Genomic DNA, 72,089 nt, shown 5'->3' with positions numbered 1-72,089 from the left:
GCTTAAGCAATATCTAGTGCTTAATGTTGGCCAAACGATGCTCTGAAAAATGATGCACCTCTTGCAAAAAATAAGCGCATTGATCCTAGATTTACCCCCTGACGATAACAGGTGAATGAATTGCCAAGGCCGTCATTTACCCTTGTTAATAATCTGCAAGATTAAAAATGACAAACATCTGTGCGTAAAAATGTAGTGGTAAAAAAATATTTGAAATATAATCTATTTTTTCCTTTAATCCCTCTTAAACTAACTAAAACTGTGATCGGTACCAATCAAAATGACGAATTTTAAAAAGAATTGTCATCAACCAGTCCACTAACTTAAACATTATTAAAGATTAATATTAAATATTATTACATTTTTTATTAAATGTTGCACTTATTTTGACCGATACCAAGTTCTATGTTTACAATCTAAAACATGATAAACGCATTAAGTAAGTGTTATATTTTGTTTGCATGTATGGTATAAGAACAGCGATTCAACACCGCATGCGCAGAACATGCCTGTACCAGCATATCAAATTATAAATAGACTAGGAAAGAATTGAATTTTACTAGTCAAGTATCGCAAAAAAGCAATAATGTAGGGGCTGAATCACTTTGTTTTTCTTATTTTATTATCATTGCCTAAAATAGTAGCTATTGGAAGATTTGATCTTGCTGTAGTTTCCATCTGCAGAATGAACAAAAAAAAATCGCACTTACACGGCTTTGCGTAATTGAATAAGATTCTTTCTGTCGCTAATCAACTAGTTGCTGCCTTTCTATCATTCCAAACTCGATCATGTTATTTCACTTACACACGAAAGCTGAATTTTTTCGTTGTTCGATTTCACTAGATTCGACAATATAGCTTTTTTCCCAACATGGACGAAAACTCTAATTTAACTTCCACAACAGTACACGTCACGTTGTACAAGCATTCACCGCATTGAAGGGACTAAGCTTGGCATCTGAGAAAATTGAGGAGAAAATATACTTACGGAAAATTTGCGCAGGCGTAAATCTGAAATAGAGTACGGTGGGGTTAAAACTTGAACTCAATCGTTAGTTCAAATAATTGATAACTATTTAAAGCATCTGAAATAAGTGTTAAGCGTCCTTAACACAGGATCTAACGCAAGTTGTTGACAATACCCGTCATTGTGTAGTAAGAATTAATTTTCAAACGAATACTTAACACAGCTTAGGCGGCATCCATTAATTACGTAAGGAAAAGGATGCATGGATGATGCATTATTACGGTTGGTGAAGCACCAACATTGGACACCCGCCCCTTGTAGTGTATTTTTCTACATGACTAGTCACCCTAAAATTCTGCTTTATTTAGGCATCTTTCCTAACCATAACGAAATGTAAGACCCTTTGTAACAAAAGGTAACGTGGAAAGTAGACCCTCCTCCCCTATTTATCACGTAATGATCTCAAATCATTTCATGATATTCAGATTTTTCAATAAATATTGGATTTGGTTACATCTAATTTAACATATGAGTTATTCCAGTTCAAGTCTATAGAAAGTTGTGGACAATGTAACCGATATTCTAAGAAACACCTTTCTGAACTGAATGTTGCTTGTAGGTGCGTGGTTCCAGGCTAAAACCCTAGATTTTTTAGATTTTTGGAAATAATTTCTTTGAATAGAGATTACTCCGCAATCTATGTATGTGTTCATGACCCACGCAAAAGATAAACGTACCATCGAGTAGGGTGGATAACGACTTCAGCTCCCCCAAGCACTGGGCTTTTCTAAAGAAAATTGATCAGAAATCTACTCAAATTATGCTCTATGATACTGCAAAAAATAAGCGTTGTAATGCCGCGGATACACTTGGATGACAAGCTATGAGCATGAGCATTATTTGTGTAATAAATCATGAGCAAATCCATGGTCACACTTGTATAGTAGTTATTGTATACTGCTCATAATTATTATACAAATAATGTTCATGCTCATAGTAGGTCATACAAGTGTATCCGTGGCACAAGTTATTGTTTAGAGTGAAGTGGAGCAAAAATTCGAGTGGGCAAAATTTGGTTTTGAGGTTTTCGAAGCCCGTGCAAAATGAAATTCAATGTTTTCGCATTTATTTCGAAGGTATTTTAGAGCCAGACTTTCCCCCAAAAATTACAAAAAAAAAATGGTATTGTATTCGAAGAATTATAAACAAATATGTGTTTCGGGATGATGAATTATAAAATGTGTACCAACTTTGGGGGTGTACAACAACAACAACAACCACAACCAAAAAATCAATACAGAAGGGTTAATTTTATTTCAGGCATCTTCTATGTTTAGGCATCTCATGAAGATGATTTTAGAAGTACCAAACTTTTGATGGGTCATCAGGAAGCTGGAATTTCGTAAAGTGGGGCAGAAGTTTGAGTTGTAATCACAAATATCTATAACGCATTTATTTATTCTAAACAGTCATAAATGGAGAAGAATGTGATAAAAATCTCCATAAAAATCCCTTTTGCTTTTATCATGGAAAAACACTATTTTCAATAGGATTTCGTTGTTCATAAATTTCTGACAATATCTGGGCACAAATATGTGGTTTCATGATGTCCTTCACATCATTATAGGGAATTGTAAGATTTGTAGTGACAAAACTTCTCAGAAACTGTCATTAAGTTTGCAAACGTTTGCCCCATTGCTGAATCGAACTTTTGCAACATTTGGTCAAAAATTCATTCTGAACACTTCAGAGATTTTATTCTAGCTACGAATGATCTGAACAATTATCATAACTTTGTAAAGAAAGTCGTAAACCTTGAATGAGGGATCCTGTGCATGGAATAGTTTTGATTCTAAATGCTTAGAGTTTTGAGATATTTCAATTTTCTCAACTAAGGTTGAACTTTTGCCCCACCTTACTCTGTCCACTCTGTCCTTCACGCAGAAAAAAATATTTTAAAAGTAATAATATTTGACGTAAAATCAATAAGAATTTCATTTTGTTTTGGCTGCAAAAAGAAATCATTATTGTTTCAACAATCCAGTATTTTTGTTTCTAAAAACCCATGGATTGTTAAATCAAAAAGAAAATCTTTTAGAATTTACAAGAGCTTTCATGGTTTTGACGTAAGCTGTCAAATTTGGCAGCTGGGTCAACAACAAAAATATGTTTGTTTTTAAAAGAGATTTCTTGTTGATTCAATCATATTTATTTTATAAAGTCTGACAATTCACGCAGTAGAAATAAAAATGTGTTTATTGATGTAAAAATAATATGGCATTTTTTTTATGTTTCGTTTTCATTTGGAAACAAAATTGCAGAAATTGTAATTGAATTTCTGAGGCATAAAATAAAAGCCCCGGTTCATGAGTTGATGGGTCGATATGTAGGGTCCAGATGTGGGAGCTGCCTTTCTGGCGTCGGGAGCATTGATACTCAGTACGGAAAACAAGATCGACGGAAAAAAATAAAGGAAAAAAAAAAACAGAAATATTGATTATATTTATCAACTGCAGCTCGAATTGCAGCATACTTACTTAACTCAAGTCTCAAGATTTTCGAAAATCTTGCACTTATTTCCCGAAATTTACAATTAAAAACAATACTTACGTGGAACGCGTAGGTATTGTTATTGTTTACATTTTTGTCCGGGTGAAAACGAGGGAATGGTTGGTAGTAATTTTTGCTTTCATGGCTCAGAGAATGGACACAGCAAATAAATGCTAAATAAAATTAACTATTGTTGGCTTAATAATAGAATATTGTTATTTTTACAATAGTTGCATTTGAAAAGTGGCTGATTAAAACAAAAAGAATACTATTTTGAATTTATATGAATAAGTATTATTGAAACAACAAAAAGCAATATAATTTCAACTGGAATTGTTTGCTTAAATACAATTAAAGATTTTTTTGGTTCAATGCAAACAATTTTCTGTCCGTGTTGGAATAGGGTCCCGGGGGCGGAAGACGTTCTCCCCTACCCGTTTTTCAAAAGTTCAACGATGACAAAGAAACTTAAGCATTAAAACACATCCATTATGCAAACAAGATTAAGTGATGACATTTTTTACCTGTATTTCCAAAATTAACATTAAAAAAAAAGTTGTTACCAGAAAACGCGGAAGTTGATCAACCATGTATTTGGTACACAAACATGGGTCGCTTAAGGATCTAATGTGATATCTTTCTCTATAAAGCTATCCCTAGGCTATTAATGATGTACTCTTATGGAATACGGTATGACGAAACCTCATCACAATACAAAATGTAGCTTTTGATATGATTATACATAATTGAGCATGTTTTTAAAATCTTTATTTTTGTGACTCTTCAAAAAAGGCGGGGCAAGATGGGTCAAACTCAGGGGAAAAAAGGGTCAGTTACAAAAAAGCGACATTTTCAAAATCAATATTTAAAAACTTTGGTTTTGTGTTAACGAAGACTCACAGCAATACAAAACATGTACTCAACAATAAACAAAACAGCTTTTTTTGAAAAAAAAACAACAAGTTAAACAATGCATTTCATGACCTAACATCATGCGCAAACTAATTTCATTGCAGTTTTGTAACAGTTTTTTTTTCTGATTTTCCTTTTCCAGCAGCTTTCTTGGGACGCTTAACCTTTTAAGCATCTTGGCCAGTTTTTAGCAACAAATTGTTCTCTTGATTGTTCTTTTCCTACCTCATCATCACAAATCCTTGACAAAATTATCACTTGTGAGCACATCCGCTTTCTCAGCAACTCGACCACGTTTCGGAGCGTTGGACTGGACAGTGGTACGAAGAAGCGGTATGAAAACTACTTCATACATACGCGTTGTAAAATCGTTGTCAAGCCGTTTTGGACAATTTTGTCGATTAAAAAGATGCACCCCTTAAATATAGAGTTAAAAACATTAAATCGGCCGTAAACACTTCAAACTAATAGATAGCAATTTTTTTCTGCAATACGTGCACTTTCAAAGCACTTATCATTTTGTAGAATGGAAAAAATGGGAAAATTCAAACAGAAAAGTTATGGTAAAAAAACGCTTTTTAAGGAGACACTACTAGTTGTAATCCATTTTCACCCTGTTATACTTCGTCCACATAAGATAAATATTTTTTTTGTCTGGCACAAAGTTTCTTAAAATGACTTAATTTGCAATGTTTCCATAGATGATCATCAATCCAAACAAGATATTTTTAACACATCAAAGTATTTTTTTTATCTGAGTGTATACACTCCTTCAGCAAATGTTTGTACAACTCAATTAAAGTACCCAAAAAAAAAAATAAATAAAAACATAAACATTGTAGAGAACAAAGAAATGCTACAAAGAGTTTTGACACAAATGGCCAGATCCATCCTTTTTTATTTGACCTTACAGACAATGCAATATTTTGTTTTATCTATTTTATTTGGTGTTCTTTCTACGCTTTAGATTTGCATTTTATTTATAACATTATAGAACGACGCATACACTTACCACGACTCTCTCCATTTCCCGTTCAACACAAAAAGCATGCAAAATGGAGACATCGTACTGGGCTCGTAATTATTTGATTTTAGCCTATCCATGTTCCGCAGCATGGAGAGAGTTCATAGCAAAAAAATAATTTTAATATCACATCAAAGTGGATGCACTTCAATCGTGTCGAAAATATGGTGTTATATTACTTGCAAAAAAAGACAAAATTATCATTTGTACAGTGCCTGAACTGACATTACGCTGCTTTAACTGCATTTGTTTAATTGTGTTGCCTTAAAAATTACATGAGATTTTCGACATGATTTAGTGCATTCTCTTGGATGTAATATTATTTTTTTTTGCTGTGTAGAGTCTGTGTATACGAGTCACGTCAAGAGAAAAACAGTGGAACTCGCATCACGGGTTGTCGAATGATTCCCTTCCCTTTCAAACAGAGGACTTCTACACCATTTTCAAAAGAGCGGCTGTAGTAAATCATGTGTAATTTTGTCGAATCATCTTAATAACAAATATTACAAATTCTCATTTCTGATCATCACCAAACGTATACCATGACATGATTTAAAGCTCACTGTGTGTTTATGATCATTTCTTCAATTATATTTTATATTTTATTGCAATACCTTTCGTGAAGCTTTCATAGCATCGTAATGTTTATTAACTTTGCACAATAGGTAACCGGTTTGACAGTCCAATAGGTAGACTGGGCTCCACGCTTAGCGTAACACATTATACACCGACTCTAGGATAGAGCAGTGAAAAAAGCACAGATCTGATAATCACAACACTTGTGTTTGTGTCCAGTTGGCAACATTTTTTTTTTATATTTTCGACTAATTCATATCATTTCACATTTTTCGTTCTCCATTTTCTTGCAATGGACTGCAACTCGGTATATATCATTCCCGATTCATGCGGTCTTCACTAATATCAACAATCAATACGAAACTAACGATTTTAAATTGGCTCACTACTTGACTAGCCTATTGGTCCCAAGCAAACGATTAACGTACCCCATTCTAGTCGAAATTCTAGTACTACGCAATGTTTGTTTTGATTCGCTTAGAAAGTTTGACAGATAAAATGAGGGGTTAGTGGTTTTTCATATGTTTCGAGGGGTGAATCGATTAGCTTGGGACCGAAGAGAGTACCAGCAACAATCAATACGAAACTAACAATTTTAAATTGGCTCACTACTTGACTAGCCTATTGGTCCCAAGCAAACGATTAACGTATCCCATTCTAGTCAAAATTCTACTACTACACAATGTTTGTGTAGTTTGACAGATAAAATGAGGGGTTAGTGGATTTTCCTATATTTCGAGGGGTGAATCGACTAGCTTGGGACCGAAGAGAGTACCAGAGCTGAGCCAAAAAGTTGAGCCCGTTATTTCGGGACCTTCTAGTCTTAGAGTTACCTCTATGCTAATATCCTGTGATGATGAATCCTTCATTATTGTAAGCAAATTTGGTGTAGTTTTTGAAAATACTTAAATATTTTCGATGATATTTGGATTTTTTTAAAGATATTTTCAAATATATTATATTAGTTGTCTTGAACCTTGCCCGCGTATGAGCACTCCTTACGAGTGAGCCATAAAACGTCGATGTTAAAATGCAAAACACTTTGGTTATCAACCTAGTAATTTGATGTTTGGTTGTTATTTTTCGGTTTAATTGGAATCCAACCGCTCATCAGGAAAATCACCGTGAATCAAAAAATTGTTAAAAATAATGAATTAATTGTGTATTGCAATTATATTTAAACTGTTCATAACCCCAGGGAACACTAATTTTTGGAAGAGAACTTATCTAAACCCCAAGCCATTGGTGGCAAGAAGAGGGAATAAAATGGCAGCTCTCGGGGTGCCCATCGCAAACCTCTTTTGGTCTTGGATGGCAGGATGTTGAGTAGAGGGTAGTTTTCAGTCGTGGGAAGACTTAATTTTGTTTTTCATTCATTCGACTTTGGTCACTCATGAGGAGGGAAGTGTATTCTAACGGTCGAGAGTTACCAATTCACGATCAACGGCAATGGGACGCTATTTGAAACTGCTGGTGGTAGTAACAGTTGCAGATCCAGCATTCTCGAACGATCTACGCGCGGATGATTATTGCTACCGTGGGTGTGACGCTACGATGTTCAATCGGTGTTGCAGATAGAGGAATTCGGTCGGTACAGTTGTAGTCACAGAAATCGGCGTTGGCCACAGTCGGTGGCGAGTGCCAACGGGATTGGCTGGTTTAGAATTTGGAAGGCTTTGAAGGGTGCCGAAAACTTCGTGGTTATCGACTCACGATCAGCGCAGTACATAGGGGCCTGTGGTCGGAGCCGATGCCAACAGTTGAAGGTTGCCGATTCTGATGGCTATGGTGGTGGTGGCTGTTGACTGGCGAAGAATACCGATTCAAATTTAACGCAATCGGCTGTCTGAGGATGTCGATTCCCATTGTCTGGTAAAGGATCTGACCGTGGTAGTGACCAAGGCTGAATGCGGTAGTCACAATCAGCACACGTGGGCAAATAACTCCTACCACGATACTCTTTTCTGTATATCACAAATACGATCTCTTTGGCTTGCACTCTATACAATAATTTCAGAACCATTAAACACCCGTTCTCACCTCATCATAGCTTAAAGGGTGTCCACGATGAAATTGCCACATAATAAATCTTGTCTCGTTTAAAAATGGTAGGGAACACTCTCCCTCAGCTCAGTTGGTGAAGGCTGGGACTACAAAGCAAGACCATGCTGGTGGCGGCTGAGTTTGAATCCTGGTCCGGTCTAGGAATTTTTCGGATTGGAAAATTTCTCGACTAACCTGGGCATAGCGTATCTTTGTACTTGCCACACAATATACACAGGCTAAGAAAGACTATCAATTAACAACTGAGGAAGTGCATCTAGAACACTAAATCTGGACACTGGATTAATAATAACATTTTAAATGAACCCCATGCTTTAAAGAAGAGTAGCTTGTTCCAGCACCTAGAAAACTGCTTCGCCCGTAGATACTCCTCATCGAATGACACACCATGTTCTTCTTGCCCTTCTTGTCCAGATGGTTTCAAAATCTACAACTCTTGGTCAAGATGGCCATGCAAGTAGGCGATTTTCACGTCAACACGTTCAACTTCATTCCTCTCTTAAGCCTGGTACGCAGCTGAAAAGTAATGACGTTTTTACGTGCTACGGGATAGGACACGGAATGCTAAAGAAATTTCTTTTAATTAGCAGTTCAAAAGAAATCGGTAAAGGAAAGATCGATTACATTAGTATCGTGATCGACATGAAGGTGGCGCATTCTGAATGCAATTTCACTTTCCTTGCGGAATAATGGTCTGATCAATTATTCCGTTAGGTAATGTTGGCGTTTATTGCAAAACTGATGTTTTGGATGCATTTAAACAACATAAACACTAATAAGTGTTGATTTTACAATTTGACGACATCTCCCTATAATCTCAAAATTTAGCAGACTATAGCTGTCAAATCAGTGCTAACATTTGAAAACGGCGCAAAAGCCATTTGTAAACAAATGGTTTGTGGGCCCTTTACTCGCTACCCGAAGAACGCCCACGCAAACCAACAGCATCGTCAGGAAGGGGAAAATTTCTCCTACCCGATGTTGCTGTTGTGTCGCGTGGGTGTACTTCAAGTAGTGAGTAAAGGGCCCACAAACCATTTGTTTACAAATGGCTTTTGTGCCGTTTTCAAATGTTAGCACTGAAATTTTCTTTTGGGAAAAATCCTCAAAAATTACTTTTCCGTTTTCTTTTCAGCTGCGTACCAGGCTTTAAGCCTGGTACGCAGCTGAAAAGTAATGACGTTTTTATGTGCTACCGGATAGGACACGGAATGCAAAAGAAATTACTTTTCCTCAGCATTTCTTGACCCAGTACGCAGTTCAAAAGAAATCGGTAAAGGAAACATCGATTACATTAGTATCGTGATCGACATGAAGGTGGCGCATTCTGAATGCAATTTCCCTTTCCTTGCGGAATAATGGTCTGATCAATTATTCCGTTAGGTAATGTTGGCGTTTATTGCAAAACTGATGTTTTGGATGCATTTAAACAACATAAACACTAATAAGTGTTGATTTTACAATTTGACGACATCTCCCTATAATCTCAAAATTTAGCAGACTATAGCCAACCGGTGAACACTCGTGTTTATTTCAGTTACCATGGAGACGTAATTTGTGATTAGCCCCGGTCCCTTTCAAATTGTATCATTATTTATAAACGGTTCTTATATTTGAAATGACGTTTCACATCCATCTAGTGATGTCCGATTTTCATTCGAATAATCGTTTAATCGATTAACGAACCGAAAAGTAAACTATTTATAATCGGTTACATCATGCCGATATAAGCATTAACATCACCGCAGGATCATCACCGATCGTTTCAAACATGTGCTGCACTCTCATTGGTATAAAAATGGCAGCACAGCGAACAAAAAATAATCGATTAGTTGTTAATCGAGTAATTAAAAAATGGGACATCTCTGACTTTGGTGTAATTGTTTTGATAAAAATGAGCGCAAAATTTCATCTCTTCCGAGGGGGCAGCACAACCACAAAATTACCTTGAATACGGGGGGTTCTCATTGGATGAAAGGGACCGTGAAAGAAGACACTAAAATAGAAAGTTTTTCTTCCGACAGTTTCATCTTAGTATTCATCTTTGCTATAGTTGTCAAATTTTCTTTTGGGAAAAATCCTCAAAAATTACTTTTCCGTTTTCTTTTCAGCTGCGTACTAGGCTTTACTCGTCGTTGCTAACAGAACAAACTTCACCAGCTGCATTTCGTTTTAACTTGAAAACTCAGCGGCACCGACTGCCTTACGTCACTTAGGTAGGTTATCCAATTTTCACGTTACTTTTTTCCAAATGGGATTTCAGTTCGTCCTCCGTGGCTGTTTTCCAGTCTTTTTTTTTCAGAGTTCAACGCTTCTTTAAAGTTCTTCGGTTCACCTCCTCCCCGGATACAGTCCCAGCAAAAAAAAATCAGCCGCTTTGTGAACCTCCTTCGTTTAATGAAATGAACGCCTTGAAATTTCGTCCAACGGAAAGCCACGAAACGAAGAAACCCGAAGCACTACCATCTTCTTTCTTCTTCTTCGCATTTCAAGCTTATTGCATATCGCATATTAGCTTATTGCGTGCTCTCAACTTAGTGTTCTAGATGCACTTCCATAGTTATTAATTGAGAGCTTTCGATGCCTGTACCATTTTTGCATTGGTATAATTGTGTGGCAAGTCCAATCATACTTCTATGCCCAGGGAAGTCGAGAAATTTTCCAACCCGAAAAATTGCTAGACCGGACCGGGAATTGAACCCAGCCACCTCCAGCATGGTCTTGCTTTGTAGCTGCGCCTTTACCGACTGAGCTAAGGGAGGCACTACCATACATCGTCGAATTAAAATCTTGAATCGAATCATCATCCAACTCCGAAGATCCATCAGAATCCTCTTACTGGTCCGTTTCATCTGAATACATCACTAGTGGCACGTCGGACACTCCTCCTGAGGCTGTAGACCTGGTTACTGTATCGTAGGAACGACTTTCTTCACGCTGCGCAGCTCCAGAAACTGCGTCTCTGCTGATCGTGATATAGACTTTTTGCACGTCCAAGAAACGTTACGTTTATTGGCCCTTCACATAACCAACACAAATATTATTTCGGAGATCCCCCTTATTTTACGCCTCGAGTGAGGACACTAGTCACCGCGAGTGATGTCACATCACTCACGGCGCAGAATAAGGGCGAGTATCCACAGCTTTCCGTTTTTCCGGGAGTCACTTCGATTCTCGGGATAACCCCTACAGACTTTTCACCTCTATGGTCGTTACTAACTCACTTGTGACGAAATAAATTCCAACCAATCCCCTTATTTTGCGCGGCGAGTGAGGTAACTAGTGAAGTGAAAATAGTCACCTCGTGACGACGTGACTCTTCGTGCAAATCAAATGGAGAGTCACGTCATCACGAAGTGACTATTGTCACTTCACTAGTCACCTCACCTCACTCGCCGCGCAGAATAAGATGATTTCTATTAGTTTTCCTGTTGAGGTTTAATATCCGTTTGGGTAAGTAAAGGGATTCTGAAACATGTAATTTCAAACATTGTTTATTTAAGATTTTACGTTCCTTCATCAATTATGCCTATTTACAGGTAGCAACCTTTATATGATCAATTATCGCTTTATTTGTATACCATCTTCGAATATTTTTATTTTTTTTATTTTTGCCACAAAGTTTTCAAAGAAGTTCGTCAACTTTTTTGATACTTGTGTTTCAAAAAACATGTCATCATATTCTACATTTTTTTGCATGTAATCCAAATGGTTATTTGAGTTTACAAACACAATGAGACATTTGAAAATTTTACTGGTGTGCATCAATGCCTGGACCTCCATGTTAAGATTTTTGGCAATTCCAATGTTCCCTTCTTTCATCCGACATCCAAATCCATTGACAGGCTTCTTCAAAATTTCGCTGAGCGGTACTTTACTTTCTTTCTTCTTAATTAGAAGAATTGTGGAACCGTCCTCGGAAACAGCAATGAAATGAAATATAGTAAAAATATGTTTGGCATGATCTTGTATACACTATTATATGATTTACCGTCTGCGATGCAGCACAAATAGTGGTGACACGGATCTATAAACATTCGATTTCCACCCATGTTGATTTTATGTTGATCACTGAGTACTCGTAATACTAATCCAACAATAGCTTTGTTGCTCTTAACGTAGTTCCACGTGTTGGTGGCCTGAAGAAGCATACCACATTTTTTCCATTTTGTTGATTCTCTGCAGCTTACATATCGTGTAAGAATGCGTCCCATGGCCATTTCTTCCATTTCTGTTATGGAAATATCTCCAAGCAAAAGTTCTTTTGTAGACTCAGAAACCTGAAAATTTTCGTCTATGATAAAAAAAGGGGTTAATTGGTTTAAAACCCAACAAATAATATAACAGCATATTTAACATCCTTCAAAATACATACAAGAGATTTTTATTTTATTGATTAAGAAATATTCGTACCTCGTAGTTTGATTCAATCACAGCAATATCAAATGTTTCATGATCTGTTTGTTCAGCAGCAGCAACTGCCTCTTCACCATAATCACGCTCTTCTTCGTTGCATTGTACGGCCTTTCGCCGAGAGAAACCTGGTTTACTCCGGGTTTTCTTGATGAAATGCTTTACTTCTCTCTTGAACCATCTTTTGCATAAAGTACCCGGGATTTTCTCCAGTAAACATGTGCATGTAACTGTCGTGCCACAAATATCCATCATTGTGTTGCAAAACTGTGATATAAACTCTCCTTTGATATCCTCCTCGACTCATAGTGTCTACACGTTTTCCAATGTTGTATTTACTCAGTCTGCACAATAAGTTTTCAACCCTGCAATAAAACACTAGAAGCATTAGAAAGACAACAAGCTTTAAATATTTGTTGTACTTACAAATTACTTGTTCTGTTTTCGTTGATAAATTCAGCTTTAGCTGCAATTTTCTCCACAATAACCAAAATTTTACTCCAAATTCCAGAGTTTTGAAAATCAGACATGATTGTATCCGAATTTGCATTTTCGTCATCTTTTATTAAACAAAAATAATCCCTACAACCTTCATGCTGACCAAACGCATGGAATGGAGCGTTCCGAATGTCGTGCCTTAGCCCTTCCGTGTCTTTTCTATTGGTCGCATCGGCGCAATGCTTTATAGCAGCTCGAATTCCTCTAGTAATGCGATCGATACACTTCGTGACTACAGCAGCGTGCTCTTTTGGATATTTGATCTAATACAACGAACAATCCAAAGCATTCAAAATTAGATATTAGTTTGATTACTCGGCAAAATTAACTTCAGTCAACCTTCCCTAACGGAATATTAAGGAGGTTGATTTTGGAAAATTGTATGGGAAAAGTGGGCAAAGTAATCTAGATTTCCATAGAGTTATGGAGAATATCAAGTTGAGAGAAATCGAGTTAGAGAAAGTTGACTGTATATCGGGAAATAACCGGAAAAGTTACTTAACCCTTAAATGCGCAATGCTGTTTTAAAAAAGCATAACCAAACTAGTTTTAAAAAAATTCTATAGCTAGATCGTTTGTTTGAAAGGTTCAATCGCATTCGCTTTAGTGCGCCAATAATTCGTTGTTCATTGCTTGTAACGTTTCAAAATGAGTGAGTGTAAAAATCATCCATTTTTAATCGTTTTTCGCAAAAAAAAAAATTCCAAAAACCGGTGCGCATTTAAGGGTTAAAATTATTACCTCTCTTAACTTTTTCCCCATGCTTTTCATCACGTGGTTGCAACATAATTGATGACGAATTTCCGGCCCGTATTTACAGTTGTTTTTCAGCCGTGCGACTGTAGTTGAATCACCATCTGTCACTACTGTAGTAAATTTGAGGCCTTTTTTCCGGAGCTCCTCAAATCCATCTATAACAATGGCTGGCTCCATACCTCCAGATGCACCTTTACAATTACGATAGATAGCACTTGTGCTTGTGTATTTTTTGATTTTTTTTTTGCCCTCAATAGATTCAGGTTGCAAGCCGTGCACCTTTTGTTCTTACACCCAACGTAACACACCTTTTTAGATCGAATACCGATTATTTGTTTATTTGTTCTTCGTCTTCGACAGTGTCGTACAGACTAGTTTAACTTATGCTATGTTTTTAATCCTATTTTTAAAACAATTTTTGGACACATTAAAATCAAACAAATCACTAACATTGTTGAAAGCTCTGAGGCTGACCAAACGCATGGAATGGAGCGTTCCGAATGTCGTGCCTTAGCCCTTCCGTGTCTTTTCCATTGGTCGCATCGGCGCAATGCTTTATAGCAGCTCGAATTCCTCTAGTAATGCGATCGATACACTTCGTGACTACAGCAGCGTGCTCTTTTGGATATTTGATCTAATACAACGAACAATCCAAAGCATTCAAAATTAGATATTAGTTTGATTACTCGGCAAAACATCCGGAAGCTGAGTTATATCGATGGCCGTTGCTCCTTTGGCCCCATGAACCATCAAGTGCGGCGCTAGATTTGATTACTTCTGCGGTTGGTGATACTCCATCTTGGTTATCTAGTTCTGTGAGGACTGCCTGCTTCTCTTGTTCTACTGCTCGATCCAATGAATCATTAAGAGCACACTCTAGCACTAAATCCATTGCAGTCTCATCCTTACTGAATGAAAAGTTTGAAAGGAAAGGAATGTTGAGCATAGCAAACATCTCTTTTGCTTGGGAGAATGTTCCTCCACAGCACAAAGTTGCCCAACTGATGCAGTGTCGAAGACGTTTCTTCCGGCCAGGTTTCTCCGATGCTCCCTTAACCATTTTCCTACAAACGCTACACCTGAGCAAAAGTGTTGATACCATCGACTTGCACATTGCTGTGAATGAGTTGCCTGAGCTACCGTTAGCCACTTGACGAAGTACCCCAAATCTACAATCCGACGTCCATGAATTAACTTTTCGTGTGGTATCGTCACTTCTGAATATACATCAGCATCAATGGCCTGGTACCTTTATGTTAAAAGTAAAATAGCAAAATAGAAAACTAAGAAAACAAAATCGAAGAAATTTTCAAACTAACCTCTTGACCAAAACTTTTCTTTCCGTTTTTCGTAATCCTTTTAGACCTGGCCTCAACAAATACCCGGTTTTGTCTTTGAACCTGCTGGTAGCCTTCTTGTGTCTCAGAGTGTTGAAGATTTCGATCATTTGTGCAGACTCATCTGGTTGCTGAGGGATTTGAGAAAATGGAACATCGTGTAACTCAGTTTTAATGCTGCCTTTATTTGGGATATCTATGTCATTCCGTTTCAAGCATGCCCTGTAGTAACATTCCTGATCTGCATCGAACAGTTTTCCAGCAGGAACACCCGGGATCGCAACAATTGTTGTTTTAGATTGAGAAAGTTTGATGGAACGTGCCGTTGAAATAAACTGCGTTGCGTAACGATTAGAGTGAGTTGATAAAACATCTCTAGCATGGAAGTCATTTCTTGAAGTTGTTTCACATTCAACTCTGTCGACGGGAGCTTTTTCTGTTGTTTGGCTGTTGCATTGAGCAGGTATCAGCATCTCGTCAGATGCGACATCACCTACCGATAGCGCAATAGTCTTACTTAAGTTATGCTCTCGATACCTAGTAATCTGATTACTCAGGCTTACAGTTTCGATGGCGTATTCTACAAGTGAGTTCAGTAAACTAAAATGTTCATTGTAAAATAATATGGAATAAAAACTTACCGTCGCACTGAGGAAAAATGTTCACAGCGGTCAAGGATGGCATTGGTTTCAGTCGAGTTGGTGGTACGTGGAAATCATCTGTGCATGTACTTTCACAGTCAATTCTGTTTTTGTGAAAAGTTATTTCAACATTTTGCATATCATGGTTAGCAGGTGTCAGAAACTCTTCCGCCGCGCTGTGAGCTGCCGAAAGCGCACCGGTCTCACCGGTTTTGTACCTTCGAACGTCAGTAATATTATAACTCAAGCTTCCAGCTACAAATAAGTTCAGTTAACTACTGTTAAATGCGAAATTGAAAGAAAAATAAACTTACCAGCATACGGCTGCAAACTGTTCTCATCGGTCAAGGATGGTATTCGTATGAATTCCATAGGATCCAGTTGAATTGGTGATATTTGTGGATCACTGTCGATTAAACGCTCTGCTTCTGGCGCTGGTGCAACGATTTCGAACTCGGACAAAGGGAATAATTTCAGCGGCGCAAGGTCTTCAACATCTAGCGCTACGGAGGCACACGGTTCCATGATATTGTTCAAGCTGCAGGCGACTGGATCTTCCGTTCTTCTAAGGAATTCTATATTCCAAGGGTCCTCAAAGGTCCAGGCCAAGGGATCGTGAAGCTCTCGTTTCATTTTCTTCAATATTTCACGCTGCAATGCAACCTTGCGCTTTTTATTTTTTCGAGGCATTTTCACTACCGAGATCACTGCAATACTTAATCTTCTGTTATTTTTCGCGACGTGTTTACGTTTTTTGACAGCTTGTTTCGTACTTTGCAGTGTTGCTAGGATTCCGTCACGATAAATAATCATAATTTGATTAATTTATTTTTCAAAGGTTTTGAGCTCTAATGTTATAGTACTGAATGAGGAGTAATAAATTATAGAATATAATGTATTTTGTAATCGCCTGTAGGTGATAAATTGTATGTTGTTTGTTATAAAAAAAATAAATCAGCATAACATAAATTTCCAATACTGGATGATGTTCTAGTTTGATTGCACTAATACCACTAATACCAAAGATGAATACTAAGATGAAACTGTCGGAAGAAAAACTTTCTATTTTAGTGTCTTCTTTCACGGTCCCTTTCATCCAATGAGAACCCCCCGTATTCAAGGTAATTTTGTGGTTTTGCTGCCCCCTCGGAAGAGATGAAATTTTGCGCTCATTTTTATCAAAACAATCACACCAAAATCAGAGATGTCCCATTTTTTAATTACTCGATTAACAACTAATCGATTATTTTTTGTTCGCTGTGCTGCTATTTTTCCACCAATGAGAGTGCAGCACATGTTTGAAACGATCGGTGATGATCCTGTGGAGATGTTAATGCTTATATCGGCATGATCTAACCGATTATAAATAGTTTACTTTTCGGTTCGTTAATCGATTAAACGATTATTCGAATGAAAATCGGACATCACTAGATGAATGTGAAACGTCATTTCAAATATAAGGCCGTTCATAAATAATGATACAATTTGAAAGGGACCGGGGCTAATCACAAATTACGTCTCCATGGTAACTGAAATAAACACGAGTGTTCACCGGTTGCTAATACTACTTTGCCGCTCTAGCAGCAATGGTTGTCGAATCCGTTCGATGATTTAATTTTTTGCCGAAACTATTATTCCACAAAAGTGAACTAATGTGATTTAAATTAGTATAAATTGTTATTTGAGGATAAACTATGGACGTTGCAACTTACCCCTTAGCGTTTTCAGAAGTGTTGCGATAGTGAAAGTGTATTAAATAAGTGATTAAAAATCTCCTCTCCGAACGGGAGCAAATAGTCGACACAGGTGGAAAAAAAAATCCGGTTATCAATTAATCCACAAAAATAGGGATTGAATGGAAAAATGCACGTAAAGTATGTGTAATATTGAAGAGAAATGATTAATATACCACAAGTAGCAATGCCAGGAAGTTTAAAGCAGGTAAGCTATTATTTTTCAGTGCTTTTTCGAAAGGATCACTCAAAGGAGCTGTGTTTCTTAGACTTGAGGATGCAGAAGGAGAGGGGAAGGGGTAGAGCCATTATGACTGCCATTACTAGACTCCACAAGGAACCACCTTAAAGAAGAGGATAAAATAGTTTATAACAAATTATTTTCTACACATTTTATTGATTTAAAATAAAATATGAGTTTTAACCATCGCGTAACTCTCCCCTCGTTTAATTTTAAGCTATAGTCGCCATAACGAAATTTTTTACAAGTCTATATGGCTGATTTATGCCAAATTGCGCTTAAATTTACATGAAATATCGTGTAAATTTACGCTAAATCTAGTGTGAGCTGTATACGTCAGAAATTTACATGAATTTACAATAGGAGAATCTTCAGTGACTCAGTAGATATTAGTGACCCTTCTCAGTTGCATAAATGATCTAACTGTCCTTGTTGTAGTACGGTATCAACATAGCATAGGAACATAGCAATGATGACCAACACCAGACGAACTCTATTAGTATAGACCATTCCAGTTATCTCGGGAGTATGATTTTCGATTTTCGTATGGTTTGACAAAATTAAAAGATTGATGAATTTCTTATTACCTCCGGATGATCGCTTCAAGGATCACTTGGAGCTTGCCAGATTTTGAAACAATTTTCACTTCCAATGCTGAAGATCTGATCCTTGTAGCCGGTCAGCATTTTTTCTGTAAGAATATTTATGTTCGAGACCTTCAGTGTAATGTCGTAGCTCGTCAGGAAGACATTTTTCGTCAGCAGGTTTGTACTTGACGATGTTTATCTCATCCGAATGGGTAACCAGTTCGTTGGTTGGTTCCAGCATGGCTTCTTTGTATGCTATGACTGCTCACCATAGCGTCTTTATTTTCGAGAATGCTGCGAGAATTCAAAAATTTACCTGAGAGGAACCTACAAAGCTGGTTTTTTATCATGAACACTCAGCCGTTTGAATTGGCTTGGTTTGTTCTCTGATGCGGCATTGAATTGATCCTTGGAGGATTCTATCGATGCTTTGGATTTAAATATCTAGGCCTATTTTCATACCCGGAACTCTCCAAACACTACAGATTCTAAGGCGTGACAACCGTCGCTATACTCGCTGTGATAAGAAGTTTCATCATTAAGGACCGCATTTTGATAAATCCCATACATGGTCATAACTGTCAGTTGGGATGCACGAACCGACGTTCGCCTCATCCCCAGGCATGGAAAATGCCGTGACCGATCTTCATCCACTCAGAGTGGAAAGTTTCAACGCCCAGACGTGATGGATACGAGCAAGAAACTGGACCCGATACTGGATAGGCAGGATATAGGATACCCTAGTAGCACCCTTGTTATAAATTGGTCTTGGAAACTTATATATGACATATTTCAGTTATAAACAAGTTGCTGCAACTTTTTGGGACAGAATTGTACTACTTGCGTAGGGTACGATAGGATATTTATTTGTTTTGTCAACCAACGTAGACTAGAACAAATACATACCTATATTATTTTTTTTCTTAAATAAAAAAATCTTTGAAAGAAAAAGTAAAAAGTACAATTTTGTCTTAAATAAAAATAAAGCGTGTCCGCATTCCTATTTATCTTCTTATGTATCATAATTCCGTGTGAAGTTAAAATATTGTTTTAGTTTATGTCCATACATTGTAATTCCGATTTTGGAGTTGATGATGATGATGATGATGATGATTATGATGATGATGATGATAATGATGATGATGATGATGATGATGATGATGGTCCCTCCTCTTACCTCTACAAAGGTTTGAGCTGGACGATTTATCTTTAAGATAATTAAATATGACAATTTATGTAAAGCCTGATTCAACCTAAATTTGACCGCAGTCAAGTGATCAAGTGATAACTCAAGAATTAAACAACATACACGGTTGATCAAAACGGGTATTTATTCAGCTTTCAAGCGATATATAACAAGTTATTACATTTCACCGATTCGAACGAACTGTCGCACTTTACTTGCGATCGATGTCATCATGATCTGCACAGTTGCTGGTGACACTGTACCGGCGAACTTATTCCACTTTAAACGCATTTGTTGTGCATTTGTCACTTCTTTACCGCACAATCGATTGTCTGTCAAAATCATTGAAAAAGTCATTCCAATCGAGCAGAAGATCTGTCAAATGGATAAGATGTCGTCTCTTTATAAATTCAGGTTCTTTAATAGACATTACAAAATTCTTGATGAATGAAGGTGGAACACCATCCGAATCTGGACCTTTCGAAGCGTCAACAGAACAGAGGGCTTTGTGGATAGCATCATGACTGAAATTGAACTGCTGTAGACGAATATGAAAGCTCGGTAAATTATCGGTGTATTGCTGCGGTGGCGGAGCCTGATCGATATCTAAGATGGTTCGGTTAAAGTAGTCAGCGAAGAGGTTTGCAGAAGTAGCAGCATCGGAGGAGCTACAACACGCATAAAAATCTATCTTCGAAACAAAAATATTGGAGGTAAATTTAAACGTAAACTCAGTTTGTTCTGACCACTAAAATAAAAAAAAGCTTATTGCAAACGTATTCCATTTTTGAAGCCAATACAATCCATGTTAAAATAAAAATAATTTGACGTTTATTTTAAAAATATTCGAACTTAAAATAAACGTGAAAAAAATTTGTTTTAAAAGTGAACAAACATAAACTTACTAATTTTAAACATGTTTTTCATTTTTAACACAAACAAACAATTGGAAATGGCTGCAATGTTGGCCTATGGATCTAAGATTGGGCCCATCGGTAAAAATCTGGTATTTATCAATTATATCTAGATGAACGCGTCATTGGGACGGTACTAATTGGTCGCTATTGAAAATTTAGTCGATTGTTGAATGTATGTATGGGGCATTTAGGCCGGCAATACATCCATTTCCCCTATTTTAGTATATGAAAGCGTGAAAAAGAAAAAGAAAATGGATAGCGTCACTTTTCAAAAGGTCCTTAGTAACAAATGTAAACAAATCGAGTTAAGCGATACAAACTATTGCTCTTCTATCATTTTATGTGATACAAAAACACCCTTCCAATGTACAGTTTTGGACTGCCTAACATGATAAGTGCTCATTTTCTAAAGGTGGGGTCAATCTAAAGCTAGGTACTCTACTCTGAAAGGGAAAGGGAATCTAGTATCAAGTAGCCAGGGAATCAAAATGAACGATTCAGATAAAGATAATGGCATTCTCATTTTGGTTACACGTATGATTAGTACAAATCCATAAATCACAATGGACAGTTCTGGAAACGATAATGCTATTATCATTTGTGTAACAGATCTTGATCATATGAAATAGCGATAATCTCAGATCATCATCATCAGCTCTCGTCACTGAAAATTCCCCATTTAAGGCAAGGCTAATCACATACCCTATAATATGTGAATTTTCGGAATGAGGATGACGTATAGAGATTGAAAATCGATGTTTGCCGCCATTATGAAATCCAAGATGGTGGCCATCGATTTAAGAAAAACTGTCGAAAATTGATGTCCGCCACCATTTGGAAATGCAAGATTACCCTGCAATTTGGGTATTTTCGGAACAGGGATAGCATGCAGATGCAGAAAATTAATATCTGCCGCTATTTGGGAATCCAAGATGGCGGCTATTGATTTTAGAAACAACTTTTCCCTACAATGTGGGCATTTTTGAAACCGGGATGACGTATAGATGTCTAAAATTGATGTCGGCCGCCATGTTGACTAGTGTATTTTTCAGTTCTATTTAAAACCAAAGACCGCCATATTGGATTCCAAAATGGCGGTTGACATCGATTTTCAACATCTACACATTATTCCAGTTCCAGAAATACCTATTTTGTAGGGTATTTGACATTTTTTTTCCGAAACCAACGGCCGAGATGACGGATTTCCAAATATCCGTATTGTAGGGAATTTGACCTCTAGAACAACTTTTCCGAAGGCAGCAAGTTCCTAGATTTTGAGATACATTACAAAGTGATTGTTATCCAGTAGATTATGGTTTTTGTTGCTGATCATGATGTGTAACACAAATGATAATCCATGATCTTACTGTACACTGATCATGATTCCGTTAACTAGTATTTTTATCGTCGGTAAGCATCGAAAGATAGCATTGTTTGATTCCCTGCAAGTAGCACAAAACGTCCAATGTAACACTCATTGATTATGTCATTGAGAAAAATCGTCCAATGTATCATGTCCGATGTACAACTTGACTTGTCAAAACGTACTATGTGGTTCTTTCTATATTGCAGCATGAAATTAAAATAAAATTGTGATTTTACCGTTTCTACTGATTTTTCAACGGTTTTATTCACTGGCTACATTAAAAATAGTATTGCAAAATGTATTGTTTCTAAACAGTTCAAATAATAATCTGTCGAATTTTGTTCTAACTGTTATTCAAACGCCCCCCTGCGATGGGTAAAAAAGCTTCGAAGAGAGAACCACGACGAACAGCAATGAAGTTTACTCTTAGCATTCTACTGCAGAAGAGATAGTTGTCATTTAGACGGTAGAAAATAAAGTAGTAGATAGTAGCACAGAGTTTTAGTTGGTTCCGTTCCCAAGATCCGAAGTGTCACAGTGGATGACCGTCGTGTTCCGCCGTTTCCGATTGTATAGTGCCACAGTAGCGTATTGCCTTTATGTCCGTTTGGTAACAGAGTCACAGTGTGTGGCTGCAGTGCAATCTAGTCGAAGAGATTACAGTACCGCCAATGAACCTCGTTTTTTCATTACAGTCCCGAACAAAATTTGGTCCCACGAACCGGATAGCAGTGGACCTTTCCCAAAAGCTGCCCTATCCAGCTTTGTGCTACGTGTAAATTCAGGCTCTTTAGTTTACTGGTACGGTTTTCTTCGATACCCTTCTCCAAATGAAGGCGACACTCAATCGGCACAGAGCTTACCTTACAATTGGCCATGTTGAAACGATCGAGTAAAGATTCCAGGTATCTTCGTTGACTTATTCTCATTGAGCGACGTTGCGGGTTCCGTTCAACCTTCATTCCAAGAAAACTAGTAATTTCTCCTCCATCCATCATGTCGAAGCCCCTGGTAATGCTCGTTTTAACTGCTTCGATCTCACTTTAATTTTGCCCAATGACAAGAATGTCACCCACATATAGAATTAGAAATATCTTCCTGTTTCCAGTGCCATGTACATATAAGCACTGATCGCTCTTCGATCGTAATCCCAATTCCGTCACAAAGTTATGAAACTTGTCATTCCATGGGCCGTATGAATAAAAAGAGTTTACTTTACTTTCCCGTGCTTTTCTTACGGGAAAAGTAAAGTAAACGCTTTTATTCATACGACCTCATGTTTGGAAGCCTGCTTTAGGCCGTAAAGCGATTTATTTACCCTGCAGAGCAATCCGTTTTCTTGGTGCATACCCTCTGGCTGAGTCATGAATATTTCCTCTGAAAGGTCACCATTCAGGAATGCCATCCTCATTAGGGTGCTTCATTCTGAAAAAAGTGATGAATTTCTGATGGGCCACCCTCCAGTTCGATTCATAGCCCCAAAATATGAACCTGTGCAAAAATTGGTAAAGATTGATGAAGGTTTAGAGGTCGCGCCAATGATTTGAAATTTGTATGGGAATTACTATGGAAGAATTTAAAAAATCGCTTATATCGCTATAACTTTGCTTCTACTTGTCCAAATGTCGAAAAAATTTAGTATGTTATTGCTATGGCAATAAACAAAAAGCCTACAGTTGCTACGCTCAGTTTTGCAGCGTATCAAGAATTATAAAAATGTGAAAAAATGGCAAAATAGGGTAAATTGACAGATGAATATGTACAAGGCAACAACGCCAATTTCATCGCAACAACAACAGGCTTGTTGATCATTGTCATGACAACCACATATTTTTTTTTTCAACGTTTGGACAACTACAACCAAAGTTAGAGCAATGTAAACGAAAATCAATAATTTCCCATACTAATTCACCAAAATCTCCATACAAAATCCAAATCATTGGCGCGACCTCTAAACCTTCATCAATCTTTACCATTTTTTGCACAGGTTCATATTTTGGGGCTATGAATCGAACTGGAGGGTGGCCTATCAAAAATTCATCACTTTTTTCAAAATGAAACACCCTAATCCTCATGTCCATTTGATGAACTGCCATTCGCTCTGTTCGCTCTTGGTTGGCAACTGCTACACGGTAAAAAGTTATCACATCTAATCCAAATGCTCTTGCACTTGACTCAGTCTGTTATGCGGCACTACGAATCGAAGTGATTTATCATTGATTTTCAAGCTATTTGCGTTTTGAAACAAAGTGATTTCTCGCCTAACTTTTCAAAAGGTCCTATCTAACATTTCACTCTTTTCGAGAAAAACGAGATTGAAGATTGACAAAATCTTTTTTGATACCATTTTAAACCAAATCAACTTTTGACATTTTTAAGACCTTCAATAGTAAAATGCGATAGTAAAATTGATATTGAAATTATAATCTACCCGTTTCATACATTTTTTTTCTATGAAAACGTGAAAAATGTTACATAGGACATTTTGCTCTTGTCAGGTGTACATTGGACATGTTATATAGGACGTTTTGTTATAATCACAGTTACATAGGTCATTTATGTTTTCAACACTATTTGTTTGTTTTTAAGCATTATGAGTGCATAATTTAAGTTGTACGAGTTAAACGAACCATATGAGTATTGGACAATGCATCAACTTTTTTTTAACGGTATATCGCAACACTGCCCACAGATTGTTTTGGTCGATCGTTGGTGGTCGCGTGAGCTGCTTTTTATTTGATAACAGTGTTATTTTAGGGGCTGTTCATTGACTACATAGACAGCTTTTCGGTATTCTTGACTCCCACCCTCCCCATGCGTAGACAATTGTCCATATAACAATTTTAAAATTTGTATGGGCCGTGGATAATTGTCAACCCCGCCCCCCCCCGCGGAAATAGTAGAAAAATGCTTGACATGAAAATTCCGATGTGCACAATCACATTGTTTTGGTTTGTTTGAACATTTTAGACGTTTTACTCGTATAAACACAAAGGACCGAAGTACAGATCTGCACTGTTTTGGTTTTTCTGATACTTCAGACGTTTGTCTTTATGAACATAGTCAAACGTCTTATGTAACAGTGAAACATCGTTAATGCAAATTTGGACTTCAGACGTTTTGTTAATTTAGAATTTTCTCAATTCAATTGACATTAATCTGAATGTGTGTGTGTGCATAATGTTCTTAGGTACAAATGTTACAATGTGCATTCATAAACTCGATTTGTTTACATTTGTTACTTAGGACCTTTTGAAAAGTTAGGCGAGATTTGTCGTTGAAAATATGTATCGTATAAAACCTTTAAATCAAAATGATTATCATTTAAATCGGCACCACTGTTTTCATCCATTGAATTTGATTAGTTTTGCTTTTGGAAGCAAATGTCAAAAACGCACATGACAAACATTACTCGTGAAGATGGCAAGTCAACAACAAATGAAGTCAAGTGAGAGAAGCGATAATTCTCCCTCTTCTCCCGAAATAATTTGCGTTCTAGAGCGTGAGTAATACGAAATTGTTGCTGTTGTCAATAAAAGTGTTTTATTCAGAAAAGTTCGATTCAAACTTATCAGATTTATTGCTCAATGTCTCGTTTTGCTTCTACTAAAAGCCTTGGGATATTTTACAATATCACTTGGAAACATGTGATCTGGTTATTAATATGATATGGTCATATTTTGAATAACATACAACAAGGCTTGCAGTATGAACAAGGCTATAATTTATTTAAACCCATTTTCAGCAAAAATTTAAACCAAGGATAAATTGTTTGAATTTAAAGTGATAGATTGTTAATATCAGTATGGTTGACATTTCGAGTACAAAGCACATCACATCAACAACGATGTGCAGTACAATCTAAAATGAAGTGATTTGCTGTTGATTTAATCGTGCTTCGATATGATCTCTTCCAAGGGTTGCACATCGAATTGCAATGTTTGGCAAGTAGAGCAAATTCAACAGTAAATCACTTTACATGAAGGTGATGTTTTTTTACCGTGTAACATAGCACGTAAGGTGACAGATTTAGCGACTGGCGAATATGTCTCCGTGAAGTCAAATCCTTTCTTCTAGCAAAACCCTCTAGGTACTAACCTTGCTTTAAATCGATCTGGTTGTCCATCATCGCCGGGTTTGATGTGAAATATGCACTTACATGTTATCGCCTGCCGCCCCTCCGGAAGTTCGCATAGGGTCCATGTTCCATTTTTCTGCAGCGAATCCAACTCTTCTTGAACAGCCACCTTCCATTTCGGCCAGTCAGCTCGCGTTCTTAACCCAGCTACAGCTGGTATCCGGCAAATTATCCACGTAATCCATAGCACCAAGCGCAACTCCAGCAAAGGTCATATCATAATCTTTGTGCCATGACGGCGGCTTTCGTTCGCGGGAAGGATTCACTAGATTATCACTTGGCTCAGCTACAGGATCTTCACCAACACTGTCATCACATATGTGTCAAAATCGTCTGAGTCTTCAATTATTTCGCACTCTTCAATTTGTGCTTCTTCATTATTGTCCTCTTTCTGATAGTGTCCACTATTTTTTTCAGCGTTATCCCAAACGCTCACTTCACGCACTACATTCATCTTCGCATTTGCATCGGACAATCTTGCGGTCTAGATGACGATAATATCACGCACAGCAACGATTTGCCGCGTTTTGAGGTTCCACACGCGATACCCGTTCGCACAATATCCGACCAACACCCCTTTCCATGTCTTCTCATCAAGTTTCTTCCGGTGTTCTTTCGGGATGTGACAGTAAGCTGGTGATCCAAAAACTCTCAGCTTTGAAACGTCAGGTTTCCTGCCTTCCCAAACTTCACAAGTCGTTACATTCGAATCAAGAACACTACACGGGCTTCTGTTCGTCAAAAACGTTGCAGTTTGTATCGCTTCACCCCAAAACTCACGATCAACGGCAGAATCGAATAACATCGAGCGCGCCTTCTCAACAAGGATTCTGTTCATTCGTTCACATATCCCGTTCTGCTCAGGGGTATAGGGCACCGTGAATTCCATTTTTATGCCCTTACTTGCACATAACGAACGCATTGCCTTGCAGGTATATTCACCACTGTCGGTCGGACACGCGAGATTTTCACTCCGAATTTTGCCGTTACTTGTGCCTCATAGTGTTTAAAATAACCTACTACTTCGTCTTTTGACTGGATCAGGCAAACCATTGTAAAACGGGCCAACCCCTACAGTCAAAGATAAATTAAATCAAAAAAGCTTTAAAAGTATGCAGATTCCCACTTCACCTTATTGAGACCGAGCCATGATTGCTTCGGCAGTAGTCATGCATGATTAAATTCGAAATAATCTTTCCAGCATTAAATTTTATTCTTTTTGAATATTAATATATAATCAGAAAAGATTAAAATTCAATCATAAATAATTAAAATAGAGTCAAAAATGATTAAAATTCATTCAACAAAGATAATTTTCAATCTAATCAATCATGATTAAACTGGGTTTAATAGCAAATGTCTATTTTTAGAAAGAGAGTATTAATTTTGAATCATTCAATATGATTAAACTGAGTTTAATGTCAAATTGAATAAATTTCAAGTAAAATGGGAATAGTTTAATTTATTAGTGTAGATGTGTGCCATTAGGTGAGAAAACCGATCTCTGAAAAATTCAGCTAATTCGGATGTAACACGAGCTGGCGCTTTTGATTTTAAATTTATATGGGGATATTGGTTGAAATGTATGGATAAATAACATTCCCTCACTCTTCCGTGCATAGAACTGGTTCAGCAAACTAGATTAACCAAGGAATTTCAGCATACGTAGCTTAAACCATAAGGAACAACTTTGCTGAAGACAGCATCACGATTCATGTTATTACTATGGAGATATTAATTAATTAAGTGCATTCTGCTCGTATATTGCAACGATTGCAACAAAACACAGGCAGCTTATGCAACGTATCAACTAGATTACCACTAAAAAAAAAGTTGATATTTTCCACAGGCCAACATCCAAACTCGTGTCTTTTGGTGCGATAACCACTCTCTGAATGTTTCAGCACTTTTTGACGTTCACGGGCTGGCGCTTTTGGTTTAGTATTCATATAGGAGGTTTGGTTGAAATTTTCATATACAAAATGCTCATATACATTCAAAAGCGTATATCTCAATAAAACTAACTGGATTCATGTAGCAATCTTCAACAAAGTTGTTACTCATTAATTAAACTACTAGTTTTGAAAAACTGAATCAAATCGAAAATAAGGAATCTTTTTTTATGATCGATAGAGTGCAGGTGTGTCATTTTTTCATGTATTTTATCCAAATTCCCCAAACAAAATTCAAACGGTAACTCTAAGACCACTGGGTCCCGAAGAAAATCATTATTATTTTTGACTCACTCAGTACCAGAACAACGGTCCCAAGCAGTCCCAAGCTATTTCACTCACCCCTGCATGTTCTGCATGAATCCACACACCCCTGATGTTATCTGTCAAACTTTCATAGCGAATCAAAACAAACATAGTGTAGTAATAGAATTTCAACTAGAATAGGGTACGTTAATCGTTTGCTTGGGACCAATAGGCTACTAAAGTGGTGAGCCAATTTAAAATCGTTAGTTTCGTATTGATTGTTGGTGGTACTTTTTACGTGAACTTAGTCGATTTTTTCTTGGGCAGATTTTCTCGATAATTTTTCAGACTGCAATGAGATGTAAACCACACTTCTGCAATGTCCACTAGCGCAATTTCCGCGACAATTTTCAATACGCATTTTTAGACCATCACTTTTCCAATTTTTAACGTAGGACTACGTCTTTCGGGAAGATGGAGGTACACTTTATGAAAACCGACAAATGAAATTATGAAAGATTTTGAACATTAATAACTAAGCTTCCCCTGGATCAATTTAAAAAATATCACCAATCGATCAGAAACATTTCTACACATCGACAATAATGCTTTTGATTGTTGATTTTCAAATTTAAACTATTGAAAAAGTGGTAAATTTCAAGCATTGTCCAAAAGCTTCGAAATAACTAACAAATCCACCAATTAGGTACATGCATATGCTGCTCCCCCAACACAGTCATCACATAATGGTTCCTAGATGAAACAAGTCGAAGTGACATTCGCCTCCGATCTTCGGGCGTGTACGAATAGGGAGGATGCAATTGCGGAACATTTTGCTGCCAATTCAGAACCACACGTCCCCAACGACCACACAAAATGCTCTCCGTTTTTTTTTCCTTGGATTTGTTTTCCGTCGATCTTGTTTTCCGTACTGAGTACCAATGCTACCCACACCTGAACCCTACCTATCGACCCATCAACTCATGAACCGAGGACCAACGGCATTACTTCCCTTCCGAAGGAAGGCGTGATCAGAGATGCTATGCCGCAGAACATCCCGCTGAGAGAGAGGTAATTACGCTTATCACTACACCACCGGTGCCGCTGCTCTCCAGAGTTGTTATCCTGTAACCAAACTTGGAAGCAGGGGATACTCTATATAAATTCTATTCTAACTCTTTACTGAAATGACTTCTAACTTTTCAGGGCCACCAATGTTACGTTGGTAATAAGTTTTAACCTCCGAAACCATACAGAGTGCGTCTCTGTCGCTTCAGAGCGTAGACGACATCCATGGCCGTGACGGTTTTGCGCTTGGCGTGTTCAGTACAGGTGACGGCATCACGGATCATAATTTCGAGGAACACCTTCAGCACACCTCGGGTTTCCTCGTAGATCAGACCGGAGATAGGTACGCTTGACACCACCACGTCGAGCCAGACGACGGATGGCAGGCCCAGGATGTTATCACGCAGAATTTCCCAATATTGACAAAACTGCATCATCATGACTGTATGTAGCCAATGGGAAGCTAGAAAATGTAACAAGTGTAAGCGTTGCGTCCAAGATTGGTGAGATTAATCGCGTGTAGTTTTCGTATATTTAGTTATTAAATTCTAAGAAAATGTTTAAATGTTCGTAAAAGGTAAAACGTCCCAGAATCCTCACGAACGCAGCCAGTAGGTGACACTTCCCTATAAACTGTAGAACAATGCCACTAGCCACCACCAGAGCACGCTGTGTGTAGTCATGAATGGACGTCCATAGGGGTGGCGTAATCGGGCCATTGCGTGGAGAATTCGTGGCACGTACGACGGTTCAACGGTCACGGTTCGGGGTCATCGTCCACCAAGAGGCACAGTCAGAAGCCTGGTGATCATTATAGACTACGGTCACATAGCGTTTGATAGCGTTAATAGTTTGAAGGTGAAAACTAAAGCTAAAGTGCTAAAGTGAGCTAAGTTGGAAGTTGAAGTTGAAGAAGTTGTAGAGGAAGCTGCCACATACCATTGGACAGCCAGGTAATTACCATCGCCAAGAAAACCCCGAACCAGATCCAACCGTTGTCAGGTCGATAACCGCCATTTCGAATTCTCCTTCGCGCCCACAGGACCTCGCGGTTTTACCGTAACGCCAGTGATCTCAACGAATTTTTCCGGAGTTGACCACGCCAATCGCCGATAGTGTGTCCGAATCGCAGTTCCAGAATCTGATCCCTCAGCTACAGTGTGCGCCACCAATCCAGGCAAGTCAACTTACCCTTGTGGTTCGTTGAAACCTAGAGTCCGTCACCATACTCGAGGGGCGCACGGGACAGGTAGAGGCGTCCACCCCTGGCCCAAGAAGGTGATGCGGTACCAGAGGAAGGAGAGGAACAATGACGGCAGTGGCAGGTGAAGGGGCCCCGAAGACAAAGAAGAGTAGTGCTAGCACAAGGTAGGAGTAGACACATAAGGAAGTGGGAGACCGTCCGTGAAGTGAGTGTCGTCAAAACGAATAAAGTGAAAGTTTATCTTAAGGGAACTTTGAGTGTTTTCTTGGTTCGCGGAATAATCACGAGCGTGTGCCGACCCTGAGGCTTGGAGACGGGGGTCTCATCAGTGCTGGGAGTAACACCGAACTGGCACGTTACAAAAATATGGTACCGGCAGAACTGGTTGTCTATATAACAGGTTGCTAGTAGTTTCGATTCACCTTTTCAACGCCAAACATCAAGCAACAATGACTGGTCGTGGCAAGGGAGATCTTGGAAAAGAAGGCGCCAAGCGTCATCGGAAGGTTCTGCGTGATAACATCCAGGGAATTACTAAGCCTGCCATCCGTCGTCTGGCTCGACGTGGTGGTGTCAAGCGTATTTCCGGTCGGATCCACGAAGAAACCCGAGGTGTGCTGAAGGTGTTCCTAGAAAAATCCGTGATGCCGCCACCTACACTGAACACGCCAAGCGCAAAACCGTCACGGCCATGGATGTCGTCTACACTTTGAAGCGACAGGGACGCACTCTGTATGGTTTCGGAGGATAAAACTTATCACCACCGTAACAAAACGGCCACCAAGTTCATTTCAGAAAAGAGTTAGAATAGAATTTATATAGAGTAACCCATGATTCACCCATTAAATTTGTCACTAATTACATCAAAATGATACAAAAATCAAATTATTTGTTAGGGAAATAAATTATGTTCTATTAGTAGTCTTATCGGTGGGTTACATTTATTCCGTTTCACTTTCATAAACTGAGAAACCCTCATCGTATGCATTCTTCTGCTGCGTGACATCTTCGAAATCGTCCGAACCGTTAAATAATACAGAGTACAGAGAGTATAGACTTAAAGTACAGAGAGTACAAAAGGAGAGGAGCCAGTGTCGCTACTTGATAGCAAACTACTCATGATGGGAGGAGTCTGTGTACTTTCACGGCGTGTTCAAAAAGAAAGGCAATCAAAATTTCATTTGTTATATGCATGAGGCATGTGCTGGTGAGTTTTTTGGTGTGAATGTTCCCGAAAAATTCAGTATTTTGCTATAAGCAAATGCAAAACAAACAAATTTATTGGCAGATTTGGGCAAATTTTGACCTGTTTCGTGCTACCGGAAGGTATGCTGGTCACAAATGCCGTACCAAACTGACCAGGTCCAGTGATTGTAGCAAAGCTTGCCATAAAGAAACCATCACAGTTCAGGGCCACCACAACTTTCTACAAAAGAGTTGAGTTATGAAATTCACTTAATCACTTAATAACAAACTAGAAAATCGAACAAACATTTCGTAGTCCTACGTCAACAATGCGGTCGTGTCTTGTACACCACCCTCCAACTTTTTTTTAACTCTTTTCGAATTAATAAAAAGAATTACATTTAATTTAAACTAGGAGCTCCAGTTGCTACAGTAACTTACCAGCCTTAATTGTTATGATATATATCTAAGTGTTTTTACATTGTTCCTGCCTTGGCAATTCAGTACTTTGAACAGATTTTTTATACCTGCATGTCAGTATAACAATTGAAATCTTAAAACTAAAAACTAACACTAAATCTTATCTAAGTATAAAGGGAATTAATCATTGCAATTGAGGATTGCAACGGTTTTTGCCTGAAATTATTAATTATTTTGTTGGACATTTGTAAAGTCTCAACATTCGAAATTCTGTGTGTCTTGGTAGTACTGTATCATGGAGGCAACTTCAAAATCATTTTCAGAACTTTGTTCTGAATCCTTTAAAGTGCTTTTTTCCTGGTAGTGCAACAACTAGGCCATATAGGCACAGCGTTAAGCATGGCCGGTCTAAACACTTGTTTAAATATTAGAAGCTTATTCGTCAGGCAAAGTTTGGATTTCCTGTTTATAAGAGGATACAAACATTTTATATATTTGTTCCATTTGGCTCGAATGCCCTCAATGTGATCTTCAAAAGTTAATTTTTGGTCAAGTACTAATCCAAGATATTACACTTGGTTTGACCAGGAAATTGGAACTCCGTTCATAGTGACTATGTGACTACTACTAGGTTTCAACAACGAAGTTCTAGGCTTATGAAGAAATATTATAAGCGTTGGGAGAAATCTTCCATTTTTTGTAAATAAGAAGAGAAAATTTCTAAACTTTGCTGCAATCTACTGCAAATAACACGAAGACTTCTTCCTTTAGCAGAAATGCCTGTGTCATCGGCAAACAAAGATTTTTTACAACTCCGAGGCAAATCATACTTACCTTACCAATCAGGCTAAGGCCTTCCCGCATAAACAATAACCATAAGAAGCGCCTAACCACCAATTCGGGATAACATCCCAACTTTATGTGGTATGGTCGTACCATCTATGATATCGTTAGTGTATGGTATCCGTTTATTAGGGTTGTTGTCCTCTGCTGTCCGAAGAAGTCGTCTTCACTCTACTCGATCCATGGCCGCAGTTCGCCAGCTTTGTAGTCTGCGAAGGATCCGCAGGTCACCTTCTACTTGGTCGATCCACCTTGCCCGCTGCACACCTCTTCTTCTTGTTCCTGTTGGGTCGCTTTCTAGAACCATTTTCACTGGTTCGTCGTGCGGCATTCGTGCATCGTAGTCGCCCAATTTTTGCAATGTGGACGATGGATGGTTCTCCCAGCAGCTGGTGCAATTCGTGGTTCATTCGCCTCCTCCACGTTCCGTCATCCATCTGCACTCCACCGTAGATGGTACGCAACACTTTCCGTTCGAAAACACCAAGGGCGCGTTGGTCCTCCACGAGCATAGTCCAGGTCACGTGGCCGTAGAGGACCACCGGTCTAATCAGCGTCTTGTAGACAGTCTGAGTGCGGCAGCGAATTTTATTCGACCGGAGCGTCCTCCGGAGTCCAAAGTAGGCACGATTCCCTGCCATAATGCGTCTTTGAATTTTTCTGCTGGTATCATTTTCGGCGGTCACCAGTGAGTCCAAATACACGAACTCATCGACCACCTCGATTTCGTCACCGTCAATCTGAACTCGGGGTGGAAGGCTAACATTGTCTTCCCTAGAACCTTTTCCTTTCATGTATTTTGTCTTTGATGCGTTGATGGCAAGTCCAATCCGCCTAGCTTCAGCCTTCAGCCTGATGTACGTTTCCGCCATCATCTCAAAGTTCCGTGCCATGATGTCAATGTCATCGGCGAAGCCAAGGAGCTGGATGGACTTCCTGAATATCGTGCCACTCGTGTCTATCCCAGCCAGTGGTGGCACGAGTCCTGGAGTTTAACATTTTTTCCTTAACATTTGATACATTTTGCGATAACCATTGTGACGACACACAAAAACAAACTGGCAAGCGGCAAAAATGTCATGACATTTCTAAACTGTTTTCTGCCAGCGACAGAACATTTTCGCACAAAGAAGCAGACAAGACCGGCGGCGCGCGCGACATAAATTTATGTCGTGTAGAATTTTGCTGATTTCTGGTTAATTACTGCATTTATTTGATGTTTATTGCATGGAATTAAAAGATAAAAATGAAGACTGACCACTCATAAGCATTGATGTTAAAATTATGCGTAAATAAGGGAGTTGGTAATTTACTGTCACACGCATGCCTGCAGCTAAAATTTCATTACAATAAACTGTTTGGAAAAATCAGGCTGCGAGATTTTATTTATTCTCTATCTCCGCTGTTCGCTTGGAATGTAGTTATACACGGTCGCCCGTGTGCTGGCTGTTTTGTTTCGCTCTGGACGATGGTTTTTCAAAAAATGTACTGTTGCCACCTCTGATCCCAGCTCTTCTGATCACACCTTCTAACGCGATGTTGAACAGCAGACACGAAAGTCCATCACCTTGCCGTAACCCCCTTCGAGATTCAAAGGGACTCGAGAGTGTCCCCGATACTCGAACAACGCACATCACTCGATCCATCGTCGCCTTGACCAATCGTGTCAGTTTATCCGGAAATCCGTACTAGTGCATAATCTGCCATAGCTGATCTCGATCGATTGTGTCGTATGCGGATTTGAAATCGATGAACAAATGATGTGTGGGCACGTTGTAATCGCGGCATTTCTGCAGAGCCTGCCGAATCGCAAAAATTTGGTCCGTGGTAGCGCGGGCACCCATGAATCCCGCCTGGTCCCGCCACGAACTCTCTTGCAAATGGTGACAGGCGGCGCACGGAGGGGTATTTGTTCTACGCTAGCTGGCCAAAAGTCGATTTCTCAAAATAAGCCAAAACAGATTCTGAATGCAAGCATTGTATACTTCAGAGATAGGATAACATTGCACTGTACTCATTATTTCTTTTTCTAAACTGACCGCGTTGTGGCATCAGTTCAAACTTGCCTGTTGTTGAATCGTGTTGGTTTGTTAGAAAAAATCGTTCTGCAGTGCCATTGTTTTCGTGTCTCTACTTGTTGTTGGGATAATCACATTAATTTGCAAAAATAGATAGTGATCAAGCAGGTATTGAAATATGTATTCCACATGACATCAACTGATTTCACTGAGTTTTGACTTCGTAGAAGCAGTTTATGAAAATCTTGTCTTCAAGTGCTATTTAAACTATAAAATAAATGTATCGTGATAAAAAAAAGTTGACTTATCCTGTAATATCCTGTAAACCCTTATATGAGGCATTATATGTACATGTGCATAGAAGATTATAGCAAAAAACCAGCTGCGATTATTAGTGATCTTTCGAGAAATTGGAAAATGAAGATGGCGTGTCCATATAGGTGAATTTATCAAAAAAAATGCAGTTATTGACATTTTCATTCATTATATGGCGGTCAAGGCAGAAACCTAGGCGGTCAAGGCCTTGTTTTGGGAGGGGGTAGGAGGGGTCGCCTTTCAGGTATATTTTTCTTGCTTCATAAATCCATCAGGTGCGTGTGGATATGGATTCTGATACGAGTGTGTTCCACAGTTGAGAATAGTTTGTGGATCCAATGCAAACATTGTTTGGCAAAACCCAACTCCATCTTCACCTCTACTGTCGCCCAATCCGCATTAGGTTTAGATGATTCCTGAGGTAATTAATGGAGAGATCAGATATATTAAAAATGCAATTAATTCGCAACGGCCGACAAAAGTTGCATGAAATGGCAAGCAATTCACTATTAGACATACTTTTATGCTCACTTTGGTTGGTGGGAAAATGTGTAATGCTGCAGCTGAAATGACATCAACGATGAAATGTTATATATGTGGCGCAAGTTCAAAGAAATTCAATAATCTTAGCGTTTAAAAGGAAATCAACACAGATTCTTGAAGGTCTCGTTAATAAAGAAAACTAAACTAAACGAAACACAGATTCTCTTAAATTCTGATTTTCCATTTTTCAGGCCAGGATTCGTATTTTCGAGACAATTTTACATCTTTCTTACAAGTTGCCGATCAAAAAATGGCGGTTAACTGGCAATGAAAGGCAAATCGTCAAAGAAAAAAGAACACATTCAAGAAAACGTCATACAAAAATTGGGACTCCCTGTGGATTTTACAAAACTAGGCTTTGGAAATTCGGATGGCAACACTAGTCTAAGATTCTTTGCTGAATCGGAAACCGCTGCTCAAATAACAGGTTTGATTTTAATTGGGTTCTTTAATTTTGCAAAATATATCGATTTTTATATATTATCTGAAAGAGCTTCGTTTTATGAGCACAGCAATATTTTTTTCGAACCCACACACTTTCTTCTTGATTCAAGATTTAAATCAAAATAATAACTTCACTGTTTGACAGTAAACTGAAAAACTGACAGCTCACTCCCATATAAAGTGACACCGAAGGGCGCTAATAAAGTGATTTTTGCAAATGTAATCGTTCTTATTTAAAACAGTTCCAGTGTACCAAAATTAATGAAATTTTGGGTGTGGGCTCCATTTTTAATGCAGATTACGAATATGCATTTATCTCAATACCCTTAAAGAACCCAATTTGATCTACCGTCTTAAAGTTACATTGGAGACACTAGCTAGTGGTTTTAAAATGGATACGGAAAAGTTTGAAACATTTACTCAAGTAACAGCGGAGACATACATAAAATTTTAATCCACAGTTATAGAATATGCACTGCTACCAATAGGGCAGTTGTCAGGAGAAGCTATACAACATGTATGTACTGAATAGACTGTTGCTTAGTTCTGATCCTGAAATCACAGGTAAACAACGTAATGATTATCATACGTGAAAGTAAATAAATATTCTTTTAGGATTAATAAAAATCCCGCGAAAAAAGTCAAGGCTTTTGACGACAGAAACATTGCAAATGTTACTTTCAGAGGACTTCATGCAAGAAAGCGAAGATAGGTTGGAAAAAATTAGAGATGAAAGAAACAGACGTTTCTAATGAACAAAGAAATTTCTTCTCAAATTCGGAATGAGGTTTTTTTTCGTTTAATTTCATTTGTTTTTTTACTTGTTGTTTTGTTTTTGAATTGTTGAATATGTTGTTCTGTGTAATACTCGGGGTGATATAATTACATTCTTAAGGTGAAAGTTGATGGAATCCACAAATGGCCGCTATTTTGTTTATTTTGCCTTACCACTCGAATTTTTGGCGCTTCGAAAATCTTCAATATTTTATTTTCATATAAATTTTTACACCTGCAGCCAAAAAAATAGCATCATAGGCGGATTTTCATGTAAATTAGCCAACTTCTATGTAATTTTGTTTTGTGTTATTCAATTAAGCTAATATTGTTATGCATAACCAAACTATGGTGAATTTTGCGTGTACGAAAAATAATTTAATATAAGGTTCTTAACATATTTCGAATATCAAAAACGCTATTATTTTAAACATTTATAGCCATATCGCCAATTTCTCCAGGAGCTTCAAAAGGTTTGGCCTTTTGTTCACGGAAAATTCAGCATATTTGTGGTTCTGTGTCAAAATTTCAGCTCAATTGATTATAACAGAACAAAGTTACAACATGTCAAATTCGGCAAGTTTGTAAGCAAAGTTCGGCCTTTCGTGCTTTTTTATTGACCGCAAGTGTAAGTGTATTTTTATATTTTTTATTTAAAGGATTGTTAGTTCCCAACATTTCATCCTTTGACGGTAACTAAATCCGAAGAATACTGAACGACTTACAAGTTAAAAAAAACATCATTATAACATGACCCTCCGCCCTCAAAAACATGACTCCACCCTTTTTTGATCAAACAATTTTATTATCCTTGAATAATAAGATGTATGTGACAAGTTAGAGTGGTTAAATATTTTTGGCCAGCTAGGATTAATAAATACCCCACTGTGCGGCGGCATAGAATTTGGGAGAGTACCTTGTAGGCGGCGCTCAGCAGTGTGATCGCGCGGTAGTTATAGCAATCCAACTTGTCGGCCTTTTTGTAGATTGGGCATACGACACCTTCCATCCACTCCTCCTCCGGTAATATATATCCTCCTCAAAAATCTTGGAAATTACCTAGTGCAGCGCTCTAGCCAGTGCTTCATCATCGTATTTTAATAGCTTACTTGGTAGTTGATCTACACCAATTGCTTTGTTGTTCTTCAGCCGACCGATCTCCTCCTCAACTTCTTGAAGATCAGGGGCCGGTAGCCTGTCGTCTTCTGCGCGTGCTCCAAGTTCTGTTGCCGTGCAACCTTCGTTTTCTGCTGCTTCACCGTTGAGGTACTCGTCATAGTACTGCTTCCCATGCTTGGCATACACAGTTGTTACCAATTGCTCATTTGCTAATAACTTCGCACACAGTTGACGTAACACAGTTCTGTTTGAAGCAGTAGATAGAATAGATTTTAAGTTTGTTATAAATATGTAAAAACAAGTAGATTTTAATTCTAGTAATAAACTGTATTTGTTTTTGCGTTGTAAAAATGAAGTGAGAAATGCTCGCTGCACATATCGAACCTTAAGTGTAAAAAATCATTGGCGTTGATTCAAATGTTAAGATTTACCATATCCATAGTAAACTATGATCCTAATCTATCAATTACTTTAAAGAAAAACAAATTTCAACAACTGAGTGAAAAGTTATTAACAAATGAGCAGTTGTCAATCACCTCACACTTGTTCGTGAGAAGGTTACCGTCCAAGTCCTTGCATATATCGTCTTGCGGCACGTAGCCTTTGCGTGAACCATTTAGCTTCTCATAGAACTTATGATGAATTATGGGAACTCTCGAATTGCTTAGCAAGTTTCTGAGTCATTCCTAGTTGAACACTCAGTCGGTTAACAACGTCCCGGTCTCAGTCGCGCGGCATCTAGTTTTTTTCGGTGTTTTTTCCGCCCGAGCGGTTTTTTCACCCCCCATTGGGTGCCCCAAGTGACCAGTGTGCAACAGAGGAAGTGGAATTCCATGGGCCGAGCTCCTTGGAGTTGCCATCCAGCTTTAATCCACCCCGGTAATCCATCCGGTCGTCAAGCCATTTTTTCCATCATCGTGCCGACCCACCAACACCAACCATCACCACCAGCAGCAGCAAACGGACCATCTAGCTGCAACGGCTGATAGGTTGTTTACAACCGGCATAAGTATTAGACAATACATTTTGCAAGTCCATTGCCTCCCTATTGTAGTTTAATTTTGCCTCGTGGCGCGTGACTCTGTCTCTCACCCCTGGTAGGGGAGTATGGGTCATAGTGAGACAACTTTTTGCAAGTAGATATAAGTTTTTTTTTTTTTTGTTTCGATTTTTTTTTTTTTTCTTTTTGATTTGTCCGTACGTCGGGCAAAAAATTTAATTACTAGTAATTAAAATTAATTAATTAGTGAAGGTTTTATTATTTTTTTTCCTTCTTAAGTGGTTGCGCACCGCTTTTGCGCAACACTTATGGCATCTTCCGATGCCTACGTTACGCGAACCAGATACTATGAACCGTCTTCGAAAGGACCATGGGTTGTCTTTTTTCGGCCCAAAAATAAACCTTTGAAAACTCTCGACATAACGAGAGATTTGCTGCGTAAGTATCCGGGAATCTTGGTACACAAAGAAAGATTCAACAAACTGCGTGTAGAAGCACCGACTTATGATGTGGCAAATAAAATTGCTGATCACGAGTTGTTTAGTGTTGAGTACAACATCTACATCCCTTCTCGAGATGTGGAGATAGAAAGCGTGGTCTCCGACGCGAGTCTGACTGTCGAGGACTTGAAACATGCCTCGGGAACTTTTAAAAACTCGACATTCGCTACCGCGCTAGTGAAGATACTGGATGTAAGGCAACTGCATTCAGCATCTTTGCTAGACGGTAAAAAAGTTTATAAACATTCAGACTCGTTCCGGGTGACTTTCGCAGGTTCAGTTCTCCCAAACTTTGTTAAAATTGATGGTGCTTTTTTTCCGGTGCGACTGTTTGTACAGAGGGTATATAATTGTACCAACTGCAAAAGGCTGGGACACTCGGCCAGCCATTGCGGCAACAAAACTCGTTGTGGCAAATGTGGTGAAAACCACAAAGAGGATTCTTGCCACAAAGAATCAGTAAAATGCGCTTACTGTGGCGAGAATCCTCACCCCTTGCAGGAGTGCCCGATGTACAAACAGCACTCCGATAAAGTGCAGCGTTCAATCTCTGGACGCTCCAAGCAGACATATGCTCAAATGTTGAAGGCTGCATCAGCCGTCCAAGATGCAAACCAATTTTCGGTTTTGTCAGTTGAAGAATCGGACTCTGACTCATCCGATGAAGGTGATTCTACGGTGGTACACGCACCTTCAAAAATAGACGGTTCCTCAAAAAGAAAATGCCCCTCCCCGAAAGTGCGCCGTAAGAAAACTAAAGTCACCTCCAGACGATTGCCAAATTCCCAGGGTAATGGGGATGAAAAAACAAAACCGAAGGCTCCTGTTGATCCAATCCCTGGATGCAGCAAGAATTTTCCGCCATTGCCCAACAAAGATAAAAAAAATAAAAAAGCTGCTCCTCAAACTTCTCAAAAGAAATCCAAGTCCGAACGAGGTTTGCTAGCTTTTTCGGACATTGTGGAATTCATATTAAACATGTTCAACATACAAGACCCTCTAAGAAGCTTAGTTTCTGCCTTGCTTCCAACGTTAGAATCATATCTTAAGCAATTGACTGTTTCATGGCCCCTCCTTGCATCAATCATATCTTTCGATGGATAATTCGTCGAACGAGGATGAAGATATGATCACTGTGCTACAGTGGAACTGCCGTAGTCTAGTGCCTAAACTAGACTCGTTCAAATTTTTACTTCACAATTCTGATTGTGATATATTTGCTCTCTGTGAAACATGGCTTTCTTCCGATAAAGAACTCAACTTCCACGATTTTAACATTATTCGCCTGGATAGAGACGATTCTTATGGAGGAGTACTTTTAGGGATCAAAAAGTGCTACCCTTTCTACAAAATTTCCCTTCCTGCTCTATCAGGCGTCGAAATCGTCGCTTGCCAAATAAATATGAAGAACAAAGATCTTTGCATAGCTTCAGTATACGTTCCACCAAGAACCTCCATTAGCCGTAGTCAACTCTGGAATCTAGTTTCGATTCTTCCATCCCCAGTATTAATTCTGGGTGATATGAACTCCCATGGTACTGGGTGGGGCGATCTATATGACGACAATAGAGCGGCTATTTTTTACGATTTATGTGACGATTTCAATTTGACTATTTTGAACACTGGTGAAGCGACACGTATAGCAAAACCTCCGGCTCGAGAAAGCCGACTCGACCTATCTTTGTGTTCAAGATCGCTATCATTGGATTGTCAGTGGAAGGTTATCAATGATCCCCATGGTAGCGATCATTTGCCAATCATCATTTCAATAAAGTGTGGCCCTCACTCTGCAGAACCATCTCGGGTTCCATTTGATCTTACAAGGAACATCGACTGGCAGAAATATGCAACGGCGGTGACAATCGATGTCGAATCAATAGATGCGCTTCCACCATTGGAAGAATATCGATTCCTAGCCGATTTGATTTACAAAAGCTCACTGGAAGCACAAAAAAGAAAAGTTCCAAGTGCACCCTTTAAAAGGAGACCAGCCACACCTGGTTGGGACGAAGAATGCACAAAATTGTATGTAGAAAAATCTGATGCTTTCAAAGCTTTTCGTAGACACAAAACCTCCACATACTTCGAGGAATATTCAAAGCTTGAGACAAAGCTGAAACAATTAATCAAAGCAAAAAAACGCGGTTATTGGCGCAATTTCGTCGAGGGACTCTCACGACAAACCTCAATGAACACCTTGTGGAGGGTGGCTCGCAACATGCGTAACCGCTCATCTTTCAATGAGAGTGAAGAATACTCCAACCGATGGATATTCGATTTCGCTAAAAAGGTCTGTCCGGACTCAGTTCCAGCACAAAATATTATTCGAGAAGCGTCTCCTAGCGGCGGCTCTCTGGATAGACCGTTCTCAATGCTGGATTTCTCTATGGCTCTTCTTTCATCGAACAACTCCTCACCGGGAAGCGATATGATTAAATTCAATCTTCTGAAAAATCTCCCAGATATCGCTAAAAGACGCTTGCTAGACCTATTCAATTCCTTACTAGAAAACAACATTATACCGCCTGAATGGAGACAGGTCAAAGTAATAGCCATTCGAAAACCTGGCAAACCAGCGTCTGACCATAACTCATACCGTCCGATTGCCATGCTTTCGTGCATTAGGAAATTGTTGGAGAAAATGATTCTTCGGAGACTCGATCAGTGGGTCGAAACAAATAATTTGCTATCAAATACACAGTTTGGGTTCCGCAAGAGCAAAGGAACAAACGATTGTCTAGCGCTGCTTTCCACAGATATTCAACTTCATCTTCTCGGATAGTCTCAGTTCGATTGAGGCTATTCGGTCGATGAAACAAGGTAGGCACTCATCTTATTTCCTTTCAAAGGTAAGGGAGCAGATGTGTGTGCTGGTCGAAAGATCATATATGATTACCTTTGTATGGGTCCCCTCACATTGCTCAATCCCAGGCAATGAGAAGGCGGACTCTCTCGCAAAGGTGGGCGCGCAGGAAGGCGAATTGTATGACAGGTAAATTTCACACGATGAATTTTACCATTTAGTGCGTCAGAGTACCTTTTCGAGTTGGCAAACCGATTGGGACACTGGAAATCTTGGACGGTGGTTACATTCAATTATTCCTAATGTTTCTTCGAGAGCGTGGTTTAAAGGCTTGGACTTAAGTCGTGACTTCATTCGCGTGATGAGTAGACTTATGTCCAACCACTACTCGCTAGATGCTCATCTCAATAGAATAAACCTCGTGGACAGCAACATCTGTCGGTGTGGAAACGGTTACGATGACATCGAACACGCAGTTTGGCAATGTACGGATAATGACGCTGCCAGAGAGCGACTTTTGAATACCCTCGAGGCCCAAGGAAGACAACCCTATGTTCCTATCAGAGACGTGTTGGCAACCCGTGATCTCTGCTATATGCAGTCCGTTTATGTTTTTCTTCAAATGTCTAGTATAAGAATTTAATTCCTTTTGTCTTTTGTCTCTCTTTATTAGTTTTTGTTGGTCTTGTCCCCCCGTCTCGATGAGTCTCATCGTCGCCCACTGGTCACCCACCATAGCCGGTCGAACTCCGGACGAAGCTAGAACAGCACTACCGTTCATACTGGCGACAACGCTCTGATGAGACAACGAAACCCTACCCCAAGCTCCTCCCCTGATCCTATCCTTCGAAAATGTACCCTTCTAACCTCGAGTAAGCCGCGAGTAATCGGCCCAACTCCTACTAGACATAGAATTAAGTGAATTTTGTTACACACAGTGAACAATGAATTATCGGCTCCGTAAAGCTAACGCGATTGAGCCTTCCAAATAAACGAACTAGATAAAAAAAAAAAAAAAAAAAAAAAAGTTTCTGAGTTTTTTTTTCCAAATTTGTGATCAAAATTTTACCACCTTCTTTAAGCGCTGGAATAGGCTTTTGAGGTTTTTTCAAAAAATTTGTGAGTTTCCAAAATGGTTTGGAACTCGGGTCTAATTTAGAAACATTATTTTCAAAAGTGTTGTTCCTCAGGACAGATAATCGCATTATAATTTGTTTTTGCAAATCCCGCCAGATAACTTTCATGGCAGGATCGCGTGTTTTTTATATTGCCTTGCCTACGGACATTTTTAAGACGGACTTAGAGCTGAAGATCGTTGTCTATTATAATTGAATCAAATTTAACCTCGCATTTTGGTACTGAGGCCTTGCTTCAACTATAGAAGTAGTCAGAGTTTCAAGAGCATAATTAACATCATTTTTGGTTTGCAAAGGAATGTTTCGATCGAAGCTGTATTCCATAAATGGTCGATATTGCTCCATATATGGTAATTGAAAGTAGGGCTGTTGGGATTAGAAATTATTTCTTGCGATATTTCAAAAGTTACTGGAAGGTGATCAGAACCGAAGTCAGCATGGGTAACTAATTGGCTACAAAGTTTACATGAATCAGTTAAGAACAAATCAATAGTGGAGGGATTTCTTGCTGAAGAAAATCATGTTGTGCTGTTTGGATATTGAATAGTGTAATAACCTGCAGAACAATCATCACCAATTACCATTGGAATTGCTTTGAGCATTATTCCATGAACGATGTTTTGCATTAAAATCACCAATAATGAAGAATTTAGACCTATGACGGGTAAGTTTCTGAAGGTCACCCTTGAGAAAATTCTTTTGCTGGCCTACGCATTGACTTCTCGCCGCAAGATCTTACCAATACAACCTTGCTAGTGAAGCCGTGTAAAATCGATTTTTTTTTTATTATTTTCACCACGAAATCAGCTACCAAAGTGTTCGACTTGACAGCGGTTTGTTTTTTTTTTTTATTTTCAACCAGTAAAATGCATGTATTAGTGAAACTGCTCTTAAATACTAATGGTGGAAAAGAACTCTATTGGAATGGCAAATAGGCAGCTACAAACGTAAGTTGTCCAAATTTTATCTCTTCAGAAACTCCCAAAGTTTTAAAAACTTTGGTTTCAAATAAAGAGAGAATTTTATGTTTGATTCATCTATGAACAATGATGGCAACGCCACCACAGGCTCCAACAAGACGATAATTTCTATAATTAAATAATTTGCGTCCCTTTTAACCTTATGGTCAGGTTCAAGGAACGTTTCAGTTATAACGGCAATATGCACGTTATGAACTCTCAAAAAGTTAAATTGCATCTTTGCGTGAGAGGAAGCACCACAATTCATGCATTTAGCTGGCATGTAGCAATTTTTTGTTCCGTGACCCCATCCCTGGCACTTACGGCACTGGGTGAGGTTTTGGAAATTTCCGCCAGTCTTCCTGAAGTGTTCCCACTTCACTCGGACATGGAACATAAGGCTAGCTTTTTCTAAGGCCTTAAGGTTGTTTAGTTCACTAGACTTGAAGTGAACTAAATAAAAATCATGAGAAATTCCGTTGCGCGAATCGCCAGGACGGGATTTCATTTTCATTTTGATTACTTGGAGTGGCACAACTCCAAGTAATTTTGCCAGTTCATCTTTGATCTGATCCAGGGATTCACCACTGGGCAGTCCTTTCATGACAACCTTGAAAACACGTTCAGTTTTGGTGTCATAAGTAAAAAAAAATATGCTGCTTCTCAGTAAGATACTTGAAAAGACATTTAAATCCGTCCAACGTTTCAGCCACTACACGGCATTCACCCCGACGTCCAATTTGTTGTGAAAACTTAACTTTCACGAAGTTCACAAGTTCCAAAGATCATGGAAATCGGAAGTGGTTATCACAATAGGGGGAATCTTTTCCTTCTTGGCATTGAGCCGGGAAAGTTTACTAAAAATTTTCCTGGATGATGGATCATTCTCATCATCCGTGAGCAAATCAAATTGATTGCTCAAATTAATTTCATCAGAAGGGGGATCAATAGATTGCCCTTTTCTTTTGCGTTTAGGCGCCATGGCGGCAGTAAATTTTTGTTTTTATCCAAATCGACTTCCAAGCAGATTACTATAAGAATCTGAAGGATCGAAGCGGAATTATTCAAATCGATATCCAAGAAGGATTACCTCGGGTAGGGTCTAAACAAGGATCGAAGAGGAATAAGAGTAGAACAACACGGACAGAAAATTGTTTGCATTGAACCAAAAAAATCTTTAATTGTATTTAAGCAAACAATTCCAGTTGAAATTATATTTCTTTTTGTTGTTTCAGTAATACTTATTCATATAAATTCAAAATATGATTCTTTTTGTTTTAATCAGCCACTTTTCAAATGCAACTATTGTAAAAATAACAATATTCTATTATTAAGCCAACAATAGTTAATTTTGATTTAGCATTTATTTGCTGTGTCCATTCTCTGGGCCATGAAAGCAAAACTAACTACCAACCATTCCCTCGTTTTCACCCGGACAAAAATGTAAACAATAACAATACTTACGCGTTCCACGTACACTGAACCAAAACATCCGCAATACTTCGAATGATTATTGCATTGCTCGTGCCCTTTAACAATATGCATTCGAATTTCGGATGATTTTCTTATGGTTGAATTCGTCGTCAGATGATTAACATCCATATGACTGTCATCCAAATACAGGATGATTTTCGTTTGAAAATTAGCTATAAAACATACGGCACTCAGAGGACAAACATTTAAGAATAGTGTGACATGCAAGTGCTTTTCATTAGATTTATAATTTGATTATGTATAATTCCATACTGAATAACCATAATAAGCCATTCCATCATGGATACAAAAAACTTTCGTGGTGGAGAAAACCTCCACCACCACGAATTAGCCAAACATTGGTTTTCATCCTTTACCTTTGTTCGTAACAGCTCTGATAGCGATGCATATGCTTCCACCTAGTTTGTCAGCTCAGATCAGCAAATGACGTTCGATAGAATTATTTACATCATCGTTTTGAATGATTTGCGTTATGGGGCTGATCCAATACCATATCCATTTCCATTTAGTATGACAGTCATTCTGCAGAGAGCATAACGCATTTCAACTGAAGGCCCTATCCCTTCTCATTACAAGTTTTATCCAGTATTCGAGAGGAAAATCATCTGATTTCAAAACAACCGTCATCCGGTTGCAGCTATCATTCGAAAAAGCGATTTCGGTCTTTTGTTTTGAATGGTCTGAGGTTTCATTCGATCAGAGGATGATGTTTGTGTACAGTGTATGTATTGTTTTTAATTGTAAATTTCGGGAAATAAGTGCAAGATGTTCGAGTTTTTTTTTTTGAGTTAAGTAAGTATGCTGCAATTCGAGCTGCAGTTGATAAATATAATCATTTTTTTCTGTTTTTTTCCTTTATTTTTTTCCGTCGATCTTGTTTTCCGTACTGAGTACCAATGCTCCCGACGCCAGGAAGGCAGCTCCCACATCTGGACCCTACATATCAACCCATCAACTCATGAACCGGGGGCTTTTATTTTATGCCTCAGAAATTCAATTACAATTTCTGCAATTTTGTTTCAAAATGAAAACGAAACATAAAAAAAATGCCATATTATTTTTACATCAATAAACACATTTTTATTTCTACTGCGTGAATTGTCAGACTTTATAAAATAAATATGATTGAATCAACAAGAAATCTCTTTTAAAAACAAACATATTTTTGTTGTTGACCCAGCTGCCAAATTTGACAGCTTACGTCAAAACCATGAAAGCTCTTGTAAATTCGAAAAGATTTTCTTTTTGATTTAACAATCCATGGGTTTTGAGGAACAAAAATACTGGATTGTTGAAACAATAATGATTTCTTTTTGCAGCCAAAACAAAATGAAATTCTTATTAATTTTACGTCAAATATTATTAGTTTTAAAATATTTTTTTCTGCGTGAAGGTAGAAATTTTACAGGTTGAACACTGAAAAGTACCTCTAACTCTTCCACAATCGATTCACAAACAAACGGAAACGTAACATCTGATTTTTCCTTTTCCTATTTCAGGTAACTTCTCAGAGGTCTCTCCAATGCGCGACGTGAAGGTACCGTTGCTGGATCACGGATCCTCTGCTCGTGTTCCAGGTTATCTTTCGTTAAATGACCTGGATTCAACGAATTATACTGCGCCGACTAAAAAGACATGTTCATCTCTGCCATGCTCATTAAATTACAATTAATTAAAAAAAAAACAAAATAATTAAAATATATTGAAAAAGAACCTAAAATATTGCATCCACTCAAAACCAATTGAAACATCGTATTATTGCACACACTTTGTAATGCACAAGATTACAAATTGGAAAACCTAAAATTAGTTCACGCTCGCTAGGGAAGAAAATACAATAAAAATAAACTTATTTTAGTCTGTTTATTTTTTAAATAATCGTTTCTTATTCTCTTGGTGTTTTAATTTTCCGTCGAAAATCACGGAACTTACCGCGAAACTACTCACATTTTGGTAGCTAACTCAGAACAAATTCTATTTAATTTTCATTCATATCAACCCGGTTCCCTGTTGTGTGTTTTGGTCAAGTTTGTTCGCCAAGTCTGGATGTTTTCCCAGAGACTTTTGCAAAGGCATAGATATAAATATTTTTTACTACTACACATTTTCTGTTCATTACTTTTTAGTATACATTGCATTTTCAATAAGAAAACAACACATTCCCATATATTTCCTTCGATATTTACTACCATTCTTCCGTGAGCGCGGAATGAAAGAAGTATCCGAGAGTGAACCGCGTGATTGAAATGAATACAAACGAATGTGATGACGCGACAGGAACGACTTCGTTTTGCGCACGCTCAGTAGATAGATAGAAGATTAATGTCGATTTTAAAGATTTCCTGCACAAACATGAAGGGCGATACAAGTAGATGCGAGAAATGAAAGTAGATTTTTCGTAGATTGCATGAGATTTTTCGAATTGCTAGATGAGATTTAGATGCATCGCACCTCGGATGTTTTACGTGCTTCTATAGTATCTACTTGAGGGTACAACTAACTTAGTTTTGGGTAGAAAATGTTGGGAAAATTCCATACGGATTGCACACAAGTAAATGAAAACTAGTTTGACCTGCTTGACTTACTTTGGCTTCCTGCACTATACTGCCGAGATGAGTGAAAAGAACTTACTTTTGGGTACTTATTTCTTACCGTGTAGCACCTCTTTAGGAAAATAATTTCAGTGAGTGGAGTCATCGTCCTTATGGTGGAAAAAATATAGAGGAAATCAGGAGAGGCTAGCACTACGTAACGGCGATGCTCCCACTTATCTTTACACACGTTTCTGACGAAAGTTGAACGTCTGTTCTCTATGCCTAAACTGACTAGAATTTGAGGCCCCTGCCCCTTTCACTGCTTGATACAGATACATCAGGTTACAGCAGTTCCACACAGATTCGCAAATCGTTTCGGATCGACCTTTTACGATTATGATGAAACTTTGCACAGTTGTTTGTTATTGCCCAACATGCCATTTTACATGTATGGTTCCCTACTTTTGCACACGACTAACACTATATAACATTAGGGCTTATGCGAAAATGATATGCATCAATAGAAAAATATATATCTAGGGAACGATTTGTTTGATCGAGATGGTGTCTTAGAAGTAGTTGCGGACAAGTATTATGCCTTCCAAGAAAAAATATACACTGTAAAAAATTATATACTTTTTACAAAAAAAAATCCAAATTATCTAAAAAAAAATAAAATTACTCAAATTGCATATTTTTGTTTTAAATTATTTTTTTATATTTATTTTGTAGTTTAATTTAATGCTTAAATTGCCTAATGTTATTATTTTTGAGATACTCGAAGGTTTAAATTCACTTATCGCATATTTTAAGAAATTTTCGCCCTTTTGAGATGTTTACTCAAATTGCATATCTTTTTTAAATATTTTTTATATTTATTTTGTAGCTTAGGTAAAGAAATACTTATTGACACTGTGTATTTGCTGGAAAAAATCATAATTAAAAAAGTTATGAATTATTGAAAAAAATAAGTATTTTCCAAAATACTACCGATAGTTATCGAATATCTTTGAAACAGTGTTAATATTAAAACACATTAAATTTACAACAAAAAAGCTCATAATGCCTAAATTGCCCAAAGTTGTTATTTTCGAGATACTCGTAGGTTAAAATTCACTTATCGCATAGTTTGAGCAATTTTCACTCTTTTCATATGTTATTCGTGAGTGTTCAATCTTGAAAGTATTTAAAAAAAACCGAATATGTAAAATGGCATGTTGGACAATAACAAACAACTGTGCAAAGTTTCAACATAATCGTAGAAGGTCGATCAAAAAATTTAAAAAAAAATCGTCATTTGAAATGGAACTGCTGGTTTGTACAAAATGAGTAGAAAGCAAGGAGATGGTACCCCTATCTTTACTAATAACAAGCAACCATAGCGGGCCAAGTCGCGGGCCCACTCTCTGGACCCACTTATATTGATATGTTTTCACGTTTTTATGCTGGGTACGAAATGCAGCGTGTCAGGCCCTCAGTAGAAAGGTATTTTTCTTTCAACATACATCTACTTGCTAGTGAGCTACAATTTTATTGTCAGCATAATCACATTTATGATGCCTGTAAGAACACATCTACATATATATATGGCTTATTCACATAACTAATTTATAACATTTATCGAGGAATTTACCAGTTAGCATACCTCGTAGTCATAGTCAATTACTTTGAAATACCAGTATCATTTTCGTTGAAATACCAATGCCAATAGCTTTGCTCTTATTTTGAAACAACATTTCTGAATATGAGCCTCATATGACCTAGCAATCAGATTTTGCTTCCAGACATAGATGAACAATTAATATTTCATAAGGGGACAAACAATGCATCATTTACTACACAATCATTAAAATGCTGTTTTGGGAATACGGTTCCTACTTAACTTAAGTCAGGTTCAACTTGAATCTGTTATCATCTTATTTTTTTATAAACTTAGTTTGATCGCATGTTTGTAAAGCCTGGGCAAGTTGAGGTTTACACGGGTTGGAACTAGTTCGAACCTGAATCAATCATAAATCCGCTATAGACCAAATATACTCTTGTATATTTCTTGAGGAATTGTGACGAGATAAGATGCAGATTTCATAATTTTGCACGGCAAGATATGAGTAGTTAATTAATTTGAAATTGAAAACTTTAGATGGACTTTTTTGTTCAAAACTAATGCATTTGTCATTACTGTTTGAAAGTGAAATCTCAAAATAAAATTTACTTGCGTGTCATTTAACATTTTTTCCACAATACAAATATTCCCATATTTCATCGTGCAACATTTTCCAAACTGCGTCTTTTCTATACCCTATCTAATGGTGAACACGGGATGCCTACAGCACAAACTACATGTGTGTAATTGTCGCTAGTTCATTGACTTTAGCGTTTACTTTCTATTATTTTTTTTACTAGCGATTTTGTGGCAAGGGTTATCTACTACATATGCGGTTTAAACTTTTGTTTGCTTGATTCCGAGAATTGATTCAGCTACACCAAGGAAGTATACCATCTGAGCGATGCCAAACAATGGAGCAATGACGATCATACGGCAAAGACCACCTTTGAAGAATGCTTTAGGCCCTTCGTTGACGAACGTTTTTCTGAAAAGAGAGAAATACGCAAAGTTAATAGATTTACAAGATAATTTTAATCTAACTATCAATAGTAGGGTTGGTTGGAAATGCTAACATGAAGCTTTAGTGTGATGATTTATTAGCTAGAGAATGATCTTTAGAAGAGGGTAGGTGGATAGTTCCGTTAGAGTACAGCAGTATGAAAATTGAATAGAAGTTGAAAATGAGCGAAGGGCCATTAAAGCGACAGTTTTTCAAGATAGACGCACATTTTTGCCTAGCCGTACGTTGGAGACATACTTCAAGTCCCCGCGTACATCGTACGGGCTAGGCAAAAATGTGCGTCTATCTTGAAAAACTGTCGCTTTAATGGCCCTTCGCTCATTTTCAACTTCTATTCAATTTTCATACTGCCGTACTCTAACGGAACTATCCACCTACCCTCTTCTAAAGATCATTCTCTAGCTAATAAATCATCACACTAAAGCTTCATGTTAGCATTTCCAACCAACTCTGAAAATCGTTAACTTCGCGTATGAAGTAACATAAAAAACACTTTGAATGTAACAACTCAAGGCGGGAGTAGCCGTCAACAATGCTGATGATGGTACAGCACGCAACAACCACCCTACTGCTTTCTCTCTGAGATGATCACGTTGGTCATGACGAGAGGAGCAACACAATAGTTGGGTAAAGAAGAACTGCATTATAACACACCATCGACTGGAAATGCTCTCACAACGTGGGGCTTTAGGTAGTGATGAAAACGTCGCTAGAACTATTCCACAGCCGCAGTCAGTTTATGAGCAACAAGAGGGACGCACATTTTTGCCTGTGGACTTGGAGACATACTTCAAGTCCCCGCGTACATCGTACGGGCTAGGCAAAAATGTGCGTCTATCTTGAAAAACTGTCGCTTTAATGGCCCTTCGCTCATTTTCAACTTCTATTCAATTTTCATACTGCCGTACTCTAACGGAACTATCCACCTACCCTCTTCTAAAGATCATTCTCTAGCTAATAAATCATCACACTAAAGCTTCATGTTAGCATTTCCAACCAACTCTGAAAATCGTTAACTTCGCGTATGAAGTAACATAAAAAACACTTTGAATGTATCAATAGTAATTCTCGGCTAACCACCTGTTCCTAATGATTTGGTGGAACCAGCGGTTTACTTCCCCTTCTAAGAATGATGTGACAGGAAATTTTTAATCCTTGAAAACTCCACCGACCATAATATACTGATGAGATGAACTGATTGAGATGCACTTCTTTAGTCACACGTTTAGCGAGTTTGTTCTGATCATCGATCGAGAGGGTTGGTGGTGGGTTGTGTTATTTTGTTTTCAACAGAATAGTGACTGCAATCGGTCAGCCATGCGGCTTTGGTTATACCCGTAGAGTAATAATATGTAGAGTGCTCACTCTTTCGGATCTCAAACAAATAAGCTCTGCCATTCCATTTTATGCCTCCTGGGCAGTTTAGCGCTGAATGGGTGAATCAAAATGGTGCACTGAACTAAAACTCGCAAACCCGACACATTTAGGATTTTTTTTGCTCTGTATTCTTGAAAACATAATACTTAATTAAATTTCTGTTGATGCCGTATTGTATTCATAATAGTTTTCAGCATTCTAGATTCAGATGTAGAGCCACCAAGTAGATTTTAAAGATTCACCACTGGCACCATGTTATCCTTTAAATATAACAACAAATATTTCACATATAAAATGAAAATTATAGTTTTGGTGCGATGATTTCGGAGATTCATGTCATCCCTAAATGCTACGCACCCAGTTTGATCTAATCCTCCACTCGACGTCTGTTCACAAATTACGTAACGCAAAAAAAAGCTGTTTTATACTACACCACCTTCCTCTTGTAACAGCTTGTAATCCGCATAAACGCGAACCATAACTTGATCTTCTCATTATTAAAGTGAATAAACCGAACTGTTTGTTGCTAAGATGATTTGGGTGGTCCTAAAATGATGAATGGGCTGCACGTGAGGAGACGTGATTTATAATTGATCGCGAGTATCGTGGTAAATACACTTTGACTTAGGTAACATTAGGGGGCCACCAAACGACGCATAATAACTTTTGACTCAAAAACCAGTATTTTTAGCATGAAAGCTAGCGATCTGCTTTGTATGATTAAAACCCTGCTTAATATGTTAAACATTTCTATTACTATGAGATTATATGTGTTTAATTGGAAATATCAATAACTTTTTGGTCATCAAAACAAAACTTTATTTTTCTCGGATCGGTGTGAATGTTACTTTCGACATGATGAAAATTTGCTCTTGATGTCAAATTACTATCATCCACACGGCGAATGAGAACGACTCAAATTTGAGTTTAGTTCACTCATAATCGCCAAAAGTGCAGGAACTCAGCGATGAGTTAATTTGCCTCATGTTTTCCCAGGTTTTTCCAGGGAAAAATTCCTGAATTTGAGAAAAGTAAAGATTGGATTCACTTAGTCTATTGGTACTATTTCGAGACCGAATAAAATTTTCGTCAATTTCCTCATTTTCCGGCAGATTTTTTAGGTTTTACTTAGCAAACAGCAAACAGCTACCAATGGTTGCATTTTTCATTTAAATATGATTTTTTTCTTCACAGTAACTTTTGACAAGGGTGTATAAAAAATTATATTATATTATATTTTTAGATTATATTTTTTCAAAAAATCATAACACGAAACTCTGGATCAACAATAGAAAAGGGCCCATCCGCATTTGTAAACAAACCGTTCCAAAGCCCTTTACTCACAAAGCGAAGGCTGACCACGCAAAACAACACCATCATCGGATAGGGGAAACTTCTACCTACACGATGATGGTGTTGGTTTGTGTGAGCGGCCTTCGAATTTGTGAGGAATGGGCTTTGGAACGGTTTGTTTACAAATGCTGATGGGCCCTTTTCTATTGTTGATCCAGAACATCTGAAAAGAAATTGTAGGTACACTGAAACAAAATACATTGGTAAAAATACTATATTGCTGGTTTAAATTAAATACCCTCACCAATAGATTTGTGCAGAAAACAATTTAATTAAATTTTACTATTATATCTATCAAAATTACTATCCTTTTTTACCAAGCATAGTAGTTTTGCCAGAATTATAGTAAGTTTGTAAACATTCATAGTCAACAATACTGAATTCATAGTAGATTTAACGGTAATAAGCATGGTTATATTGAGAATAAGTGTTTTCTGCAAAATAGTATTCCTAACTATGGTCCTTGTTTCAGTGTAGTTAAATTATCTTTAAGAAAAAAATGCACTGAAATAAAAAAAAAAACTTAGTAAATTAATAATAATAAAACGTAAAATGTTGATTATCTCAAATTTCTCCATTTTTCTGCAATAACTTTATTCGTAAGTTCAGTCGATCTCAAGTTAATTCGAATTAATAATAATAGGAATAATAATTTTCAACATTTTATATCATTTTCAAATATTAGTTGTGATATTCAGCAGCAGCAGATATGTTTTCCATGAATGTATATTACAATACAAACAATTCATTCTCAGATATGGTAGCTGTCAGACTTACCCGTTTATATTTAGACGCAGCGGAAGAGAAACAAGTTTATAAGTATATACTCCTAATATAGACCTACCCAAATTATAAACAAACATTAGGGCCATTTTTCAGTCCTCTATTGGTTGGTTACAATTAAACCTGTGTTTGAGATAAATTCTCTGGGTACCATAGAGATCTCCTAGTACAATCTCACCAACACTAAAGCCCAACGTCTATATATGATAAAAGAAAAATACCTCTGGATAATTCTTTGAAAATTTGTAGTAGATGCCGTCTTCAAGTTTATCGTTTGCCATCACACAAAACGCTTTCGAATGACGGAATTCAACAAGCTTCTACCAGTGGTGTACGCTCAATAGCACTCGTAGATATCGAGAGTGAATCCATTGTGAATATCATCCCATCGGCTCTTGTTAATAGAATCCGTTTGTTCCATAATATTGAGACATTCAACCAAGGCATCATGGGTATCCATCCATGTATCACCGATTACGACAAAGAGGTCAAGAAGTGCGTGTTATCCTCAACAGAAAAGGTTATTTTGGACATTTCAAAGCTAGACACAGTAGCAGTTCTGCTGTTTATCTCAAAATTATTAGATTTTTTAAAGTCGCAAATAACAGTTCAAAAGTGTAAGAGCAGCATCGCAATACAAAAACATTAAAAAAATTACTAGTTTTTGTGGATTTAAAGATAAGCATAATGTAGAAATTGAATGGCATTTTTTTTGCAACTTTACACGGCAAAGGTCCTTGTGATGCAATTGGAGGTACCCTTAAGAGAATGGAAACCAGAGCAGTTTAGCTAGGTAACACGAGCACCCTATAACGAACCCCAAAAACTGTATGACTGTATAGTCGTAAAGATGATCTTCAAACAAAAAAATCATTTTGTTATGTTTGATCCGATATTTAAGAAAGTGAAATCAATTAATTATATGATTTGAGTAGTAGCTATACTGAAGATCCGAGAGATGTCGCCCCTTCAGTGGTAGGAAAGTCATTTTTGCAGTATGGAGAATATCAGAAAATCCACGATTTGTGACTAAACATGCTTTCACAGAAGGAAACAAATAAACGAGTGTTTACCGTATCACCATAGTAATGTACTCGTGCAATTTTTGTGCATCTAAAACTGCCCATAAAGTGGATAATGAATAAAAACTGAAAATTTCCATGCATTTTCAAATGGTTTCCTACCATTCCCATACATTCGAAGTGACTGGCCCTCTGGATGTGGATGATGTCAAAAACAACAAAACATGATTAATTCCTGAAACTCGAAAATATCATTGCTATATTCCAGTTTCAAACAACCAAATTGCAGAAAAAATAGTTCTTACGATACACCCAAAATATTCAATGTATTCAAATAATATGAGTTGTAAATAAATAAATAATGTTTCTAATCTCACCAATACAAATCTTAAATTTGACAACATCAACGTGTTTTTCTTCAGCTGCATCTAAATAGAAACGGATAAGTATGACAGATGCCATATCTGAGAATGAATTATTTGTTTTTTTTTTATATTTAATATCATGAAAAAAAAACATCTCGTTGCTGGACATAACGACTGACATTTTAAAATGGTATAAAATGTTGAAAATTATTACTACTATTATTAATAATTCTCATTAACTTGAGAATGACTGGCCTTAGGAAAAAAGTTATTATGAGCAAATTTATTGAAAATTAGACGAAAAGAAAAAATACTCAAATAAATTGTTAATTTATGATGCAATTTCATAAACTTTAAAAATTAACAAAAAGTAAAAAAAATACATAGATTTTTTTAAGTAAGTTACCAGCCTAAACTCTTCACCAAGTTTTATAACATTTCTTCACTTTTCTTGATAAAAAATGTATAAAGATTGAAGTGATCCTGTTTTGAGATAATCAACGTTTTATGTTATTTAAATATCAATTTACTAAGTTTATTATTTCAATGTATTTTTTTTTTGTAAACATAATTTAACTACCTACAACTTCTTTTCAAATGTCATCTTGATCAGATCAATAGTTTTCATTTTATGATGTTTTGAAAAAATAATCATTTTTTTAATACGCCCTTTTTAAAAGTAACTGTGTAGAAAAAAATCATATTTGAATGAAAAATGCACAACCATTGTTTGCAGCGAAAATGTAAGCAATGTTTTATTCAAATCGGAAGGGGTCAAGATACAATTGACATATTTTTTTAACGCAATATCGAAATATTAAGAAATGTCAGATCGAAGCATCGATGCACTTAAATGTATCAGGCAATTAGTATGACATTTGAAATGCATTTCAATTTCGTAATTGGCTGTGATAGCTTTAAGATTTTTAAAGTGCACGTCACAGTTGCTACTCCGTTACTGATCAGAACTACAGGTATACCTCGATAAAATGTAACTGTCACTTTTGACTTCCATCGGCAATATCTCGCTAAAAACAGTTGAATCATATACATTATTATTACCAATAGATTGGAGATTATCTCACCTGTCCGATGTTGTTATTACTTTCCTTGTTTGAATGATCGTTTGCTATAAATCGGCGGTGGAAGTGACAGTGACAATAGTGACAGTTACGTTATATCAAGGTATACCTGTAGTGAATTTGTAATTGCAATTGTAATTATAATTTTATAATTTACCGGACCCGACTCTGGCCGACCACTTTCCGCCAATCTAAACTTGGCTAGGTGATGACCTACCAAGCCTAAGCGTTAACACAAGTCAGACCGTATAGCATGCCACATGTCCAAAATTTTGTAACACGTTCATCGTAATGTCTAAATTATTGTTCCTTATTGTTTCCGCTGTATAAGACGTCTGTAAATGTATAAAAAGCCCTCATCTTTGGATATTAGCCATGCCCATCCTATACATCTTTTATAGCATTCATGTGTTAACTCAAAAGAAAATTCTCTATGCATAAAATTACCCACTCACTTCAAGCTGAACATTGTATTAGGTCCTAACTAACATTGATAGATGCCCCGTAACGTGGGTAGATCTCCTTTTCATGGCATGTTACGGGTTGTAAGATCAGTAATCAAAGGAACACATTTTAGTCCTTATTACTTTTTATGCCTTGATGTTAGTGACAAGACTCGGCTTTGTCCACCGAGAATGATCTTGAAACAAGAAAAAAATGAGTTAATTAGTCTTCATCTATGTAATTCCTAATCTTCTATTCGTCGTATCCTAGGTTGAAGTGATTAAGACTAGGGTTCTGATGCATGGTCATTATCGGTGTCATTCCTTAATTTTGTTGCTAAGGAACCCAATTTTGACTGCGCACCTTTCGAAAGTGTTTCAACACTTCGGAGGGTATAAATAGCGGGACCTTTCAATTAGAGTCGGATCCTTGCGATAAATGCAAGAATGACAACTGTAAAAAATCGGATACTTCATCATTTCTCAATAGTGATGGAGTAATACGACATGCACTATGGGACACGGGATTACTACAATATATCAAATTACTGGTCGCAGTGGTGTTAGGTCCCGAACAGAGGAAAAAAATACATTGACAGATTCTCTTCGTCGACTTTCTCTTTTTATTCCCACGGCCATGTAAAGACATTCCCAGGTATTTTCAGCACACATCTCGAAGCTTGAAGCGAAGAAAGAGCTCGACACAATCGGTGTTGATGTTGGCTCGCTTACAACTTTCTTTGCAAAAAAAAAAAAGTGTTTTTGAAAGAAATTGATCGAAAGTGTACCAAAAGTGCTTCTGAACGTGTTTCGCAGTTGGGTGTGATGAAATTCGTAAATTCGCGGTTTATTTTCAGTGAAAATTCCGTATCACAAAAGTGCTCACCGAGTTCCCTTTTTTTGCCGTTCGACGACGACGGGTTTGCGAGAGAAAAATAAGCATCGGGAATGTGCTCCCGGATGTATTGATTTGGTGAGTACGTTCCAGTTGAAGATTATTATTATACATTTCTCGATTGCATTTTCGAGGAGACGTCCGGAGAGCTTTGAGACTTAGGCGTTGTTGCTTTTGCGGGCAGACGCGTTGGTCACCGGTAAGGGCCAGTAAGTGCTGCCAGCAGATGAATCAAGAGGTATTCGAAACAGAATTGGTAAGAAATGTCGAATCGAACAAACCGATTTAATACAGTTGAACAAATTTCAAAACTATATACGTGCCAGATTTGGAAATAATATTTTTTGAATCTTGAAGTGTGTTTATGATACCATTATCCATTTGAAAAAGGTAGAGTGAAAATGCGGGGCTTATTGTAAGTAAAAGTGACCTCGGAGTGGTCGTGAATTACCAGGCATTCTAAAATGGGTCACTGGAGCTGCAATAGAGTTAACACCTTCTAACTCCCGGACTAAACCTGCCTTAATTTAAGGGTAATAAAAAGCAGTTTTCTTCCATAATAACACTGCCGGACAGTGGGGGTTAGATTGTACACACACACACACACACATCTCGAAGCTTGAAGCAAAATTTTTTTTTGCTACCGTAAAATTTTTGGATTTTGCGTTGTTCTGGATTTTTTAACAGTAAAGTGATATTGGTAACGAACGGATACTTGAATTTCCTTAATCGAGTTCCACAGTGTGCGGATTGTGGGGTATTTCAAGACCACATTCGTATTTCAAGGCCACAAACCGGATTACCCCGTGAAGCGAATTGTCTACAATTGCTACTTCCCCTCTAACACATCAGGCCAGCTTGTTGGGTTCGCTTGGCCTGATTTGATGATTTCGTTCCATTTTGTCCTTTATAATATTTTCATACTTAATTTCCGAGTACTACTATTAGTGATACTACAAACATTTCCATCTAATTAAATACGCGTCAATCAAGCAATCAAGCAGCTTGATTCAAAGTTCTAGTACATCGTTAATGATTCCCACATTGAAATGTATTGGAGCGGGGCTTATGGTATACGAAAATAGCTTCGGAAAGCTTGCGTTCTTGAAATGGGCTTTTGGAGTTGCGATAGAGCTGTCACCTTTGTGAAAATCTGCCGATATTAATTATGGGCAAATCACCCACGACGCAGTTTATCAATGTCCAACTTACCCGTGCAGCAGCTTGAATTCAAATGACCTTTCACTAACTGTCAGGAAATGTGTATGAAAGTTCATGACCTACCTAGTTATTATCCATCTCACGGCGAATGAGAACGACTCAAATTAGAGTTAAGTTCACTCATAATCGCCAAAAGTGCAGGAACTCAGCGATGAGTAAAATTTGTCTCATAGTTTCCTGTGGAAAACCTAAAAAATCTGCCGGAAAATGAGGAAATTGACGAAAATTTTATTCAGTCTCGGAGTAGTACCAATAGACTGAGTGAATCCAATCTTTACTTTTCTCAAATTCGGAAATTTTTCCCTGGAAAATCCTGGAAAAACATGGGAAAACATGAGGCAAATGAGTTCCATGAGTTCCTGCACTTTTGGCGATTATGAGTGAACTAAACTCAAATTTGAGTCGTTCTCATTCGCCGTGCTCATATCTTCCCTCTCCTTCGGTATAAAAGTTTTAAATGTTTTTTTTTTTTTCAAACAATAACTAATGTTAATGAATCACTGAATGCTGTCAGTTTTAATTTCACTAATATCATGGCGCCACCCACCTTTCTATTGGCATAATGTTAATACAAAAATGTATGGAGAGTTGATTTTATTTCCATATTTTTTTATTTTTTTAGCGTAGTCAGAGAAAACAGTAGTATGGAACTAGATCACAGTATCTGCTGTTCGACTCAGACAATTTCTGCAGCAAAACCTCAACGCGATCATTGTTGGACACAGGGGTTGAAACGGTTGATGTTTTTTACTACACTCGCTTCGTTGTCGTGCGCGACAGTCTGTTTGTATTCATACACTCATGCTCTGCATACAACACAAATGGTAGAATAACATTCGAGCAAAAAGAAAATTATCAAATAACTATCATATGCAAGGGGTATTCAACTCTACACACCTCAATCTGTACCGAGAACTTTATCTGTGCCGAAACTGTGGCAAGCGTTGGGTCGAGTGTGCCGTTGGGTCAATTGTGGCAATCAAACTGTCGATCTCAGTATCCCATGAGTTTGGCAACCCTGCAGTTATGACTTTTGAGATTGTTTGTTTACATTGCCCAGTTCTTATGGATAGTTAAACGAGCTATATCTGTGTATATTGCATAGTATATACGAGGGTAATAACTGTGCCTGTCCTGTTAAAGAGTAAAACGTGCATCAAATAACACGAATGTGAGTTTTTCCTTGTACAACATTCATTCCTCTTGCTTTAAAGATGATAAGATTGGTAAGCGCGAGATCGTCGGCCACTGCTGGAACTGTTAGTCAGTATCCGCTGACCGTTGCCAACCATTAAGTTCAACTCCTCCACGAAAAGGAGAAGGGTGAGTGATGGTAGAAGCTATCCATCCAGGACAAGAAATTTCTTTACTTCTCATTCTGATAGACGTTTGCCGAAACCTGTACTTATGACCCACCCGGGAAGTGGAAAATGTACCTCTACATTATCATCATGGTACTCGGACAATGCTACAACCTAGGAATCAAGAAGGATTCGACCTAAAATTCCCACTGGCGATAGTAGAAGCAGCAATAGACCTTCAGTTACTTCCTAGTATTAGCCTTAACTTTTGGGTACTGAATTCATCTATGTATGCTAAATAAACAGGAGATCCTGGAAATTACTGAGATTGTTCAATAACAACACAAAAATAAATAGTGCTGCTCTTCTTCATTCTCATGGCTCTCAACTATTTACTTTTAATCCGTTTATCCTCATCGTCCATCAAATAATTTCCAGCAGCATGCAAATGTGTATCTCTTTGTATTTGCTTGTTGTTCCTTCATAACTTTCATCCTTACCTGGTTTTGCCGGAATTGCATACTTATACCCTGGCGGTTCCGATCGCGTTTATAAATACCGCGATTCAGATTGGCTCCGTCGAGGGCTCCGATACTTCCGGTGTGGTTACCTTCACAATTCTGTTAACAGCATTAAGAAGGACTCACTCGTTTTCTAAGAACGGCCATCCTGGTCGCGTTCTCTCCTGTGGCTTTTCTACGGCGAGGAGACGATTTTTTCAAATCCGTCTTCACTCGCATTCAGAACGGCCGTCCCGGGCGCGTTCTTATCCTGTGGCAGTGCCACCACGAGAAGAAGATTTTTTTTATTCAAATCCGTCCTCACTCGTTTTCTCAGAACGGCCATCCTGATCGCGTTCTCTCCTGTGGCTTTGCCACGGCGAGAAGACGAGTTTTGCAAATCCGTCCTCACTCGCATTCAGAACGGCCGTCCCGGGCGCGTTCTTATCCTGTGGCAGTGCCACCACGAGGAGAAGATTTTTTTTTATTCAAATCCGTCCTCACTCGTTTTATCAGAACGGCCGTCCCGGTTGCGTTCTCTCCTGTGGCTTTGCCACGACGAGGAGACGATTTTTGCAAATCCGTCCTCACTCGCATTCAGAACGGCGTTCAGAAGTCGCGTTCTTATCCTATTTTCCTTGCAAGTGGGTGATTTGCCCTTTTATTACCTATCGGGGATCTCCAAGATTCCAGGTTCGCCGTCCTGTCACGGTCGCCAGAAATGTGAAAATCTGCCGATATTAATTATGGGCATATCACCTACGACGCAGCTTATCAATGTCCACTTACCCGTGCAGCAGCTTGAATCCAAATGACCTTTCACCAACTGTCAGGAAATGTGTATGAAAGGTCATGACCTACCTAGTTATTATCCATCTCATAACCTTTTAACCCCCGGATTTAAGCTTCTTGTAATTATTTATATAAAATATGGTTGCAGGAGGATTCTATCCATAATGTCACTGCCAGCCGGTGGGAGTTAGATTATAAATACACACATCAAAGATCGATAAAACAAGCTTATATCTAGCCTCTAATGCGACGAACACAACAAGAAACGGTTGTGTGGTCAGGTTATTAACTTTAGCGTTAGCGTTGTTATGATATACTTCGTAGATTGGATACTAGCGACACTCACGTCTCGTCTGAAATTCTCAGTTAGACTACTTTCAGGAATAATGCTGGGTTCCAATCTAAACAAGAGTAACAGAAGCATGACTGTTGATATTCCCGGCCACGCCCATCTTTACCATAACTAGGGATATGGAAGGAAATGTTGATGTAGTACTTACTTAACGAGAGGCCACCGACTTAGCGACACCCTCATAAGTGCTACGGAGTTGGAGGGTTGGGTAGGGTATTCGGTTTGGATTCACCTCAAGTTGGCGATGCAACCAAAAGGATGTATTGTTTATTTGTAGTTTATTTAATCTCTCAATACTCGGCTATCGAAAGAACATATTTATTTTGTTTAGTGATCATGAATGTTAAGAGTCATGACGGAGAGCTTGGGATTAAACCCATGATTTTCTGCTCAGTAAGCAGAAACGATCCCTCCAGGGTCATCGAGCATCTCAGAACCATAACGCTTCGCGACAATACAGGACTACGTTTTCGCTTGATATGCAAATAGCTTCCGAGGTTAATGTTCAATATCAAATATACAAATGATGATGGCGATTTATAGTGCTGTGGAAGAGATTGGGGTTGAATCCATGATTTCTGCTCAGTAAGCAAAATCGATCCCTCCACGGTCATCGAGCATCTCATAATCCACAGCGCTTCGCTTAAAAGTACGAATACATGGATAAATTATCTGTTATTGAATAAGTATTATTTACGATAATTACATGAAAGAAATAAAACAACTATAAACAAGCGTCGGACACACAAAACCCGTCAAATCCACTTGCAGCCACAATCAACGATTCTACGAATCGCGAGCGCTCACGAATCATAAAACCGCTGACTGCGACACTCTGAAAGCGAAACTGACAGGCTCTATGCGTCAAACACCCGCCCTCCAATCTCTTCCCGCATCCAACAACACAAATCCCCATTACAACATCTAACGAATTCAAAACTCCGAAAATCACTCATCTATAGCAAGTGAGTGGAAGCAACCCTGCATGCAACCATTCTTCATGATACACTTTTTTTCTGCCTATCTTTCTATTAGGCCTGTGGACATGCGTTAGCTTCGAAACTTCTAACCAAACTAGGAAAATTTTCAGATCACAAAAAAAAACTTTCAAAGGTTATTACAAGTAAAATAAATATTGATTATTTTACGCAAAAACGAGCAAGTAATATTAAATCTAATACGATACAATATGCTAATGCTAATTGACTGTAACAAAAATAATATGCTAAACTATAATAAAATATTCATAAAATTATATGCAAAATTTACTAGAAGATCATTACTTTATTGTTGAGAAGTTTCTAATAAGCCCTCCCAGTTCCTCTGTATACAGAACAAATCTGATACTATAATCAGAATTGCTCAGTCTGCATGAAGCAGCCGATTTGATTTCATCAAGGAAGTTCTATTAACAACCAAGAATTAATCGTTTGAATCGTACCGAAAAGTTCAGCTGTTCAGATTTCGGTAAAAATTACCGAAGTCGGCGATAATTTCTAAGTGTGTTGATTACTGAAAACTTAGCTGTGTGTTAGGATTTAATCTATGAGGAAGAGGTGACAGTTGGCTTCTATCTCTATCTCTATTCAGGGCTGGTAGTGCTGATGTGATAGTAGTGACTTTAGTGACTAAAATTACGGAAATAGTGACCAAATAGTGACTTGTAAATACTGAATAAGAAACTATTTATATGGTTACTTAGAAATTCAAATACAGTTTGATATGTCATGGAGCTTAAAATCAAATATCATAAATTCCTCTAATTTAATCGAATTTCACAACGGAATCTCCTGTGAAGAGCATTTGAAGTGAAAAAAATTTCGCTATGAAAGTTTGACAGATAAAATGAGGGGTTAGTGGATTTTCCTATGTTTCGAGGGGTGAATCGATTAGCTTGGGACCGAAGATAGTACCAGAGCTGAGCCAAAAAGTTGAGGACCTTCTAGTCACACAGGACACATGATTAGTTAAAGCATATTATTTTCGATTTTTAATTGATTCTTCTAGGAACTCCCTGAAGGCTCCTTCCATAAATACATGCTTAGAATTTCCATGCAATTAACCTCAGATATTTCATAAATTTCTGCTTAGAATAATATTGGACTTCTCCCTTGCATTCAATTCGTATTCTCCTCAGAATCCCCATAGTATTTCCTCAGAATTCTCACAACAAACATCCATAACAAACTTTGAAACTCTTCTCAGAATTCCTTTGGGATTGAATCCTCAAAATTCGATTAAATTGGAATTCTTCTCGGAATTTATTTCGAACTCTTTATAATTCTCTTGGAAGTATCGTCACAAATCACCCCAGAATTCTTTTAGAACTATCCGCAGAGACCATCTTTGGAGTTCACGGGATTTTCATGGAAGAGCCCCCTTAAGCAAAATTCCAGAGCTAATTTTGAATTCTTATTAGAATTGGACCTATAATCCTCATCCAATCATCATAGAATTCTTCTCAGAACTCTCAATTATATTAGAATTATTTCCAAAATTGTTTCGTCTCTAATAACTTAAACAATAATCAAACGCAACGCTCGTATGTGTTAAGCCAAGTTTAACTATATAGGTAAACCTGGCTTAATATTTAAGCGGAGAAGAAGAAATCGGTCCTCAGAGCACTTAATTTTACATAAGACTTTCGTAGTCTGTACTTCGGTATTCTTCTCTGATATATCTTGGTGTTATTCCTAGAATTCTTTAAAATTATCTTAAAATTTACTTTGGATTTTTTAAAGTTCTTGATCATCCTTGAAAGACGTTTGAAAATCTATCACAGACAAATACCTTTGGAAAGTTTCCAAGGTTTACAATTTATTTTCTGGTAAAGGTGGTATATTTTCCCCGATTTTTAATCGAAATGATGTTCTAAAGTTTTGCGGTTCACTGGTCACCCTGGTTAAAATTTTCAATTTTTAACAGATATGTACATTTTGTTAAGACTAAGTGCCAAGTACTCAATTTAAACATTTTTTTTTATATTTTTAAATTTCATTTTAATTTAGTAGTGAAAAAGTGACTTTAGTGACTATTTTTAGGGAAATAGTGACTTTAGTGACTTTTTGGTGTAAAAAGTGGCTTTTTAGTGACTGGCTTCAAAATAGTGACCAAGTTACTAAAAAGTGACCTGCTACCAGCCCTGCTATCTTTATCTTACGCACATGAAATCGGCCAATCAGGAGGTGGTTCACGTTTGACAGAAAAGTAGTTCATTTTCGCCCCCGTATTGTCACCTCTTCTCTTAGCATTTAATGCATTATTGAAATTTCAAACTAATTATCTTCGCCCCAAATAAAAAAATAAACGAGAAAATAAATTCAATCAATCGTCTTTTCGTCGAGTTGCGTATGTTTCGGTTAGAGAACACTTAATTTTACATGAAATGTTTGTTTACGTTCCATAATTTACGTCAAAGATGGATTACGTCCATAAAATTAGTTATCTTTAAGTGTGTAGATTTATTGAAAGTAGCTGAATGTTCGGAATTTTTTGTGATTTACAGTTCGAAAACTGTAAACAAATACCGAACAAATACAGAACTGGGAACATTCCCAACTATTTTCAGCAAACAAGATTGATGAAAGAAGCTATTATCTAGCTTCTAATACGACAAACACGACATGAAGCGGTTCTGTATCCAAGTTATTAGCGAAAGAGAAAGTCGATGAAAAGAATCGACCTAATGCTTCGTTCAGTTTGAATTGTTGTTAAGTCTTCTTTTTCGTCTTTCTCGCATTTCAAACTTATTACTTATCGCATATTAGCTTATTGCGTGCTCTCAACTTAGTTTTCTAGATGTACTACCACAGTTATTATTGAGAGCTGGCATCGAACTGTTTTTGCATTAGTACAATCATACTCTATGTTATTTTATTTTTAGATCAGGATTCATTGTGGTAAGTGATGCGATCAGTAAAGTGGGGATATAATGAGGTATAATAAAAAAATGCAAGGAAGAGAACGGGCCTGGGATTGAACTCTCAACCTTCTGCTCAGTAAGCAGAAACAGTAACCACTAACCTACCGAGTCTCGTAAGTGATATTTTTAAATAATTATGTCAAACAAAAACTGAACTTTGGTTCCTTAAAGCTATTCGATTGAGCCTGGACAAATGAACAAAAAATAAAAAAATAAAATAAATAAGGGATAAGAATTCCAAAAAGAAATAACCACTAACGATTGATTTTGTTCGATAAAATGAAGCAATACTCACTTGACGCAATCAGCCACGCCGTTGAATTGCATTTCACCTTCGGCTTTCTTCAGCACTTGAAGTCTAGTTTTGACAACATCAAAAGGATTAACAGACAGTGCAGCTAACGATCCAGCAGCACATCCACTTAAAAACGAGCACCTTTGGGAAAGAAGATTAACATTTTGTTTTTAGTTATGTTTTTTCCTGGATTTCTTTTTCCGTTGATCTGGAACCCCATTAAAAATGGTCAATCCTCAAAACTGATCCTAGAGTTCCACGGTTTTTTTTGGAAAGGATTTGAAACTTTGATATAAGAAATAATTTGGGATCGTGGCATAAACATGGACCCGGATGGCCATGGGGCCGTCCTCTGGTAGGTCTGGAAAATCCGTAAGAGATGTCAATCAATGAAACTGATCCTATGGCTCTGCAGTTTTTTCAAAAAAATTACGAACTGTGATATAACAAATAATTTGGGGTCGTGACATAAACATGTACCTGAATGGCCATGGGTCAACATCCATAAAATGGTCAATCCATAAAACTTGTCCAAGAGTCACACTTTTTTTTTTACACCACGTGGAACTGTGAACCCGGAAGACCATGCTGAGATATATGAATCAATTTTAGGTCGTGACACAAACATGGACTTGAATGGCCATTATACCGCCCTCCGGAAGATCCGGAACATCCTTAAAAGTGGTTCATCCATGAAACTGTGAACACCCCTTGTTTTTTCGAAAACTCTTGGAACTGTGATAAAAGATAGAATTTAAGGTCATGGCATAAACATGAATCCAGATGGCCATGAGACTGTCCTCCGAAAGATCCGGAACATCCATAATTTGGTAAATCTGTGAAACTGATCCTACACGCTTAAACAGGGACCCTGAGTTCGGTAAAAAAAAACTACCGTCTTAGATCGGTAATCCTAAAAATTACAGATGTTTCGGTATTTTCTCACTCTATTGCTGAAAACTGTAAATAAAATTACCGAATTTCAGTGATTTCATTTCAATTCGACGAAAACGGTTAAAAAATTACCGGCAGGTCTGTAAATCAGCTTCATCACTGACTTCGGTGAAATATTTTACTGAAGTTTCGGTAAACAAAGCGTTCCATTACCGAGTTCGGTAGCTTTCACAGCGAGAAACGACAAATCCGCCGTAATGTGTTTTCGAAAAAAAAGTTTGTAAGTGGAAACTGTCATGAAAAACAAAAAGTGAAATGCAACGCCAAAAGACGAGCGAATCGTAGATATTTTCCGTAAGTAATGATATTTCGTTATCTAAATAAACACCCATTGTTACAGGTGGCCGATGTTGTTGCTTGTTTTTTTTCTGTCGGTCGCAAGTTCCAGGCTATGTTACCGGACTGCACCGACATATCAATGACCACATAAAAAAGAGAAATTTTATACCGGCAGCAATTTTCATCATTTCATCATTTCTACAGTTTCATCATTTTTACAGATGTTCCGGATCTTCCGGAGGACGGTCAAATGGCCAACTATGTCCATTTTTATGTCACGATCTCAAATTCTATTTTATATCACAGTTCCAAATGTTTTCAAAAAAAACCGCGGAGCTCTAGGATCAGTTTCTTAGATTGATCAATTTAACATGTGTTCCAGAGGACCGTTCCGTTGTCTCCAGGATCCATATTAAGGGACCATGACTGTATTCTGACTAATTATGAACATGTGTGCCCATTAATCTAAATTAAAGATCTTAAGGCACTTGCAAAACCCATAAACACACCTTTAAAAAAAACGTGTAACGACTCTTTCCACTTAAAAAAAAGTAGACGATCATAAGATTTCTAGAGGTACCTACCACCATTTTTGAAATTCATCAAGAAATGGCTAAGCTATGCCATTGCAAACTTGCCGTTACACGCTTTTCGGAAGCATCGTATTCGGAGTGTTAAGTAAAGAGTATATCTTCTATAACAAGTAAACTTGTATGTTCCTGCTCGCAGCTCTCGACAACGACAGCTTCTGTGGATTCCGAGGCACCGAACAGTTTTCGGTGAAAACCATCCGTTACAAAGATGCCTCAGAAGACTACATGAAGTAAACTATCATTTCGAATATAATGTGACGAGAAATAGGTTTAAGAATCTAGTAAGATGGTTATGTTCTTTTTTTACAAGTATGTACAGCATAGCTGAAGACGTAGACATATGAATTAAAAAACAAATTTGGATTCACGGCATTTTCCCATTTTTTTTCGGGAGAAAAAAATCCAGATTCGATCTCAGTTTCTAGATTTTCCTGGTAGAGTTGCCAGATCCACTACACAGCAAAAAAAAAGTAATATGCCTCAACGTAATGACGCTAACGTATCAAGAAACTAGATGTAATTGTGAGAAATATATGCAAATTAACACCAATTTGATGTAATGTTTTATCGCTCTTCGAATTACACAAAAACAAAACGACTATTTTTCATTCCGTCATATGTGTGTAATATTCACATATAAATAACATAATTATTACACAGAAACAGCTTCACACAGGTCATTCAACAAATAGTTGTGTAATATTACACTAATATTATGCGATATGACAGATAATTACTGCGCGATATTAAATCTCGCAACATTGTCAGGTTTTTCGCACTGATGCGGATCGACCTGACGTTCAAGACGACGAACCACCATTGTTATTCCAGTGTTCGGTTCGGTGACTCAATGGTTGCTCCTTAAAGACGGAGACAAATTTGTAGGTAGCTCCTGAAATACCGGACGACAAAATAATAGTGGAAACGGATAGCCCCTGGTGCAAAATTTGACCATCGCATACTGGTTCAAAGTTTATCCATACAAAATTTCCAGCCATCCAAAAAAGGAGAAATGGTGCAAAGATATGTTTTTTTCTGGATGATGTGAGGCCGCCATGATCAGCAACATCATTAATAAAAAAATTATGGGGTATTAAAATATTTTTCCTATTTGTAGGCAAGTACAAGAAGTGATTATTCCAGTGCTCAGTCCCGTGCCTCATCATTTTTTGTCCTTTGATTTGTTTTCGATGCTGAGCACCAATGCTACCGACACCATCTGTCTTTTGAACATTTTTCTCGTCACTTTTGCCTAAGCAAGGTCGTCAAGGGGAAGCAGACCGCTCCGAAAAAAAATTACGTTTTGATTTTTCTAAAAATATTGAAAAAAAGTATCAAAAATCTAAAAAAATCACATTTTTTCTAATTTTTTAAAGAAAATTCACGTGCAAAAACATGTTTTATAAGTCATTATGGCATAAAGTTGGACTCAAAAAACCACAAAACATCAACTTTTCGGTTTTTCTGAGAGTCCAATTTTTTTTCATGATGGGATAGAAAAAATTTTTTTGCATGTAATTTTTGACAAAAATCTAAGGAAGAAACTGATTTTCTTGGATTTTTGATAATTTTTCCCAATATTTTTAGAAAAATAAAAACGTACCGAAAATATTTTTTTTATTTTTGGGCCGGTGAGCTTCCCCTTAATATCATTTTTTTTTTTTTTTTTAAGTCCCGCCTCTTACCCCTACAAAGGTTTGAGCTGGACGATTTATCTTTAAGATAATTGAATATGACATTTTAACCAGGTTGGCAAACAAAATCGAACTGGTTTCAGTTACAGATATAGATTCCCTCTAAAGTTTACAGTTGCTTCACAGCGATATAAATGTGGAAAAGCTCAGGCGTCCACCTCTTAGTTCGCCTTTTTGTCCACCTAAAATATTCATAAGTATTACAAGCAATCAAGAGTTAATGAACAATCAACAAAGCATCCTATTACACTAGTAACCCCGCAATTTGATGCTATCATAATTTTCAGCAATGTCAGGAATGCTCACGAACCCCCAACATTTGCCAGAAAACTTACTACTAACTCAAAGTATCTTCCAAATAAGCTTCAAAATTGCATTTTTTTTTATCAAATGTTAAATTCAGTCCTCTATATCCGTAATACGCGCGCGAGGCTCAAACCTTTGTAGACTACTTTTTTTTTAATTAATCTACTATAAAATCATATATTAAAATATATTAATCTTGCTCAGTGACTGAGTAAAATTGTATTGCAATTTAATTTTCCCTCGCGGAAATTTCTGTGAGGGAGAAAGAGATTGCTAGCCAGTGAGTAACATTGAACGGCCGTGTACATCGTTTTGCCATTACGCCCAATTGTGTACATCGTTTCGTGTACGTCAAATTTATTACATCGGTTTTTTGTATTGCATCAAAGGCCCTCGAGTACATCGCTCATCGTTATATTACACAACCGATGGATTGACCTATGTGCAGCTGTTTCGATGTAATATTCAACAACTTTTTTTTGCTGTGTAGTTTCATCTAAATTTTATTTAAGCATAGAGCTTCTGAACGGGCTTATAAGTATATCTATTTGATGTTAAGTTTGATGTAGGTTAAAAACTCACCAAAAAACTGCTTCACCGGAGCCATCCGCCTTTCGTGGACCAAGATCATTAAGTGTTGCGAACAATGGGAAGTACACAACCGAGAATGAAACATCACGTAGCATAGTGGCACCTGTGCCCTTGTATAGTCCTGTAATTCCCTTTGTTCTAATTAACTCTAACGCAATTTGAGTTGCCGACGTTTTGGGTACAGTCTTGCCTGCTTCTTTGGCCTATAAATAAAAGAGATACCTTATTACTGGAATAGTAGCGTTACGTTCACACATTAAAAAAAAATAAAATAAATATTAAGAAATCATAAATCTATTACGCGATTACTGACCAACGTGCATTTATGGAAATCAATTTGTGTAGGTATCTAAAGGTTATCTCCAGGATGTCATACAAAAATTGAATATTCTTATATTTTGTCATGCTTGTTGTGACATTGCAAAAAAAATAGGAATTATTTATCTGCTTCTGGCTATGCTCATGGATTACTTGTCAATAGAATGGATTTTGTGAGAAAGTTGCTGAGTACAAACTCTTTGAAGTGCTATTTAATTCGGCCCTAGCTTGACGGCCTTGGTGGGGAGCGTTTTAACCATATACACTCAGGTCTTTTTTTACACGGGGGATACGTACCGTGTAAAAAAAAACCGTGTGAAAAAAACCTACGAGATTTTGACTTTTCACATGCTTAAATGTTTTAAAAAATCAGATTTTGATGCCATTTGTAATTATAGCATGCTATGGTCCATACAGACATATTTTAAAAATTTCTGTATTTACACCAAAAATCGTGATTTTTTTTCTTCTAAGAATGCCATTCGATTACCTATAGCTTGAAACGGATAATGTGATTGGAATCAAGTCGATATGTTGTACCGTTGTCGAGAAATCGTTAAA

General features: G+C 37.6%; 1 protein-coding gene and 1 pseudogene across 1 annotated transcript; one reads left to right on the top strand and one right to left on the bottom strand.

Annotated features, from left to right (window-relative positions):
• Positions 1-30,825: 30,825 nt before the first annotated feature.
• LOC135715348 (histone H4-like) lies at positions 30,826-31,127 on the top strand (annotated as a pseudogene).
• Positions 31,128-50,001: 18,874 nt separating this feature from the next.
• On the bottom strand, positions 50,002-71,413 carry LOC135715347 (mitochondrial glutamate carrier 1-like; the record flags this gene model as incomplete). The annotated part of the gene is made up of 3 exons (XM_065238667.1): positions 50,002-51,054; positions 66,794-66,934; positions 71,202-71,413. Coding segments are annotated over 3 exons (504 nt in total), but the record flags the coding sequence as incomplete, so codon positions are not given.
• Between the last annotated feature and the right edge of the window lie 676 nt (positions 71,414-72,089).

Source organism: Ochlerotatus camptorhynchus, unplaced genomic scaffold (assembly GCF_037179485.1).
Source record: "Ochlerotatus camptorhynchus isolate MF236.1 unplaced genomic scaffold, CSIRO-AGI_Acam_v1.1 ptg000865l, whole genome shotgun sequence".
NCBI lineage: Eukaryota > Metazoa > Arthropoda > Insecta > Diptera > Culicidae > Ochlerotatus > Ochlerotatus camptorhynchus.
This window is presented reverse-complemented; position numbering and strand designations above follow the sequence as displayed.